This window comes from Nematolebias whitei, chromosome 17, assembly GCF_014905685.2.
Source record: "Nematolebias whitei isolate Nwh7 chromosome 17, NemWhi1, whole genome shotgun sequence".
NCBI lineage: Eukaryota > Metazoa > Chordata > Actinopteri > Cyprinodontiformes > Rivulidae > Nematolebias > Nematolebias whitei.
In genome coordinates this window covers 22,829,192-22,901,280 of record NC_056514.1, presented here as the reverse complement: position 1 = coordinate 22,901,280, position 72,089 = coordinate 22,829,192, and the positions used below count along the sequence as shown (strand labels likewise).

At 40.7% G+C, this 72,089-nt stretch overlaps 2 protein-coding genes across 5 annotated transcripts in view; both read right to left on the bottom strand.

Annotated features, from left to right (window-relative positions):
• LOC119423414 (protein kinase C and casein kinase substrate in neurons protein 2) overlaps nt 1-8,105 on the bottom strand; it is a 13,118-nt gene extending 5,013 nt beyond the window's left edge. The window contains exons 1-6 of one of the 4 annotated variants that reach the window (XM_037690801.1): nt 7,913-8,105; nt 6,505-6,579; nt 6,275-6,431; nt 5,899-6,134; nt 2,303-2,458; nt 130-305 (exon numbers count right to left, since the gene is read on the bottom strand). In XM_037690801.1, coding sequence (XP_037546729.1) covers nt 130-305; nt 2,303-2,458; nt 5,899-6,134; nt 6,275-6,431; nt 6,505-6,561 — 782 coding nt within the window. In that variant the 5' untranslated portion in view covers nt 6,562-6,579; nt 7,913-8,105. Of the gene's footprint in view, nt 1-129; nt 306-2,302; nt 2,459-5,898; nt 6,135-6,274; nt 6,432-6,504; nt 6,580-7,619; nt 7,713-7,912 lie in introns of those variants that run through there. The other 3 variants (XM_037690799.1, XM_037690802.1, XM_037690800.1) reach the window with 3 other exon arrangements.
• A 7,381-nt stretch (nt 8,106-15,486) lies between these two features.
• LOC119423941 (SH3 and multiple ankyrin repeat domains protein 1) lies at nt 15,487-49,947 on the bottom strand. The gene is made up of 25 exons (XM_037691371.1): nt 49,458-49,947; nt 42,803-43,006; nt 41,213-41,284; nt 40,992-41,100; nt 40,736-40,887; nt 39,908-40,075; nt 39,097-39,213; nt 38,912-38,989; nt 38,773-38,839; nt 38,415-38,587; nt 38,204-38,334; nt 36,280-36,419; nt 33,293-33,400; nt 32,660-32,738; nt 24,593-24,675; nt 24,304-24,428; nt 22,803-22,938; nt 22,555-22,635; nt 21,438-21,446; nt 21,222-21,251; nt 21,089-21,145; nt 20,825-20,946; nt 20,192-20,318; nt 16,900-20,098; nt 15,487-16,520 (listed from the first exon to the last, which is right to left on the bottom strand). The coding sequence occupies exons 1-25, from the start codon at nt 49,911-49,913 to the stop codon at nt 15,620-15,622; spliced, it is 6,924 nt and encodes a 2,307-aa protein (XP_037547299.1). The 5' UTR covers nt 49,914-49,947; the 3' UTR covers nt 15,487-15,619.
• Between the last annotated feature and the right edge of the window lie 22,142 nt (nt 49,948-72,089).

Sequence of the window (72,089 nt, the reverse complement as noted above, 5' to 3'; positions counted from 1 at the left end):
CTCGCTGGACGGATTTGAATAAAACTCAGAAAGCAATTACTGGATGTAAATGAACTTTTTGGAGTCAACCCAATCCATTCCTTCAATCATCCTGGCATTATGGAAGTGAACCACACTTGGATAACTCGCCTCTCGTTGTTCGTGATGTCCAGATGTCTGTGGATGGAGAGAAACGCTTGCTTCAGAAAGCTGATCCTCTTCCTCTCTTCTTCCTGTGACTGCTCAAAAATGGCCTCCATTTCCTCCATGTAGCGAGGTGTGAACGACGACACATCCTCCAGCAACTTTTCGTATCGATCCTTAGCCTGCAAGCAGTCCAGAAAAAATCTTTTTTTGATGAAGAGTTGAAAATGCTCCCCAGAATGAGCCTTTGTATTTCTTTCGTGGAGGATATAAAGTGTGTAAATCATCCCATGCTGGTCTCTATAAACACTAAGCGCAGTAACATTAACACATCCCCATACAAGGGAAATGCCTGGAGCAGAAAGTTATGGTCGGGTCACATGCTTTGAGTTTCCCAAGAGATGAAATATTACCACATGCAGTGGGTCGACAAAATTCCTTTGAAACTCAGATCTATATTGTCTTAGGAATATGATAAAAATAAACTTAATGCGTTTTTAAAAAAAAAAATCAAAATAGTGCTCAAAGTGTGGTGGGTGGGGGAGGTTTGGTACTCTTATCAACACCCAACCCATCTGTGATATCACATCATTGGGTGCCATCACTTTTCTAATCTGACAACTTTTGTCATTTGTTCTGAAAGTTTATTGTTATATAACACTGGAGTCATTACTGGGCAATGACATTAAATCATTATTTGTTCTATGGGCCAAAATACAGAGACAGTTAAAGACTTAGTCTGATTTGAAGCAGTTTTCTTCATAAACACATCAGGAGTTTCACTCACTGACAGTCAAAGTGGAAGGGTTGCTTCCCATAAAATAAGGCACCTGATACAGAGGCTACCAGATGTGTTGCTCCTCCTCTCTCATGTTAGTAATCGACTTCTTGTATGGCCAAGACTTCAATATTGTCCAAACAGATTTTCTGTTTTTTACAGTAATGCTCTCCCTTTCTGTGCTGCTGTTTCATCAACACAAAATATTTTTTACGTACAATTGCTGCATCGATTCAACAATTCAAACGACCAGCTGTGCCTTCTGGGGCTCCTTGCTAAAGTTTTAACAAATCTTTGGTCCTCATGAGTCAGACGTCACTCGATCCTCTAACCAAACCCAGTCAGAAGCAGTGGGTCATGACTCCTGGTTTTCATTGTCCTTTGGGTTTCGGAAATTACATGGATCAACCTTAGCTTATTTGGTTGGAGTGGTTTAAAACTGTGTTTTTCAAAGTGCGGGCTGTGGCCCCCTGGGGGGGCCGCCAGAGTGTGCTAGGAGGGCCTCAGAAAGCTGGAGAGAAGAAGGTGAAAAAATAAAAAATAAAAATAGTAATAATAATAATAATAAAAATTGCACACTAGGGCAATCTGTATCTGTCATTTCCAGTTAAGCACAACTGAGAGAGAAGTTAGATTTCTTTTGTTCTTCTGGTCAACAGTTTGTTTGTTTGTTTTTCATTAGGAATATAATAGTGTTTAAAACATGTTAGTTAATAACATTTTTATGCTAAGCAGCTGGAATAATTAATTGAATATAGTGAATAAAAGTCAAAACATTCTAAAAGTTGATGTTTGTTTACATATTTTGTAGCATTCCAACAATTTTCAGTCAGGTCATCTGGACAGTTACTTTTTTTTCCTGAAATTTTCACCTTCCATCCAGAAGGCTTCATTGGTCAAAGAAACACACAACACAAAATCGATTCTTTCCCCAAACAGCTTACTCCAAAGTGGAACAAACCAGTTATGTTGGTGCTAAGATGGTGTCTTTGGCACACCCCCTTCTCTGGAGCCGGCCCTCTTCCTCGTCAACAGTCATGTCAAACTGGTTCAAAACCAAAAAAGTCAATAATCCAGGTATACAATCCAACAATTTTCAGTCAGGTCATTTGGACATTTTGTAGCATTGTTTGTGGGTTTGCGAGGGGGGCCTCGGCCAGAAGCTAATGCTGTTTGGGGGCCATGGCATGGACATGTTTGAGAACCCCTGGTTTAAAAGACTGAACTGTACAACAGTTTGTGATTCTCATCCACTGACGCTGAGTATCTGTGAGTTTATGAGAAGTGGCGGTATGCTAAGGATGAAAATTTAGAAGTGCTAGTACTGTGAGTACCAGCTCACTTTGAGCACTGATTCAAAAATAAACTGAAGTTCTGCAGTAGGTTAAAGTCTCTCCTCACCTTGTCTTTCTCCTCTGCAGCTTTCTCTTTGGCCTCCCTGATCTTCTGCTTTTTCGCTTCACTCATCTCAGAGTTTTCATTCGCTTGCTTCTCTTTGTCGAGAGCTGCTTGCTCCGTCTGACAGGACTTGTGGTATGCGACCCGGACCTTCTCCAACTGTTAAAGATACATTCACATGTGTAGTATTAATATTATTCAAACCAGTCTCCATGTCAGAACAGTTCAATATTAGTTTTATGCTAAAAGCAGCAGAACTGAGGGATGTATTCTTGGGCCAGGACTTGGTGTCCTGACAGCCAAGAACAATGAGAAACAAAGGCTTCCAACATGTGGATGTCATGACAGCAGCTTGGTAACTGCTAGCTTAAAACTGTAAATGTGAGCAACAGATAATATTTTTAAAACTTAAAATAAAATTCTTCAGTGAGGATCGGTGTGTGTTGCTTGTCACCCCTGTGTTGATCTGGCTCCTACAAACCTGTCCCCTACTCTAATCACCTCAGGTGTCCTTCATTGTCAATCAAAGGTGTTCCTATATATTCTGTCTTGTCCCCTTCTCACTGTCCGTGGATTGTTCTCCTTCCTTTCATGTTCTGTTCCTGCTCCTCCCGTGATCACCTCCCCACATGTAAGTTTTGCTGCCACGTCAGCCCTTTTTGTTGTGAATAATAAATATCCTTTTCTAATCCACGAGTTCTGTCTGCACCCTGGATTCAACCTCACGCTCAGATAGTGACACGATGTTGAAAAAATCATTAGCATTTTTAAAATAAGGTCTTTGCATGTTAGCAAAATATCCCTTGAACCACTTGACAGACTTAAGTGAATCTCTCAGAAACAAACACAAACGTGCCTATCAGAGCTGGATTTGAAGATATGGAGCTAAAGATGACTGAGGTTGTGGTTTAGAGTCATTCACAACACATACTCTGAGCTCCAACAGGTTGTGTAAGATCTTTAATATTGCACGAGATCGTGAATAAAATTATTTTTTTCTGTTTGACTAAAACAGCTGCAAGTCTGTCACTTCGCAGCATAAGACGTTATGTTGAATTCTGGCAGAAAAGAGGGCAGACAATATGTATTCTTTCAAGAAATGCCAGGCTTTCATTATTATATGAATGTATGAAACTTTTGTACTCGGGTCCTAGTTGTCTGAACAAAAGCAAACTTTTTCTTCAGGCAGTTATGCTGCTACAGTGAACTTTTGTTCCACCTTTCAACACAAAGTTGAAATATCTGCCAAGGCTGCATTAGACTGCAAGTAAAATGTTCAACCACAACATTAAAACTGCTGACAAATTAAACTAATGACAGCGTGTTCGGCTGGGATGTTAATTGAATTTTTGCCGCCTGCTTAAACCTTACTCAAGCCTCCCTCTCACCTAAATAACTAAACTCCCTAGGTGTGGGCCTTTCCTTGCAGCTTCCCCCCCCCCCCCCCCCCAACACACACACACACACACAGCAGCCCAAAGACCCTGAAGTCATATCCCAGTTTAGTTAGAGCATACAAAAAAAAATGCCAAAGCCAGATTCACAAAGACCCAGAAGATCCACAGATTCCACAAGTTATTCCAGTTCTGACTTAATATAATTTAAGGTTGTGGTGGAACAGCTCACATGACTTCTATTAGTCTTTTAAGAATTAGTATTTCAAAATCTTTTTTTTAATTTTTATTTTTTATTTAGTCTTCCTCCAGGCTAGGCTATTGGTTAGCCAAACAAGAGCCCATTTTTATTTTTCAGCCTTATGAAACAACTCTTTCTTTAAAATATCATACTGCTGTTATGTATTAGCTAACTCAGCATTATTTAACATTCTTTAGCTCAAAAAAGCTTTTGATTCACCTGACAGGAAAATAATGATCAAAATTATACGAGCCTATGGTATTCCAGGGGAAAAAAAATAGACCAGGCCATAAACATCATGTTTAACAAATGGTAAATGGACTGTACGTATATAGCACCTTTTTATCTTGTGAAGATACTCAAAATGCTTTACATTACAATCTGTGCCTCATTTACCCATTCATACATCACTCTACTAGATCTATACAAAGACTAATCAGTGCTTCATCACATTCATACACCGATGGGACACACTTCGGAGGCAATGAGGGGTTCGTTGTCTTGCTCAGGGACAATTCAGCATGTGACTGCTGGTGGAATCGAACCCCCAACTCGAACCCCCAATCGCCCTCCAACCTCCCATTGGAGGGCGACGGCTCTAACCACTCAACCACAGCTGCCCTAACAACACATTTGTTGTCTGATGACAGTGAAACAAACTCTTTTGAAGTCCTAGCAGGGGTGCTACAAGGAGAGACCTTGCTCCATACCATTTTATTATCGTGGTGGACTTTGTAATAAGGCGTACCTTACAAGACCATGAACATCTTGTCTTTACGCTCAATAAAACTACTGCCAGGAATCAAAACCATCCAGAAAACGTAATCACTGACAATTTGCAGATGACCTTTGTCTGCTGTCAAACTGTGTCTGAGATGTAAATCTCTTTAACTCGCCTTGAAGCTGCAGCTCAAGAAGTTGGACTACAAATGAATGCCAACAAGACAGAAGTAATGATGTACAATGCTTCTGGGAAACTGAGTGCACTCACAGAAGACCTGAGCAAACAGATGAAGGATTACAGATATCTTGGAGCACGGCTCTCCTCCAGTGAGAAGGAACTAAGTGTCAAAAAAGCTCAGGCTTGGTCAGCAATCGTCAAACTCAATAAAATCTGGCATTCGTCACTCTCAAGGAAACTAAAGATAATGTTCTTTAAGGTAGCAGTTCAAAGAGTTCTTCTATATGGGCCAGAAACATGGTCACATCAAAACACAACAAAAGAGATTAAATGTGTGTTTTACTTGTCTGCTTATACCAGTGGTTCCCAACCCTGGTCCTTGAGGAACACCATCCTGTTTATCCATGTTTTAGTTGTTTCCCTGCTCCAACACATCTGATTCAGTGATTTAATTACTTCCTCGTGTTCTGCAGAAGCCTATTAATTACCCATTAATTAAAATCAGGTGTGTCAGAGCAGAGAAACAACTACAACGTAGCATGGTGTTCCTCAAGGATCACAGTTGGGAATCACTGGGACATGCACTCAGTGTCAAATGGCAATATAAGGTGACAAACAAGGGCCTTTACAAAGACCTCCCAGTATCAGAAGTGATTCAAATTAGATGACTTCATTTTGCTGGTCATTGTTCCAGAGCCAAGAAAGAATGTCTTAGATGGATTTTATTCTGGGAACCAGCACATGGTCCCAGAGGAAGAGGACCAGCAACCTCCTGCATCAACAGGCTGAAGGCTACAGGAATCTCTGTCCCTGACATGGATCGGAGCACATGTCGAGACATATATCAAAGAAATTCAACTACCTAACTAACTTAGCTGTTAGCCTAGCCTGGACAATGGCGTCCATATTTTTTCCCACACTCTGTACAGTATAGGTATTTTTAATTATTTGACAGAACATCTTTAAACATGACCAGCTAATCCTTTAAATGCATATTTATACATGTTCACATTTACGTCTTTGCACAAACAAGCAAGTTACAAATGACAAATCTGTGCTGGACCTTCTGCAGCTTTTTGGACCAGGGTTTCTGCGCTCGTGAAAAACTTGTGCTGTTGTTGTAGCTCTCCTTGAACCCACAGAAGATTTTCTTGGGAAACGTCTCCTTCTGCCAGGTCTTCACCCGCTCGCCTTCTTCTTCGGTGAGCGACTGAGCAATGGAGGAGTGGAGGGCAGACAGACGCTCGGTGGAGGTGAAAAAACACTGCCATGCCCTCATTAGGGAGCCGTAAAGAGGCCCTGGAGGAGCAAAAAATAGAGAAGCACAGCATGTGGAGGTGAGACTACCTACAGGTGATTTTAACCTGATGAGATAAAATGGTCACAATAGTTGAGTAGCTGCGTTTTTAGGTCAGCTGCTTTCTGTTGCTCATACTTACGAGACTCCACAATGGACTTCCACTTGTTGCTCCACTGGCTGAGCTGCTGAGCGTACTGTTTTTCCACCTTTGCTCTCTCCACGAAGCAAGCCATGATGTCATTGCAGGCCTGGAAGGACTGCTCAGTTCGGTGCACAGTACGCACATAGTTTCCCGGCTGCGAGGAAGAATGCAGAACAGATCAAGAACAACGCAGCAGCTGCTGTTTTGTTTAAAATAATAATCTTTACCATCCAGAAGCTCTGTTTCCTGGGATCCTCGGTGGGTTCTTTGCTGCGGCTCGCCATTGTTGGAGATTTTTCTGTCTCAAAAAGCAAATCTGTGTGCGTTATTACAGGTAGTTGTTAAACTGGTTCAGAGACACAACAAGCAATGTCTTTGATTGGCAGATGAGTCGTAATTTGCAACAGGTTTGACATCTATTTGGTGTCATGTGCAGAAACTTCCACCTAATCCCACTCAGTCTTGTCAGAGACCAAAGACATATCAGTCAGAACTGATCCAAGTGTCCCAGGCAGCTTTTTGCATAACACCCTCCGTCCAACGGACATATTATTTACACTGCACAAAGCTCGTACGCCCTCCAAACCTCTCTGCATGAGTGCGGGAACAGTCGTTCCAGTGGCGGACTGGAATTCACAGGGGTGGGACCTGCCAGCAGGAATAGAACAGCTGCTCCAGCATTCTTCCTGTTGCTTTCCCAAAATAAACAGCAGAGAAAAGGTCATCTTTCCCTTTGCTCTGACTAATACAAGACCTATTAGAAACACTGTCTCCAGCTCTGACTCCTCCTGCTGCTCATTTCACTGATCAGGACCAGAAGATTTTCTTCTTTATCTGGCTACAAGTGTGAGATATAAAGGATAACATTAGACATTTTCCCACATCAAGAGCGGCTCACTTCACGAGTGTAAATGAGAAGCAAAAGCCAAGAGATACGTGGACAAACGTGCAAAGGACATTCAGATTCAGGCCTATTTCTGTCTTTGTGTTGACACATCTCTGGATCGCTTCAAGGAAAGTGACTAAACACACCACAAGACTCCGCACTCATCACAAGGCTGAACTTGAGGAGAAGTTTCGGCTTGTATAAGAACTTTTTTTTTCATGCTTACATTAGCCTGTTTTTCCATAAAAAAAGTCCCCTTCTTGTGTGAGCTCCTGCAAGCTGAAACCAAATGAAAGTGCCTGTGGGTTCACACAAAAGTCACTTTTGACTTTATCCTGGTGCGAGAGCACATTTAAAACAGCAGTTTTATTCGCTCACACAAACTTAAATCCTAAAAACTCACAAGCTATGAAGAAATAAACAAATCAGTCATGCCTCGAAGCAACCATCACTTACATTTCTCTCTGAATCACCGATGATTACTCAAGTGATCACTTGTTACTGTAGTTCAAGGGCTGCTGAGGATCCTCTCCATGTCTGCCCCCCACCCCCTCCAACACATGTCCCCCCCCACCTCTTTACTCTCTTGCTGACCCAGTTTTCTCTTGGCGTTTAAAGTTACACACGCATGTTGTTGATCTCGAAGTGGGCGTGGGACAATTCAAGCCACGATCAAACAAATCAAAGCATTTGCACGGCAGTCGCTCTGATTGGCTTCAGGGCAAACGAAGGAAGAGGAAGAAACTCACCTCTGCTGCTCTCCTCCCACATGAGCTGTAATTCTAGTTTTCAGTCATACCCGGATCAACTTCTTGTTCTTTTTTCACTTTAACCTCATAATTTGCCTCTCTAAACTACTTGCTGAGTGCCTTCAGTGTCAGGTTGTTTAGCTTTTCTTGCTCTCTGTGACTATCAGCTCCACTCTGCTCTGTTATTAGAAAAACAGCTGGAGGAATCCCCCCCCACCCCCTTCTTCCCCTCTTCCTGCCCACCCCTCCCTCCGACTCTCTCAATATGGTGCTAATGAGATGCTGAACCATTCATTTTGTCTACTCACATGGCCACAGATTCATGTCAGGGTGGCACGCAGTCATGTGAGCCTGTTAGTGAGTGCATGACAGCAGCAGAGGAGGTACCATCTCTGTGACCCGCCAGTCTCTTTGTTGAAGCCTAGAAAGCACCAAACATTTTTATTTTAGAGCTTGACACACGAGGAGTTTAAGGGTGTCATCCAGAGTTTAGGTCTAATAGCTGCAGCCACTTTCTGGTCTGATATGAGCTGGCAGAGATGGACCACGATGACATGTCACCTTTAAACTTACATGGCAAAAACTTTTGAGGATCCGTTCCTCCAAATCCGAGGCCATGGTCTTGAGCTGGAAAAGGGTAGAGTGCCTCCTCTGGGTCGGGGAGGAGGTCCTGCCCCAAGTGGAGGAGTTTAAGCATCTTGGGGTCTTGTTCACGAATGAGGGAAAAATGGAGCGGGAGATTGATAGTTAGATAGGTGCGGCATCTACAGTGAAGCGGGTGCTGTACCGGTCTGTCGTGGTGAAGAGAGAGCTGAGTCAAAAGGCGAAGCTCTCAATTTACTGGTCGATGTTCCTACCCTTATCTATGGTTAGGATGCCTCCTGGACTCCTCCCTGGTGAGGTGTTCCGGACACGTCCCACCAGGAGGCGACCCAGAGGAAGACCCAGGACACGCTGGAGGGACTATGTTTCTCCGCTAGCCTGGTAACGCCTCGGGATCTCCTAGAGGAGCTGGTCCAAGTGGCTGGGGAGAGGGAAGTCTGGGCCTCCCTACTTATCTGCTACCCCCGCGACCCGACCCGGGGTAAATGGAAGAAAATGGATGGATGGATGGATAGAGTAAAAACCTTTAACCCCATCCATCCAGCACTGGTGTTCTCCAGATGGAGTCTTGCTTTTATTAGCACAGTAAATACATACCAGTATACGAGCAATGCTCTTATTCAACACTTTTTTTGGTCATAATAATCTCTTGGCTAATCATCAAAGTTCCTGCTCAGTAACCCAGGTAGAAAAATCTTTGTTAATACTGATTATTATTACATGCTGTTATTTGATAGAAATATATTTCTGTCAAATAACTTTGATATCTTGAACCACTTTGGCCATGGCTGCCTTAAAAGTGTCAGCGGGGGAGAGGGCGGACTCCAGAAACCATCTTAGCACCATCAAACTGGTTGACCCAAAATGTGAAGATGCTATTTATAAGACTGAGTTTGTTGTGGCTCCTCGGACTGATGAAGTCTTTTGATTGAAAGACGAAACATTTCAACATAAAGAAACCGTCCAGAGGACAAGACTTAACTTTGTTCTTGGCTAATTAGTTATTTTTGTTATTTTCATCAAGTAATTCTCCACTTTGGATCAGTGTTTAGTGTTTCAGTATCAGTAGTTTGGTTTTTTGTATTTTGCTCAATGAAGCATGTGAAAATTTCTTGCTAGCAGCCCTCATACTGCTCAGCACTGTAAAAAGTGTTCACAAACGCAATCATTTGAAGGACCATAATGTTTTTCCCATGTCTAAATGCGCTTGTTTGTTTGTCTCTTGTGTTGGCAACATTTTTTATAAACCCCAGGATATGATTTATTGTTCTGATTTGAATCAATGGGTGATTGACGGGCTTCTGCAGAACATGAAAAGGTGATTCAACCATCCAGTCCGGTGTGGAGCAGGGAAACAAGTAAAACAAGTAGGGTAGTGGTCCTCGAGGACCAGGTTTGGACACCCCTGCAGCAAGTGTTTGAAGGGATTCTCAGCAGACGTGTCTCCCTGTTAACACCGAAAAACAAGCTTTTAAACATGTAATTAAAATGGTAAAACATTTATTTTAACACATATCTTAAGATTTTCCTGAGCAGTTCTTGTACTAAAGTATTCCTCTGAAATCTGTCAGGAGGGGAGTTGTGGAAATATGACAGCAGGAGGAGGAGGAGGAGGAGGAGGAGGGGGGTGATGAGGCCAGTTTGTCCCAGACAGGTCATTTTCACTGTTATACAGGAAGTGCTGCTGTCACCTGTTTTCATTGTCTCAGGCGAATAGGTAGTAAAAATAAATGGTTTACTTTAAATAAAAGGTTAAACAGAAAATGAAAAATGGCAAAGAAAATAAATCACAAGTGCTGCAATTTCTTTGTCTTTAACAAATGTATGCCACCTCTCCCACCGCTTTCAGGGAAGAGAGTTTATCATTTATGCTGTCAGATGCAGTTTCTTCTTACATCAATCTCATCCCGTCAGTCGCACAAACAAAATGCATGAGGTTTGGTTACTTGATTTTTCTGTGGGTCTCATAGAGCTGGTGCCTATCTCCAGTTACCATTGGGCACAAGGTGGGGGACACCCTGGACAGTTTTACGGTCCAATCCACAAAATACAAACAAGACAATCAATAACACTTTAGTCGCACCTAGTAACAAGTTATAGCTGTTAATTAACCTAAAATGCATGTTTTTGGTTAGTGAGAAGAAACCTGAGCACCTGGGGAAACATGCAACTCCAAATAGATTGACCAAACTGGGTTTTGAACTAGCAACCTTCTCACTGTAAAGACAACAGCTCTCACCACTGTTTTGCTATGCAACGTATCAGACATCTGGTTAAACAAAGTCTATTTAAATCAGAATTTACTTGTTTCATGGATTGTTTTGCATGTCACTTTAGTTCAAAGTAGTATCCACAAAATTTACAAATTCATTATTTATAGACAAAGTTTCCTGTTTTAAATTAGTGTACTTGTTTTACCTACATGAACCAAATATGTGAGGTAAAACAGCCTTCCTAAGAGATACAGGTATGTGGTTCATGATTAAATATCTCTTCTGAAACCATCTTGAAGCTCTTGCAGTCAGTCAATGTTACATTAATCTCTATGAACTTATTTCTATGTACCATATTTTTTGCTGTATAAGTCACAGTCTTTTTCCATGAATTAACATGCGTGCGACTTATACAGTGAAGTTACATATTTATGTTTTTCCCCCATATTTTTAACCCAATTTTTGTCTGAGATCTGATGATTTCATTCATTCTGACATGAAAAATATTGAACACTACCATTTACCGATTGATATGGCAAGCCAAACTTCTCATTAATGGGTAAAAGTGGCTATTAATGAGACACATGGCTTGCCATATAAAGCACCTTTATCTCACTTCGGAACTCCTGGAGCAAACGTCAAATCAGCTGCATTTCACCGCCCAGGCGAAATGCAGCTGATTTGACCATTAAAGTTAATTTCTTAATGAAAAGTTCAAGCGAGATAGACCTTTGCTATAATTTAAGCAAATAATTGTTTTTAGTTGGTTATCTTGTTAAATTTCAAAGAAATGCACAGTGAGTCATCGCTCTGCGGCCTCCTGCTTCTGCCTATCGGCTTTTGAAACGCAGCTGATTTGACCATCAAAGTGCATTTATGAAGGAAACGTTCAACTGAGACACACCTCATATAATTTTGGGCAAACAAATAATTGTTTTCAAGTGTGAATCTAGTTAAAGTCTTGTTAAAGTCCTCCCGTGCACGCTCCCGCGGACGTCATTTGGCAGCCAATCGATTTTTTCCAGGTTGTCAGCGGTGACACATAATAGATGCGACTTATACGGCAACGTATCACAAATTTATGTTTTTTTTCAACTTTATTAGACATATTTGAACTGATGCGGCTTATATGGCGGTGCGACGTTTATGGCGGCAAGTATGGTACAAAAAGTGGTCAAGAAAGAAAATTTTATAACAACAGTGTATTTAACATAATTTGTTATTGCTGCTTTTGCAAAAACATTATTGTCCAGTATTGTCCGTACCATGCAGGATCCTACATGGTACAATGTACATGGTATCCTACAAAATATTTTTCATTATTTGCTGTCACCATGACTGTTTTCTGTCATGGTGACAGCAAATAATGAAAAACATTTTGACAAAATTGTAATTGTAAATCATTAGCTTATAGAAAGTCTGTTCTTTATTGTCCGATTTCTTTAACATCGACTATAAATGCCCTGCATTAATGAACTTTGTTCTTAAAGATGTACTCAACACACATCATTCGGATGATTTCAAGTCATGTGACAAAATGTGAAAGTTCTTAAACTTGTAGTAATTCTGAGAAACACTAAAATCATAATATTGATGGCAACGCCAGGACTTGAGCCTTTGTGATAGAGGACCGAAGCTGCGGCGACAGCACATGATGTGGTTTAAAATCAACTTAAAGATGTCAGATCACATAAAATACTAGCAACAAAGCATCTTTTTAAAATTGTGTTTAACCAGGTCCTGAGATCACAGATCTCTTTTGCAAGGGAGGCCTGGGCCTGAAGGGTCCGTGTAGCAGTTTGTTTTTTCGTTTGAAACAAAAAATTAAAAAAACAAAACTGTTTTTTGTTTATTAAACAAAAATGACAAATCGGATAATGAAGCGTCATCCGATCCAAACTCCACACAGAAAGACCCAAGGTCCAAAGCAAGGGTTTGAACCCATATCCTTCTTGCTGTGAGGCAACAATGCTAACCACTAATCCATCGTGCTGCCTTTAAAGAACCCTGTGCAAGCGGTATATATTGCAACACATGTAAGGGATTCTTTGTGGAAGTGTTTCTTCTCTTTGAAAAAACAAAAATTATCACGTGGCTTCATCATTTCAAGGAAAAATAGTCTGTCAGTTTGCTAAACAAAACACAAAACCTGGACAACTGGCATCCCAAACATGAAAGCAAAAGACTATTTACAATTCACTAAACTGACCACCATGATAGCAACCCATGTTGAACTAATTCACATCTATGATGTTTCTGATTGTTTCTCATGCCTTGCAGTTGTGTTCGAGTTTCCTGCAGCAGTGCATCGATGGGCTGCTTCAAGTTAATCCATCTCATCCTCTTCCTGCGTGTGAGCTCCAAACGTTTGCACAATTAACTCGCCAAAAACTGTCCTGTCCTCCTGCAAACAATGCTGTATACAACCACCGCAAGGCTGAGGCAAGCTGCTGCCAAATAACTCGATTCAAACGCAGCTCTTCAGACTGAATCGTGTGAAAGTGTCGGTGGAAGAAATCCAAGGAGAAATGAGAACGGTAGCAGAGCCGTAGTTTATTTGAGCATTAATTTCAACACCTTAGTTGTAGCTCTATCATATTTATCAGTATATACTGTATTTTATTCAAAACAAAAATTATATATGTATAAATTTATATGTTCATATATATATATACATATATATATACTTTTAATCTCTGCAAACTTATGCTATGTAGTTATATTCAATATGTATTTTACTAGACCTAAAATACTCTTAACTCATAGTTTGTAATGCTTTCTACACTACTGCTCCATCTTTATTCACCTCTGAGAAAAGCATGAGACTACAGAGTCATAGTTTGAGGTCAGCACGGAGAAAATCTGCATTAAGTCATAAAATAACGGGTCGGTTTCACTCATGTCAACACAAGGCAAGCAGTATAGAAAGCATTTACAAAAAAGGAAACAAAAGTTAAACAAAACCTCAATTTGTCCACACAATTTGGAAGACAGAGATTCCTAAAAAATTTAAATACTTAATATAATCATCTTTATTGTACTATATTTTGCTATCGTCGCTGTCATTGTCTTCTTTACATACAGAGCTTTGAATTATGCTTTTTTGTTTTGCGTCAGAGTTGAATCCATGGCTGTACTGGCGTGAAAAAATAAAAACCCAACACGTTTGATTATATGCAACACATACAGCAGTTTTAGACTGATCACAACGAGATGTTGTTGAGTGGATAAGAGCATTTCATTGAATGGAATAAAACGTAGAACAGTGAAACGTGATTGTCAACTGGTGAAAAATCAGAACAAACATAAAAAAAAAAAAACGATAGAAGATTATGGATATGTTCAGGGAAAAGGCATTAGAGAGAGAAAGTTTAGGTAAATAGAAGCATTTGACTAAAAAAATACTTAATTGGATGCGTTGACTCCCAGAGGCAGAAAGAAGTCAGGCAAAAACAAAATCTGTAAAAAGCCCTTTTTGATCACTGCATCTATGTGAACGGTCAACATTATGGCATTAAAGAGAAAAAAATCAGTCCCTCGCCCTGTACTTTTGCCAAAAACAAGCTATAAACCCTTAGAAAATATGCTAACGACTTTGTGAACCAGCCCACTTTGAAATGTCCTCTGGCTTCTTGGGAGAGTTCTGAAGTTCATAAAAAAAAAAAAAGATTTTCTAAATATTTTTATGTCTTTTTATCCACAATGTAAATTCTGTATATAAATACCCTGACCAGTTTTATCTGAATGATTGCTATCAGCACTTAGTACAAAACAAATGGTTTTACTAATAGTGAATCTCGTTTAACATGTAATATATATTTAGCGCTCGCAAGTACAAACATACAAAGCTTATTGGGGCATCCTTTGGGGAAATATGGCAGATACATATACTTATATGTATACAAACAATACTATTCATGTCTAGTGATTTTTTTCTATCATAATTTATAAACAAAACCATTTTCTTCACAGTTTCAATCAGATTTTGGCTCCAATAGTAATACTCTGATCTGCTTTAAGCTACAAAACAGATGTTAAATTGTGCCTTTCGTGTCTCTATTTTCAGTAGTCTCTGGTTCAGCAACAATATATAAATCTTTAATTGGGCTAAAGCCCAATTAAAGATTAGCCTTTAGGCAGCAATTTGTCTGTTAGTCTTTAAACTCAGACTTAAGTTTTCTTGTTGCTGCTCAACGGCAGATGGTGTGAGAATCCATCTGTCACGTTGCGTGAAACTATGAGTGCAAGCAAGGACGTGTGTTTATTCTTTTACAGCACAAAACAGTGTTAATAAAATTTCTGCCTGTCAAAAGTTTCAAGTATATTTTTACTTGATAAGCATCAATCTTAAGACATTTTTACTTTCTTCATACTCATTCCACAAGTTTCACAACATTAATTTCTATTTTTATAGCAAACCTCCTGCACACGCCTTAGACTTATTTAAACACAATCTGCTGATGTCCACTGTTCATCTCTTGCAATTCTTCAGTTATAGTTCATCTTTGTCAATTTGTTTATATCCATTTTTTTGTCATCTTTGAATCAGTCCTTCACTCTCTCAGTCTGTGTCTCGAGGAGAAGTTGTGACATGCAAAGGAGAGGAGAGACGCCTGGGGAGAAAAGGAGGCCAAATCAAAAATAAGTATGGGTGTGTTTGAAAATATGATTGTGTTGAAAAAATGCAGGTTAATAAGGAGAAGGAAAAACTGATGGAGCATTATTAGGAGAACTTGTCATATTATGTGTATCTAATGAAAGATGAGTACGGTCGAGCTAACTTGAATGAAAGTAATGAGACACTTTGACTTTCCTTCACCATCCAGTGCTTCCTTTTGGACCATTTGACCCAGTTGCCACAACATCCTCCAGAGCCTGTTTTTGTCCTCCCTCACCTGTCAGTGAGTTTCTTAAGGGCCCTCTCGATGTTCATTCGATGTCCTACACGTGTAACTCCCAGATCCAAGAAGTCATCTTTTGTAAGTGAAGGCAGATGAGATCCATCTATCTCATTGTCTATAAAATGCTCTGTGTGTTCACCCAGATTTAGATAAGCCAACCAGTCGGCCACATCGTACTTGGTCCAGTAGGGTAGAGGTTTGATGGCAAATGGTTTGGCTGGTGGAGCAGGGCTGAGCTGTGGATAGTTCAGACATGAAGGGCTGGGAGGTAGATGCATAGGGGTGGAGGCTCCAGAGAGAAAATGAGTGGGGGAGAGAGAGTGTGAGAAAAGTATGGGGTTTGGACTTTGCACAGCATTTGGAGAGTACAGTGGAGGAGTTGAAGCATAGTAAGGATCTCCAAGAGGAAGGCCAGAGGATGGAGGAGTGAGGGGTCCAGGAAAGTCAAAGGGGTTGTTGTAGGCAGGTGTAGAGGGAAGGATAGGGAGAGATGAGGGTCTGGGAGGAGTGGGATTTGGCTGTTCAGTGTTATAGATGAGAGGGCTGGGAGCCCGACGTCTGGCAACTGAAGATCGCATCTCCTTAGTGGGACTGCATTGAAAATCAAAAGTCTGCCTGCGCATCTTAGACCTGTGCTTAGGTGATGTTGGGTATGGGCAGTAGGTTGGAGAATGGGGAGGATGTGACTGTACCGGGGAGGTAGGCATCTGTGGAGAAGGAGATCTGGTCCAATTGCGCTGAACTGGAACTTGAGGAGAAGGTGAGACAGAAGGGGTAGCAGAAAGGTTGGGTGTCTGAATTTGACGATGCTGTGGAGATGAGGTGGGTAGTGGCGAAGTGGAGCGGCCAGTTGGTGGGCTGTGAAAGGCGTCAGTATAATCTGCTGAATATCTGAAAGATACAAAATGGACCTTAAATTGACATTACCCCATTACTAACAAGCATTCAGAGTTCACGTTTAAAAATACAAATCCCAGTGCATAAAACGTTGTCACATTTGATGGCACTATTTGCATATTGTAACTAAATGAATAGTTCATACCTACCCTCAAGCTACCCTGATAGTAAAAACATTTGCAATTGATAATACAAAACACATCTAACAATGTAGAAACTAAGTAGAAAGAAGAGGTTCTTGCAAATGCTATCTTTAGAACTAAATTGCCAAATTAAAAAAAGACAATTCTATTTTACACAACAGTACCACACTGTAAGCATTTATTTTCTGAATCTTAAAATGCATTTGTTCCAACATAGCATTTGTACTAACCTGTGCAAGGTAGGTGACTTTGGTGAGTGACTCCAATCATCCATGCTCCTCATGCTACCCATCTGTTGCAACTTTGAACTTAGCTCATTGATTATGCTGGCTTTTACACCAGAGAAAGGGGAGGGAATTCTGCGGCCTTCCAAAACCATACTTCCACTTTGAACTTCACCTTGCTCGTGTTCACCAATGTCACTCCAGACTAATGAACGAGACTCAATGGGCCTCTCTAGGCAAGCAGCTAGGGTGGAGCTAAAGCCGTCATCCATTTTGGATCGACTCTGCTTGTGCTTCTTTTCATCCATGTGAGCTCTACCTAAACTAGCATCTTCTGGGTTGCTTTGTTTCTGCAACTGCAAAGGTGCAGGGTTGGTGCTGCATTGCCGACGTAGTGCTATAGTTGGGCCCCTCCCTTCCACCTCCTTATAATGCGTCATCTTTGGAAACACAGGGTTTACCAGTTTGGTGCAGTGCACCTCAAATGCTTGCCCTCTTGAGTAGGTTGTGCAAGGATCCTGATGTTGACCCCCTTTTCCTCTATCTCCCCCAACCCCTCCTTTGTCTCTTCTCAACCCACTCAATCCCAGCATTTCTAAATGGTGATCACTACTGCTATGACTGTCCAGCTCCTCAATTCCAGAATCTACCACACCATCTTGCCAGTCTCCAGTCTTGGATGCAACTATGGTGTGATGAGAGATGTCAGCAACTTTACCCCCTGTACTGAGGCCACCCTTGTGTCCTGTTACAGTCATACTGTAATCAGATGATGCTAGAGAGGTTGTAGTAGTTGTAGCAGCTGCGGTTGCAGTCATAGTAGTTGTAGCATAGGTCATGGTAGTTGTAAGAGTGGCTGTGCCTCTATCCTGGGTTGGAGCTTGAGCACTTACTAAGGGATCACTAGAGCTGCTGTAATAAGGGTGGGAAAGGGACATGGGCTGGGGTCTGTGTACAGATGTGCTGGGCAGGGAAACAACTGAGCTAGTAGTGTCCATGGTGGAAGATGGGATAAATATTTGTGATGATGGATAAGATGGTGAGAAAGCTGATTGTGTAAGGTTGGCCACTTCGCTGTCATAGGATGTAAGGCTAGAGGCAGCAGAGTCACCACCTTGCGAAGTAGGTTGGGTAGCATTTGAGGGCTTGGGAGGTGAAACAGAAGGTGGGGGTGGTGAAGCAGCAGAAGCAGAGTGATGACTATGAAGCTGATAATGATGAGGAAAATCCTGCATTCTTTCATTCTTACCATTAGCAAACTGTAGAGGAGGGGGCAAGGGATCTGCAAAAACAAACTCTTCATCTGCATCTATTGAAGGAGTTGGTGGAGGTAAAACCATTAGTCCTAGACCACCTGCCCCAGCTCTTGGCTGTCCCATACCATCATTTATCTGTGATGGTGCTGTGGGTACAGTGTACTGAGGAATATAGCTGGTGTTGGGAGTGTTTTCCATCTGCAAATAGGAAGGCCTGCGAGGAGCAGGTTGAGCTGGGGGAGGAGGAGGCTGAATAGGTGGTGCAGGTTTGATGTCATACATCTCCCTTTCTCTTTCTCTGGTGTTTTGTGGGTAATACTGAGTTGAGAACTGGCTGTTTCTGTCCTCCGAAAAACGAACTCTAAGACCCTCTCGAGGTCCTCCTTCCTTTTCTCTCTCTATTCTTTCGCCACCTCCTCCTCCCAAACGTAAAATTCTTGGTGACTGTGGTCGACTTAAAGATGCAGGTGAGGTGGTTGTAGACGGGGAATTAAGGTGAAGAGAAACTGGAGAATTGTATGCTGATTGCGTTGGGGTTGCAAAAAGCGAAGGAGCTGGGGTTTGAACAGGTGTGGGAAAGGATCCAACTGTAGACAACTGCCGACCAAACTGTCTGTCCTCTCTGCGTGTTCTGCGGTCATCTTTTAAGGCTCGTTCTCTCGCAGCTAGGGCCAGGCCAAGTGGGGATGAGGGGTCCAGAACTTTCCCTGTAAGTGGGTGAATGAAAGTAGTGGCAGGCTGGGCACCGTACACTGAAGGAGCTGACTTGGGCTGTCCATCCTGACTGAGTATAGGAGAAGAGTACTCTGGAAGTCCAAACGCTGGGGGCATGCTGCTGGAATAGTTCATGTGGTAATCTCCAGAAAACATGCCCTCATCTATGGACTTGGAAGGGCGAAGTCGAGGGGTAGGTACTTCCATTTGTGAACCTTGTAAAGGCTGAATTTGTGCCCCTAAAACTCCTCCCCCATCTCCGGTTCCACCTCCTGCTTCCCCTTGGATGTCCTCCTCAGATGATAAGAAGAAAGAGGCACTTTTTCTTCTTATATCTTTTAAACGTTCTCTTTCCTTGCGTGGCCCTCCTCCAAATGCTGTACCAAATGTTGGTGTATATTCCAACTTATCCATGTTTTGCTGTGAAGAAACAGAAGGGGCAACAGTTGATGAAGGCAAGGACGTAGATGTGGATGGCTGAGGTGGTGAGGAGGTGAGTGGTGAAGGCAAACTTGCACTGGAGTTGTCAGAGGCTGCTTCTCTAGAGGTTTGGTCCTCTGCATCCTGAGATGGCTCAGCTTCCATACTACTCCCTTGGCTGCTTCGACCACTGCTGCTAGTGGAGGGTGCTTTGACAATGATGGTGGGAATGGGTATGGAGCTCTTCTCTTTAGTTGCACTTCCTTTTCCTCGATGTTGCCTTAGCCCATCTTCCACTTTAGACTGCTTAATCAAAGCTCCACGACCACCCCGCCTTCCCATTCCTCTTCCAGCCCCTCCACCCTGTTCCCGGTTGGGCAAATGTGGAGGATGTTGTTGTGCCTGTTGAGGCTTAGGTTTTGCACTTGTTGGTGGTGTAGCGCTGCTGTAGCCTCGCCTCAGCCCTCCCATCTTGCCACCACCTCTCCTAGGTGCTTCAGGCTCTCTAATGCAAAGTCCATCTGATTGCCTGCGGAGCGTGGGGACCATGGTCTGCTGGTTTATCCCACTAGGTCCTCCCCTTTCCCAAGGAACTTGAGTAGGATGCCCTGGTTGTGAGTGGAACTGGTAGTGCGCTTGAGATGTGGGGGGGATTTGCATTGCAGGGCCTCGGCCAGAATAAGGCCCTGCAGATAAAGGTGGCTCTGGGGCAGATGTGTTAGGGGGTGGGGGGATATCTTCTGGTCCTGGCACAGAAAGGCTGCGGGCCAGCTTCATAGGTGGGTGAAGGTACTGCCGCTCCTCCTCTGTTACACCTGAGCACAAATTTACAAGCATCATCAAACAAACAAGTAAATAAAATATGTATATTTAGGCTGGACAAAGTTCTTAATGCTAGCTGCAGTTACCGATAGATTTTTGTCGCATCATGACTGCATGCTGAGGACCATGGCCTGGTTGAAAATGAGCTTGATTGTAGCCAAAACTGGATCCAGTTTGGACAATGCTCGCTGATGACTGCTGCTCGTAGGGTTGCTTCAAGTGTTTAAACACAATTTACAAAGAATCAGCAAAGCATTTGTATAAATATAAATAAATGTCACTTGAGATTAAGTCGATTTTGCATATTATAATGCAAAAGGACCAGTCAGTCTTTGTGCTGGTGTAACAGGCCTAGCATAAATGAATGGAGCCAACCTGACTCACACCTAAACACATGTTTTCACGTGGGTGGTTCATTGCCAATCATTTTCTCTAAAGTGCAGTGAGGGCAGGAGAACATGCAGAGCTTTAAAAAAAAAATGACCTAAACTCTAAGTTGTCTTGTAGAAAGGCATGGCTTTAGCCAGCATTAGTCACTTCCATGACTAAATATGAACTATGTCTTGATGTAGCGGATATAGAAGAGGGGGTTGTTTTTTAGCACTGCAGGAACATTGATGCATGGCTATTAAACATTGCTAATGTTTTGTGCCTAACTATCCATTTGAATACTTATTTATAACAATGACTATATAGGTAGGACTATTTCTCAACAATACCTCATTGGAGCTGTTGGGAACAGTACTCTTGCTTCGATCTCTCTTGCCTCCATGACCTCTCTGGCCCTGGTTGTCTGATATAATAGTGTGTTGAGCAGCAGCCAAAATTTCATCCAGTTTGTCTAGTGCACAGAAAGAGCATGAAGATCAAACAGGAAATGTGGGAAAATGAAAATAGAAATGCATAAACTAAATTGATAAATTTCCCTTTCATTTTAATCACCCCCCTCTCATATAACAAAAACTGTGGGAAAAGATTCTTACTTAACGCCATCTGATAAACTGTCCTCTTCTTATCAGGACCCTGAGAGGACTCGTAATCTGGAAAAAAAGCACCAAACAACTTGCAATTAAAGCTCAGGGGCTGATGTGAGCAATGATAAAGTCTGATATTCACCTGCTTTCTTTTTCCACGGTGAGGCAGCTGCTGCATACATGATTCAGGAAACATGGATTAGGTGTGACTAGAACAGTTACAAAGTCCCGTGTATAAAGCAGATGAAAGGGTGAAATACATACGTAGACACATGTAATGGTGTGAATGTTGATGTGATGACAGGGATGGTGATGGGGACAGAAATGATCATGAGAGTACAAAAATCCATTCTCCCACCTTTGTCCACTGTATGCAGCAGATTTGGTCCAACAAAAGAGGGACATGAGAGAGAACTCTTTGTGATTAACAGAATTGGACAAGTATCAGAAGACAACATGATACCGCTTTTATACCTTTTAACCTCACTGTTTAATTATCGCCTTTTTCCCCCACAGATAACATCAATGTGCAAATGAGTCAAAGACTGTCACTAGCCAGCTAAGAAGAATTCAAATCACACTTTACTGAAGCTTTTTTTAATTTTTAATTTACATAAACTGGTGATTTTTATCACCAGCTGCAGAAGGTGAAGGTGGAGCGATTATGTTTTTGCCTGTGAATGTGTGTGTCTATACCCTTATCAAGATAGCTCATGAACAAGAAGATGATTTTAAATGCAAGTTTTAGAAAGGAACCAATAGACGAACATCTACAACTGATTAACATTTAGAATCAGTCCCATTCAAGATGGCGGCCACAGCTAGGCAATCTTAGTAATCACAAAAATGGCTACGACTCAGAATTTAACAGTAACAGAGCTCAGTGGATGTAGTTGATGTCCATCATCGCCAATACAAAATTTGAGAAATACCTTAGTTGTATTAAACACAGAGTGTTATCATTTTACCTAAAACTTTGGCAATAATTGTTGGCAACTCTGTCTGTTAGCAAAATATCTCATGAACTAGTAAACCAATCTTAATGAAACTGTCAGAAAGTAAAGTACCAGTCATTGTGTGTACATATGTAACTGATTAACTTTTGCAGTCACTCTAATTAAAGATGGCTGCTATAGCTAATGAACCTTATCCAACACAACAATGGCTATACCTCAGTTAATTTTACAAATACTGAGCTAAGGCTTGATGTGGTAGTAGCTGCGAATCACAACTCCAAGCACTAATTCATTCCACATGAATTTGTATTATTGCATGATATTACACATAACATTATTTTCAAGATTTGACCAAATGGGTATAACTCCAGTCTTTCTCAAAATAAGATGATCTTAGACCAACTCTCTGGTGAGAAAGGCAGAGATATGCGTTGGGAATGCTACACCTTTTTTATTATGGCTGTGTTTCTCAGAGTTATTGCCATCGTTCCAATCTTCACCCTCTTTCTGTCGTCTTACCCATGTCTTCCAGCTCTGATGTCATTGACTTGGAGCGCAGGGTGATGGCAGGAGGAGTCAGTCTTTTAGTCTGCTGCGGAGCTGCCAAGGGAAGCCAGCCAAATGTTGATTTCATGTTTAGGGTTCTTGTATACACACGCAGTCACCATTGACAACCACATTTCAACAGACATTTAGATTAAAGTAAACGTGCAGTCAGCAGCGTCGCCATATCAGAAACACACTCACAGGGAAAATGCAACTCTTACCTCTCTTCCGAGCAGTGTCCTCAAGTTCAGGGTTACGGGCAACCATCACAACTTTCACCATGAGACTGTTGCCACCCTGCCGAATCATGTTGACCACCTGCCGATGACCAACCTTTACAACATTCTGTCCGTTCACCTGACAGGCACAACAAACACCAAATGAGCTCATGTCTTTCAATGGGGGATGAAACATTTCTCACTTAAAGAAACTGGTCCAGATGACACGATTTAACCGTTTTTGTTGTTATCTACCTGGATGATTGAGCTTACAACCCTTTTTCCCATTCATAGGAAAGAAGTAGGAACTTCATTTTATTTGGAAGAGGATTTTTTTTTTTTCATTTTAAGAACATGATCTTTGCACATTGTTGAGCAGGTGCACATGTGGTTTAGATGACGACTAAAGTAAATCACTTATACAAAAGCTCAGGCACCTACATAAGTGACTCATATTAGGCTGAATACCAATTAGACGTATGTGTCAGTTTAAATAGAGGCTTGACTATCACCCCTTTTCAGAAAGGACTTTTCAAGACAGCGTGAAGGAACTTTTAGGTACAAAATTACCATAGAGTTACTTTTGCCTGCTAGAAACAAAGTGCAATGAAAGTATTTCCTTAAAGATACAGTAACGGTCAACATATAATTGTATGTACAGTACACGTATTTTAACAGCACCACATTTTTTCATCCTGTTCGGTCTTTTTTTTTGTCTAAGTTTTAGTATTTGCTTTTACAGTCTCATAGGACATGAGAAGACGGGTGGCAATGAGTGTGTGGGCAGCAGAGAAAGCATTACCTAATTTGTAAAACAGATAGGGCCTATTTTAGTGCAGGAGTGTGGATGTAAATTTACTGAATAAACGTCTGGATAGATGGAACAATTAACACAAATTGGTAGATATGTACTTGTGTGTCATTTGAATGTAAGGTTTGTCTAAATTTGGTCGTCATCCCTGCTGACATGCAGCAGGCAGAAAATATTGTTTTTACCTGTGTGTGTGTTTGTCTGTTAGCAAAATATCTCATAAACCACTGAATATATTTTGATCAGACTCTCAGAAAGTAATAATCGGATGCTCATCTACAATTGATTAGCCCTTTGAAATGAAACCAAATTAAAATGGCTGCTACAGACAACTGAATTTCAAAACGCAAAATTGACTACAAGTGATTTTTACAGTTATTAAGTTGGCATTAAGTACAGTTATTATACAGTTATTAAGCTAAAAATGAATGTGGTAGTAGGTGGGAATCATTCACAACATGTGCTTTGAGTGCTAACACATCTCACAATATTACATGATATTGTGCATAATGTTATATTCAGGATTTTATGCATGCAGATTTAACTCTGTCATTTCTCAACATAGGATAATCCTTGTTTAAACTCTGGCAAAAGGCAAAGAGTAATATGCATTTCTTCAAGGGATTAAAGATTTTTAATTATTGAACATATTTTTGAGATATTAGTCATTAGCCGGTGTGAAACCCAATTTACCTCAATGAGGAAATCCCCCATCCTAAGGCCTGCTCTCCATGCCACGCCCCCTTCATCCACAGACTCCAGGTACTGCAGCGCAGGGAAGGCCGGCGTCGGAGTGAACTCCTCTATGGGAGTTTGAGCTGTAGGGTTATGTTCACGGGGTCATACATCCAGTTATTAACTAGAGCATTGATTTGGCTTAGGATACGGTGAGTACTCGAAAAACAAACTCAAGGAACGAAATAAGAAAAATAAATGAATATATCCTGCACCGTATATGGTAACATTTAGTGGAAATGCTTACCTTTGGCTCCTCTGAGAACAAAGCCAAAGCCTTCATTGTCTTTCTTCTGTAGGAGCACTGTCTTCTCCTTAATGATGTAGTCACTGTAAGGAGGAAGGAACGTTTAGAGGAAAAACTCGGGATGAAGATAAAAAAAGACAGAGAGAAAAAAGACAGGGAGAGGAAGAGAACTACATGAATTTTTATACTAATTTAAATACTAAGAAACATCGTATTGACATGCAAATAACAGTCTCTCTCTGTGACAAACAGCTATACTGCATCACCTTATGATATCACACTGCAGCAAAAGATAGGTTGGCTTCAGATTACCATAGGAAAGACGTTGGTGCACAAAGGGGTTGATGGCAGGGGCACAGTCAGAGCCATAATGGGAGGATTTGTATGTGAGATGACTTTCCAAACTAAAGACTGATCCAGCGAGAAAAATGTGTGCATGCACTGATACTGGAAACTTCCAAATGCACCTAAATCGCTGCATTAGCTTTCACTGCCTCTGGCAGCTTTTGCAAGGATACTGCTTCACCGACACCTAAGCACCACTACTGGTCATACATGACACTTCAAATTATGTAGAAGATGAAGTCAGACATGCTTCTGATCCCACCTCCACACAAACGCATCCTTATACTCGAAGCCTGCAGCCTGAGAGGACAGAAGCAGTGGTCACAGATAATGGTGTTGCAATCTTAATAATTACAAGAAGTTTGGATTAGTGGCAGGGGAAGCTCCTGCGTTATTTTATTACCATGTCTGAAATCTTTTTAGCCAGGCTCCTTTCCTCTAATGTAGCACCAGCTAAATTGACGCCACACGGTCACACAAAGCCTCATCTCATAACTCACTCCTGGATTTGACTTTCCAACAATGTCAATTCATTGACTCTTTCAAAAAGCCCAAGGCTCGAGAAGAACTTTGCTTTCCAAGAATTCCCGATATGTATTTTACAGACAGCTCATGTCTGAGTTAGATGGTGCTCATTGATTTAACTGAGATGAAAATTCAAGCTAATATTTAGTCAAAATATTTGATTTCACACAAAAAGCTGGAATAAAAGCAAAAACAATAAATGGACTTCACATAAACAATAGAGTCTCGGCATATATTCAAGGACATCCTTTCTATACCTCTACAATATAAAGTTGGGTGTGGATTCAAACTAAATTAATGAGGAGCCTGCAGGGGTGTTTCTAAGGGGTGGCACAAAGTGGCAACTGCTATTGGAATAACATACCTTGCCACCCTATTAATAAATCTTTTATATTTTGCAAGATATCGAAAGTCAAAAACTTCTCCACCGAAATTTAAGCTCTTTTCTATCTCACTGATTTAAAATTTGCACACACCCATCTCTAATTTCAAAAAGGTTTCACCCTCCAACAGACTAGTAAATTTTACCAGCAGAGTTTAAGATCAAAGTGTTTGAACAATGGTTTAACAAAAACAACTGATAGTGAGTTATTAAATCTGAAAAAAAACATGAAGTTGCTGACTGATAAGTGTTGACTTGTGTCATTTGTAGTCATAGATAAATAACCTAAATGCATTAATTTAGGTAATTAATGTTGCACTTTCAACAACATAGGGTCAAATAGTGGCACTGTAGGTGGTAAACGTTGTAGACTATCTGTCTTCTCTTGTTGGGAGTTGAAGCCAGCAGGATCTTGCTTACAGGAGCTGTCAAGTTGTAGTCCCTAACCCTAACCTGAGGTGTTTTTATGCATTTTATGTTTTACCAAAAACAAATTTCTGTCTGCTTATATAGAAAGTGCGAGGCTTCAAAGCTGCACTGGGACCAGTCTGTGGGAAAGGTTGGTCCCGTTCTGGCTTCAGCTTCCAGGTTCCAGTTGGAAATCTACATACATGTTGTTTGAATGGCACTGAGTATACTGTAGCGTAAAGTTAAACACATTTTTTGACAGTCCTTGAAGTACGTTCTGCAGCAATAGTATGTAATTACATGTAAACAATGAAATACCAGCATTTCATTCAGTTTTAAGACATGCCTGTAAGGGTTATATTACTCCAACTCCATACTGCATTCAACTCTGAAACGCCTACTGGTATATAAAAAACCTCAAATAGAATATTACTATGATCCACACACTCCTACAGAACAAATTCTGGCCATGCAGACTGAAACATTTTGGCAGTTGAATTTCAGAGGTACAGCAGAGTCATGAGAGCGTCGGCCTGCAAAGCCTGAAGACCCAGACTTCATCGTCGAGCCGTAACTTTAGCACTGAACAGACGATCTCTGGTTTCCCTCACTGAGGTCCATTTCTCGTGTGTTCTCCATCAACGTTACTGTTTCGCCAACGCTCAGCCGCCTTCCAGCCATCTGCTCCTCACACCTCGGTCCTTTTTCTCTCACCCTGTCCTCCATCATGCTTTCCCTCTCTGAGGATCAAAGTAACATAGAGTGGGTGGACAGATCCACCGGGCTTTTTATCTGTCCATTTGTTGGTTCCTGGGGGGGGGGTCTTAGCAGCATGTCATGTTCAAAGTAAAACATCTGACTTCCTTAAAACTTGTGCGTCCCCACAGTGAAGCTCAAGGCCAAATAGAAACACAAAAAGCCCAAATGTCTGGTTAATCTCTGTTGCCTACTGGGTTGTGTTCTCTGGGAACTGGCCGCAGTGAAGCTGGCGACTGGAGTTATCGTGTACCCTCCTGAGTCATCCTTTCTTCTATTCACAATCACTGAGAGGAAAAAAAGGCGGCTTTTTAACCATTCACCTGCCGAATGCACAATCAGACGGATCGGCTGTGCGGGGGCATTACGGACACACAATAAGTGAAGCAGCTGACAGATGTTACAGACTCACACTGTGAACCGAGCACAGGAGAGACACTCCCACAACAAGCACTACATGACCTAAAAGCACACATTTTATTCAGTGTATAAAGTTAAATGAACATTTATAAAAAAGGATAACATGCATACAGATTCAGACATGTACAGTATTTCAAATTACTGCTCAAAGGAACGGATAAATTGCACTCCATTTTCCTCCGTCTCCACAGTCAAACCACACATTTTTAGTGACGGGTGAAGCAAGCACCGGACATGAATGTTGTGTTTTCAGCAGAACAGGTATATAAACGAGAACATAGCTGCAAGAATGGAAATATGACTCAAAGAGAATGAAATACACCCACACTGTCTGACTGAGATGCATCAATATGTGTTTTCTTTCATGCACTAACACACAGCAGCGAGAAAACAGCATGAGGACAGAGAAATAATAAAACATGCTGCAGAGAAAGACTCCATTCACTTGACGTTCTATCCTACGGAGATGCACATGCATATGAAAAAACGCAGATTTTAAGACCCACGCACGTATTCACACACTCAGGGACACACACACATATATAGCTTGTTAGTCTGGCTTTGAAAAGGCACGGCCTCTCAATAGCATCATCTACCTCTCCCCTCTCTCCATTGTCCTCTCCTCACATCCATAGCCAGCCAATGAATGAGGAAACAGCCGCTACCTGTAAATGAACCACACGCTCCTGTTTCTGGGGCCCAGTGATGGCCACGAAGAAGAGAGGGAGAGAGAGAAATCTCTCTCTCCGCATCCCCCCATTGCCATGTCCCCCCCTCCTCTCTCTCGCACGCACTATCCACCACCTCCTCCTCCTCCCTCCTCCTCTTCCTCCCCGTCTTCCAGCGAAAGCACGAGCACGCGCGCGAGTGTGTGACAGTCTGCAACCGGCGTACTTCAGACAAGAGGAAGATAATGTGAGAGAAGGATGGAGAGAAGGGAAGTTTATTGCAAACAAGAGACAGTATGTGGTGTGTGCAAGGGTTTGGTTGCAACAATGGAGATGGAGAACTGACTTTGAGGGGTGGGGGATGCTGGGGGATGGGTATACATGTAAGTGAGCACTCGCAATTTGAACATCCACAAACTGGTGTGTCATGTTATGTCACAGCTGATTCTCACCCTGAATTTTCTCACGCACACGCACATTTGCCAACTTCTCTCTCCCTCCGTCATCTTCCTTCAAACAGAGCTGCCAACGCCACACTCTTGTCTAGCAATCACTCACTCCTCTCTCTTTACTGCATCTCTCTGTGAAATAGTCACTGACTTTCTCCAGAACGCCAGAGGAACGTGCTCAAGATCACCGTGTTCCCAACTGAGCACCATTTTGCCGTTAAAGCAGCCTACCAGTCCTTGAAGGGATGCATATTGCCCGCCACCTTTCACGCCAGAATTTTAGACTAAGAACTTTTTTTTTTTAAGAGATGACAAAGTTTTTGGTGCTTTGGTTAAACCTAGAAAATAACATTATGAATATTCTCATGCAATAATGTGAGCTCTTGCATGATATGGCAACGCCAATGCTTATATGTGTTGTGAATGAGTCTTAGCTACTACCACACAAAGCTTTAGCTCAATGTCTTGAGAACTGTGTAAATTAAAGCCTTTTTGTGTGTTTTCTTAAGGTTGATTTGCTGTGGTGGCCATCTTGAATCATGCTGACTCCAAAAGTAAATCATAGGCAGACGTTTATCCAAAGATTATTTTCTGAGCGTTGCATTAAAATCTATCCAGTGGTTCATGTAATATTTTGCTAACAGACAAACAGGATTGACTCCAACAGTTACTGGCAAGGTTTTATCAAAAGACATTGCACAATGCATTCTGCTCAAAGTATGTGTTAGGGAGGATGTTCAGCTATCACAACTAATTTTAGCTCAGTAAATGTAATTGAGTTGTAGTGATGTTAGTGTTTCCCAAGGTCAGTTGGCTGTGCAGCCATCTTGTATTGGGCTTGCTACAAAAGTTAATCACTAGATGTTAATCCAGTCATTACTTTCTGAACATTTGATTAAAACCCATCAAATGGTTGAGATATTTCGCTAATGCTACAGACACAAGCAAAAAAGGTAATCCCTGCTTTGCCTTCGGCTCAGTTTAGCCAACTTCAACACAGGTGCTGCATCCTGTGGTTGGTACGTTACCTTGGAGGTGTAGGAGTTTCAGCTTATCTCCTGCAGCTTCAAGACACTAGATGGTGCCAACAAGCACACACCTGTGGACCATTCACCTAATGAGCTGCAGGAATATAAAAGGCAGCTGATGACTTCACTCCAATGCTGGTGCATTATCTGCCAATCCATAGTTGTGTTCCTAGCCACTTTACCGCTTTTGTGATTTGTAAAGACTAAACTCTGCTCTCACGTGTTTCAGCACTGACTCCTGAACCTTGGACCTCCCTGGTTTAACCCTAAACCTCCTTGTGACTTCTCCAGCCATTCCTCGCCTTCCACCACTTGCCCACCAATTATTAAACCTTGTTGGAACTACTGGAGTCTTGTTCCTACGATGACCATTTCCTCCAACAGTATAGGCTTCAGTATACTGCCGCGTACGTCCGTTCACGTGTATGTATGCATGTACTGTACGCAGAGGGTTCAGACTTCATACTCCAGCGTACACCCCGAGCAGCTGCAGAGCAGCTTCACAGACAAGGGGCGTTTACCTTCGGGACAAATTGAGGTCGCCGATTGGTCATTTGCTGACACGCCTACTGGATTGATTGACAGGTCGGAAAAAAGAAAAAATCGAGCGCTGGCAGCCTCAGCCTCAGCCACAGCAGTGTTCTGTGTTTATATGTTGTTAATAAAAAGATCTAAAAACAAAAAACAAAAAAACAGAGAGCGCTGGCTCTACAGTCCACACATCAGACCAGCCCACCAAGAAATCTCCAGACCCTCCCGCAGCCACGCTGGATCTGAGTTTAATTCGCTCGTGACAAATTCCTTCATTTCTCACCATTTCAGTCATGCAGTCAACGGAGGAGGAAGAGATCATTGCCTCTTGGCAAAAAAACAAACAAAAGAAAAGGCCAGACCAGAGATGAAGAAGGGGAATTTAATACATTGGTGTCGCATACAAAACAGTCCGTCGCTGGGCAGTTTATTGTGCGACACCGCATACGCGTATGCAGTCGTAAAAACTTGAGCTTTGCACGGAGGGTACGCTGGGGGGGTACGCACGTACCTCTGCGTACGTACATGCGTACCTCTGTGTATGGATGTACGCGGCAGTATACCGGGGGCTTTAGATATTAAATTACAGTAGTCCCTCGTTTATCGCGGGGGATCTGTACCTTGAAGGCCCGCGATAAGTGAAAAACTGTGAAATAGGAATAGTAGTACAAGTACTAATTTTATTTTAGTGTATATATATATATATATATATATATATATATATACTCTTGCAATATTCAAAACAATGCTTCTAAGCTCTAAACGCTCTAACAGAGCACAGAATGTCATAATTCCAGCTCCCTGCCTCCTCTGCTCTTTGCCACCTGCAAGTGCTCTTGGCCACGCCCACTTCTCCGCTCTGCACAGAGCTCAGCTGATCAGCTGCAGGAGGAAGCTTCTCCTGCGGTGTGGGCTGCACACATGTGCAGCAGGTGCTAAATAATTTAAAATAATTGAATTTAAATAAAAATTCCATGCTGATCTTGTGGCTCATCCATCAATCAGCCAGTTGTGTGTCATGTCCAGTCTTATTTTGAAAAACCGCCATCGAGCGAGTTCATGATAAACGAACCGTGAAGTAGCGAGGGACTACTGTATATCTTGAAACATCCTCAAGGACCTGAGCCTCAAAGTAATCTTTGCCCTTGCTCTCCAGTCCCTTCCAGCCGTGTTGCAGCCTATTGTTAAATTTCGCCTATTGTAAATATTGTTCTTGGTCTTGAAGTTGCTCTTTTCAGCCACAACCATCTGGGTACTTAGTAAACCCTTACAGGAGGACAAACACAACTGCAATAAAGTGACTGAAATCAATGCAGCACAATGTTAGCTGTGAAACCAAAGCAACTGCTGAGTCCTTCTCACTGGCCCTAAGGATCCAACCAGTGTGTCATTCTCCTCATGACTCATCAAGAGGATGCATATGTACACATGCACATGCACATTTCAAACTAGATGCATAGCTTCCTAAACTAGCTCAAAGCTTCCACATATGAGAGACAAAACTCCTCCCTGTAGCTTTTTTGAGAACATTAATGTGTCCTGTTAATATGAGCAACAATAGAGGAACCAGTGGCACACAGATGAAAGCATCACAGAGACAAGTGTGTTTGTGTGACAGAGTCAAAAGGGACAGGGCTGAAAACGACATGGCTGCTCTCTGTTCTTTCAGACGCTGATGTGTTCGCAACAACAGAGAACAATTGCTGCTCAGGATCAGCTGAAAACAAATCATGCATCACGCAGGAAGACGTGACAGCACGACGGATGGTTAAAGGCAGCAGGCACACACACCAGAGCCTAAAACAAAGGTGGGTTGAATATGTTCACCACCCTGTCTGGCTTCTTGGCTTAACCAAAACAAACAAAACAATCCTGTCCAAACCATCATGGCAATTTTATTCTCTAAATCTGTCATACATGACAACCAACTGTTCACTTTGATTTTTACCTTTTTATCACCTGCTGCCAAAAGGTGAAGCGATAATGTTTTTAGTCATGTGTGCGTATCTTTAATTTGTCTGCAGTGTACAAAAAATTTCTCGTTCATCGCTGAATGAAACTTTCACAAAGTCATTTTTAGATGAACATTTACATCTTATGAACACCATTTCAAAATGGCCGCCACAGTAAAGCAGTCTTAGCAAACAGAAAATAACAATAACAGTCAATTTTACAGAGATTGAGCTTAAATTTGGGGTGGTAGTAGCTGATAGTCATTCACAACATTTCCTCCGAGGACTAAGGTGTCACTATATTACGACGTGGATAACATTAGTTTCAAGGTTCGATCAAACTCAACATAAGCTAATCTTGTGTCCTTCATTGGTATGAGTTCCTTCAAGGAACGCTGTAGTAATTTTATCTTCTTGTTTGATTCATCAGTTTTTGACAAATTATAATTTTTCTAGTTGATGTAAAGAGAAATCTCAAATATTTTAAGTATTGCACCTGAACACCATGATGTTTTTAGAGCACTGAAGAGAACAGATATACTAAACTTCCTAATGGCTGCTCTGACTGTAACAGGGGTCAGAGTTCACTGCAGATTTTCTTACCTGGGGCCGTCGGTGCCGTCGTAAGCTCCGACGGTGACATTACGGAACAGCTTCCTTTTGGCTTTCTCACTTCGCGTCTCTGAAACGCACAATCATTTAAGACACACGTCCAATTAAAACTTTCATCTCGCATCATAACACCCTGATACATTGATGTTTACACCTTAGTCTTATGTTTGTGTCCTGGCATGTGGCTTATTTAGTGTGTGATATGAGAATGACTGCTGGTCGGCCTGCTGAAGAACAGCCTGGAGGAGAATTCATGTTTGCAATGTATTGAGGGGATTTTGAAATTATAAATATAATGTGCAACGTGTAGGGTGATAGATGTGGAATATATTACTCACTTATTTCATAAGTTTGAAAAAGGGGTAATATAAAAACAACCTTGACTGCCCTAATAAATTACCATATTTTTCGGACTATAAGGAAAAATCGACAGTAAGCCTTATGTATTAATTCTGATTCTGCTTACTGACCTCGAACTGATTTTATGTGATTCTTGTGAATGAGTTGAATAAAGTTTGACATATCTGACTGTTTTGTTTCGCTTAATGTGCCTTATAGTCTGAAAAATACGGTACTATTAAAATGGGCTTAAAACAGTAGTCTTAAAGCAATGTTTTATTTTGCCTTTTTCCTTGCTGGGCGCTGGCACCTCTTGCACACAGTCTGAAGGGAACCATCCGGTGCGTCCTTTCACAGTTCCCTCCCAGTATCCCCCCTCTCCGATGCTTAACACTGAAAGGCAAAGATCCAGGATGAACTTTGATAGATGGACACAAGTTGATAAAGTTTTGCTTGGATAGACAGAAAATTAAAAAAAAAACTAAGGCAAATGGTCAAGTGACATGAAACAAATATATTTAACTATGTTTATTTACTTAGTATTGTTCGTTTTATGTAAATCAAAAACTTAACTAAAACTTGTTTAATGAAAAATAGAGCATTATCAAAATTTTCCACTGAATTATATTTTCCACGTTGTATCTAAATAACATGCATATTAGATCAAAATGAATTTTTAGGGTTGATTCAACTCCTTTACTGTGGTTTTAGATGAAATGTGTGAGTTGAACTCATGCTTAGTTATTGACTGAAACAGAATGATTTATTTTCTGCCATTTTTTATTTATTTAAGTCTTGTTAGATAGACCTTGAATAAAAACTGGAGCGCAACAAGTAACAAAAAGTATATTTATTAAAAAAAAAAAGTTTAACTGAGACTGTCCAGCTCATATAATGTGAATTTAAACAAATATGGCAAAACATAATTTAAAAAAATATATAAAAAAAGACTAGTTTGATCCATACAAATGAAATAACTCAGAAGCTTCAGTAAAATTTTAGGTTTACCCATTATGATGTTAGAGCTTTTGTATTTGGAGTTTGCATGTTTTTTTTTTAGCTTCATAACCTTCAGAGTTCATTATTCTCCTCATTTTTCCTGGAGTTCAGTTCCTCTCATCTGTATCTCAATTATAATTTGTCCATCTGTTTCCACTTAACAATCACCTGTTCCAGCACTTGTTCTCCTGGTTTTTCTCCTTTCATTCTCAGATACTTTACTTAACCTGCCTCTGTTTTGTTCAGGACTTCTCTATTAGGGTATTAAAGCTCCTGACTGTCATCTCTCTCAGGCTAATGATGGGAATTATGGCTCTTGTCTGAGATCTGGATCATTTGGCTCAGCTCACTAAAAAGAACCGGCTGTTTTGGCTCTGAGCACTGCTTGTGAAAAGCTGTTTGGAACCTGAAAGAGTCAACTTTAAACCCAAATGGCTCTTAAAGAGTTGAGGAGCAGTAATACTCATCACTCCAGCTTCATGTCTGCATATGCTTCTGGGTCCAGCAACAGGAAATCACTAACTCATGACCATGTCCAGAAGACTGCTTCATCTTGAAAGAAAACCATTACAATTCTTGGATCCACCCACATACATATCTTTTAATAAGCACGTTAATCCATTCTCACATAACGTTGACCAGATTCCAACCAAATAATTCTGGGCTGAGAAAAATATTTGAGTGAGTCAATATGAAATGTTTTATGGATTTGTATGTTTCATTACAAAGTAGACAAAGTCTAGAAGGATGTAACAAAAATATTTAATATGAATTAATTAACTCTAATCAAGGGCTTGATTGAATTCTTTGAATGACTTTGTTTGAGTGAGCTTAATGCAATGATGCACTGCAGAGTGTAATAAATACTTGTTTTTGCTGCGTCACATTATCTGTCTTGAAGTACTTTTATGGTAAGGATCCTTAAGCAATACATTTTATTACAGGAGCAGTAAAACAATAAGTTGCATGTAGAATGTCAAGTTAATCTTTTTAACTTGACATACTGACATTGACAGAAGGAAAAAAAATGTCCTTCCTGCTCTTGGCGAAGGCGGACACATTTCCCTCCTGCTCCGTCCCTGCTCTGCTCTTTGTCCTGTGAACCTTTTTTTAGAGCCTCTTTTTGTATTTCTTCTGAATTGATCAAATCATGAATCTGGTCAACTGGTCTCTCAATACAATTGATCAAATTTTCTCGATGAGAAGACAGGGCGAAGGAGAGCCCTCCTGCCCCAACGGGACACTGGCAGCCGATACACAACAGATTCCTGGGGGAAGTGGAAGGTCATGTGTCTGTCCATCTTGTCAGTCGAAGACGCTGAAGATGTGTACATAACTGGATTTACGATAATAGGATTTCTGCTTTTTGGAGTTGGTGGTTACCTGGCATATTGACAATTCAGAAAACGTCGGCAGCTGTACTGGCCATTGTAAAACTGCCCAGCATGTGTGAAGGAATGTGCACACACAGACTCAAATGCTGGATGCAATTCTTGCTGAGAAACGCAGGCTTGCGGCTCCTGAATCTTGCTAGTGGGAAGGAATAGATCTTGGAGAAGTCATAAGCGCGACTCGGCGTATGTGATCACAATTTGGCTGTTTGGTGTCACCATTGAGACTTACTAGCGAGACTATAACAGGCTGATGGAAATTAAAAGAGCTCAGCCTGACCCAAAACAAATGTTGCTATCTGAATCTGGCTCCCCTGGCGTCGGCCTTGGAAGGTCGATTATCTCAGATTCTCCTGGATGTTATGTAAACAAGACGTTATGCTCCCACCTCCCCTACCCACTCCCACATTCCTCATTTGCCCCCCCCCCCCGGTGCAGCAACCTAGGTAGATGCGAAAGCACCAGTGGCTGCTTCGCTCACTTGGGTGGCCTGTGCTGGGACCCCCACCCTCACCCACTCCACATGCATTTGTCTTTATGTCACCAGTATGTTGCTTTTTTGTATGCTGGAATTCTTTGCAGCCTCCTGTTAGGGACACAGTCTGAGATATGATTTTTTTTAACCTCCTCTTCCTTCGTGTTCCCCTTTTTCTAATCTAACGAAAAAGGAAGCGCCTCTCAGTGAGGCTGCAGCCTCAAACACCCGTCTACCCTGTCTGTTGTTTGTTTGTTTGTGTTTCTTTGGATGGGCTGTACTGAAATGTAATTTCATTGTGCTTCTATACAATGACAATAAAGCTGATTCTGATCTGAAGCAATGCACACTAATGATCTGTTTCATATTCTTGCATCGGACCATGCGGAAATGAGTCCGTCGCTCACCTTTAACTTTGTCTCCCTTGTTAAGTGAGAGCTCCTTGTCTCCACTGGCAGAATGGGCCCGAGTGGCCATATACACCCGCCCCGGCACCGCGCTGTACATCCGCTTCATCTGGCCCCCACTGCTGCCTGCTGAGGTTGTGCTTCAAAGGGAGAAAAAGTATTTTCTGAAAGCCTGACATTAGCTGTGCGCTGCAACAAACAAAACTGGTGACATCCAGCTCATCAGGCTACACCACTGACATTTAGTGGCTGAATCATCCTTATCAGTCATGCTGCAATCTGCCATTAAAGTGTCTAGCATTCAGTATTTATAACATTTCTCGTTTTTAACAGAATTGTGACTAGTAAGTGTGTAATTCTGTTTCATGATGTCTGTTGTTCCCCAACAAACTGCTAGTTACTGACAGTTCAAATGTCATCGTGACAAATCCAAACTGTTTTGCATCAGGAAAGAAAGCTCTACATTTAAAAATTCTTCAAGATAAGAGAAAGAGGATAAGAAAGCTACAGGAAGCACAAAAAAGATGCTTCGAATTTAATGCTTTTTGCTCCGGTTTGCTGTGAAGCACAAAAATCAGAGCCTGACTGTGTAAATGTGTTGGTAATATAGTCTGCTACAGACATTAAACTATGGAGCTGCTGCAGCATTTTGTTTTCTGTTAGCAGCATTAAGTTGCATCATCAAAATTCTCTGTTAAGATCCCAAAACTTACATTATTTGAACAGAAGGTAAATCATATGTTCAACTGGATTTGTGCATTTGTTGGTTTTTACTGCAGGGTAAAATGCACAAAAGTGCATTTTTGCGTTTGCATGTAACTACTGGTAGTCAAGTTACATTTTATGTTTAAGAGATCAGCTGGAAAGTAGCTAAAAAGAGCAAAAAAATTTTACATGCACAAAAAGAAAAAGCTGAAATTAGCAGAAAGAGGCCAAAAAAAAAAAAAAAAAAAAAACCATAGAAGCTGAAATTATCACAATTTTTTTTAAAAGGGCAAAAAATAGCTACAAAAAGACGCCCCCCCCCTCGAAATTAGCACACACACACAAAAAAAGCTGAACGAGAACAAAAGCTGAAATGAGCAGTAGAAGTTTTTAAACAGTACAAAGAGTTTAAAGGATGTCAAGAGAGCTCCATTAATTTTCAATGACAAAAAACATGGCTGAAAAAGCAACAAATTCCAAAACGTTAAAATTGCACAAACACCAAAAGTCAGATCAGGAATGTCCTGAATGAGCTGAACGTTTTGATAAAGGAATAGTGGAAATAGAACAAAAAGTGAAGAATAAGTTAAATGCTGTAAAGCGTACGGGAGAAAATGGATGTCAATAGTCTGAATGCTTTATAAGCATTCAGTTATGAATTATTATTATTTATCACACGTCACACAATGACATTTAATATATAATATCAGTAACATGTTTGAGCATAATAAAACTCTAAGGCAAAATGCTCATTATTACAGCCTATTTGAAAACTATTTGCTCATTCGTTGTCAGCATTAGATAAGAAGAACAAGTGGAGATTTTTAATTTGTAACCAGTCTGATAAAGAACCATATTTCTGCTGAATCCTCTCGAACTCTCAGTTATGATGACTCCATAATGACTTTTTAGTTTCCAACCCACCAAATGTTCTTGACAAAATTTCGAGACTAATGACGACCCAAATATTTTTTTTATCTCTTTGTTGTAATTGTGGTTAAAATATGCCAAAGACAAACACAAGTTAATATATGGAGATTACCTAAAGACCCACATTTGGGGTTCATGATCAATGGCGTCCAGCCCCAATTTAGGAAACGATTGATTTAAACCAATCACATTCAACTTGTTGGTTAGATTTTACTACAAGCTAAAATTCTGCTTTTACTCCATTGATGTTCATCATTTATAAATATATAAATGTTCACAGAAACATTACCCCTGTCTGCCTCTTGGCTGCCGTTGTCTCTCCTCTGTATCACTTTGGCCCCCCCTCCCTCTGGAAGGGGAACGTGTGCGAGTTCTGGGACTGCTGGAGCTGCGGACGCCTATGGAGGCCCGGCGTTGACCCTGCAGAAACAAGAACAAAATCATTCAGCATCAAAGGAACATTGCTTACATCACAAAGATGTGCATCTTTTCACCGGTACCTGTCCAGGGTTGGGGTTGGTGGCAGATTTGTTGGGGAGGGCTATCGGGTCAGACTGGGTCATGGTGTTATCACTGTTAGCACGCAGCAGAGGGTGGGACTGAAGCAGGGCAAGAGGCAGAGTGTGGCTCTCCCTTCGCCTGGGAACGAGCTTTGGCGATTCCAAGAAGGGAACTGGTGCGATGCATGATGGGAAGATTTAAATCCAAGAACAAGAGGTCAGGTGTAACAAAAATTAGGGGGAGGGGTTAGTTTAGAAAGGAATGGCGATTATTCACACAGAAGAAATGTGAGAAAATACAGAACAAGTAGATGTTTGGAAGTGATTATTAGAGCAGGCACTCTGACAGAAGGCTTACCTACGTCCAAATCTTTGTGGTTTTTGATGATCTCCCCAAGTTCAAAGTGACCAGACATTACAGCTACCTGCAAAGAAGCAATAACACTTCTTCTGGTGTTCGATCATTCAAATACATCGTCAAAATGGGTTTCGTTTACCTGAAAAGGTGTCTGACCATGTTTATTCTTTGCCTCCTTATTTGCTCCCCTGTACAGAAGAACACGAACGCAGCTTTCCTGAACAGTTAGGAAACAGACACTTGCGGGTCAGCACCGTTCATTGGAAGCAAACTGCAGTTCATTAGTATTAACATGGGAACGTTGGGCGTCTTCTCCAGACTCGCCTTGTTGTACAGGGCCGAGATGTGAAGCGCCGTGTTCCCCGAGGCATTCTGAGAAGCCGTGTCCGCTCCATAAAACAGCAGGTGCTCCAAGTGTTGTGCAAGGCCGTTCTGACAAGCCTTTTAATGTCGGGAAAAATGCACAGACGGTCAGCTTCGGGGGTGCAAGTCGACTTACGTACTATCTGATACTGACGAAAAGAACGACAAATAAATCTTCTGCGGCTCGTGAGGTTTGCTCATATTTTCTGCGGCGACTAAAATATCACACAAAGTAAAGAAAGAAGGCATCGCGCAGCAAGACCAAAATAAAATGTCATGACAACTGGCTCGCAGCACAGATTTACCAGAACGTCACAGTGAACGTATAAGCACCCTCAGACTCAGTGGAGGGAAACATTTATCCCATGATCCATCTGAACTGGACTCATGTTCTTAGAAAACAATGTGGTCTCCTCATTCCTGTCGCCTTTATCGCACTATAGTAAGGTCAGTAAGGACGGTGAGGCGGTGGGATGAAAGTACCTTGTGTATTTCTTCCATTCCAAACTCCTCTTCATCCCTGGGCTTTGGACAGAGAGAGGGAGGGGAGGAAGGAGAGAGAAAAGTGAGGACGAAAGGGAGAATGTGTGAGAAAACGCTGAGGGAGTCTGAGGGTGATGGTGCTCGACAAATACCACATAGATGTGACAGAAATGATGGTGCATTGTTGCAACGTGGAGGCCTGAACATGTCTGATGTAAAACATGAGAGGAAACCATGAATCAACGTCTACGGACTGATGGGTACGTGGAGTTGTCCTCCGTGAGTCTACCTGGTGACTCTCGTCCCAGCCATTCTCATCCCTCGTCCCCAGCTTTGCCCTATAGTACAGCAAAGTCTCACAGCAGGAAGTGTCGCCCCCTGTCAGCACAGTGTGGTACAGCGGGGTCAGGCCACAGCGGTCCTTGTAGTCTGGAGACGCTCCGAGAGATAAAAGAGTCTGACAGGACACAGACAGCAAAGAAAAACATATATATATATATTTTAATGTGAGTGTTTGTGTAATAATATGTCAATATGCAGATGATTAAAATCACCAGATATTACACATGTACTTGAGCACGTCGCTCGCGCCAAACTGAGGCCATTTTGTGTTGAGAAATGACAAAAGTTGTTTGGTCAAACCTTGAACGTAACGTTATCCACAGTCTCATGCTCGAAGTATGTGTTGTAAATGACTGTCAGCTACTACCACGCCCAGTCTGACCTCAGCAGCAGTAACAGTGACTCACTTACAGCCATTCGGTGTTGGCTAACATTGGTTAGCTGCTGCGGCCTTTTTGAAGTTCACTCTAAAAGCCATTCGGTTGAAGGTGGATATTAATTTGGAGATGGTCTCAGTAAAAATCTAATCATTGGTTCATGAGATATTTTGCTAACAGACAGTTGCTTCTTTTGTTAATGTTAAAATTTTAAGCACAAAATGTGCAACGTGTGGATCAGAGTGTTGGGGATGCTACTTAGCTACTATCACCAAATCTTATCAGTATCTATAAAACGGACTCAGTCGGAGCCATTTTTGTGTTTTTAAAGGTCACGTGGAAATCACTTCATGTTCAGCCTTTCGTGCACGTGTGTTGGTTTGGTTTGAAGCTCTCACCAGCAGCCCGGTGTGATTGTGAGCTCTGACAGCTTTGTGCAGCGCCGTCATGCCGTCTCTGCTCCTGAAGTCCAAGTGAGTGCCACCCAGAACCAGCAGCCTGATGCCCTCTACCGACAGGCCGGACTGCGTGGCCACAGAGAGCGGGCTCTCTGGGCCACATGGGGGGGCAGACAGGATGACCAGTTAACAATTGCTTCTTTTCTTTGTTTTAAATAAATAAATTATCTGCAAGAGGTTGGGGTGAGCAATTTACCTCCACTGTCTGGGTCTTGAAAATTTGGATCCAGACCTTTTTCGAGGACTTTGGCCATTTTCTCCATCGCTCCGGTCTGAACGTATTCCAGAAACTTCTTCTGACTGGCCTGGGAGAGGAAAAGATGGGAGAACACAGTGAAGACTGGACCTCAAAGCTGTACAGCTTTTAATGATCTTGTTAAAGTAAAATTAAAAATAATAAAGAAAATTATACTGTACCTTCGTGCAGAGTTTAGCCAGAGCTTTTTCATCCAGATTGGTTTGTTTATAAACTCTGGTTTTATACCTAAACTAAGGACAAAAAGAAAAATCTGTGCTAAAAGTGCAAATAACATCAGAATATTCAGTCTATGACAATACAACAAGAGACATTTGTGTAGTAAATTCACATTTAGTGGTCAATCTCTCCCACTCAGACTGGCTGGAATAACTCCATCATCCATTTTAGAATATTAGGCCAGATTAGTACATGGAAGAAGCTGCGAACATTTAAATTTGTTGAAACTTCTGAAATCTAAATACAAAGTATATAGAACCAGTTCAATACTCATTTAACAGCTACTTATTATGAAAACATTCCTTTAATTAGTGCATTACATTTCACCTTGCTTGTTTTAAATGATCTCACCTGATTTATTAGCGTTCAGAGTAATTGTAGTGAATGACTCTCAGCTACTACCAAATCAAGTTTTAGCTCAATATCTGTAAAATTGGCTGCGTTTAGCCATTTTGTCTTCATCATGAACTGGGTTGACTCTAAAAATGATCAGATGTTCAATGGGAGCTTCCTGGAATTCATCCATAAAATCTAACCTTGTGCTTCATGAGATATTTCATGAAGAACCAAACAGGATTACATTCATCAGCATAATTAAAAACCTCCCAAAAAAGCCAGAGCTGGTGTGATTTTATCGCTGACAACTGCTCACAACAAATTTTTCATATTTCTGATACAGCGTTGAAAGTCTGTCGTCACCTCCCTTGTGGCGTGACTTTACTTTTGCACATTGGATTTTTCAGAGGATCTATATTCAGTAACAAGGCTCTTTCACTAACATGTCCAAATCTGAATCCCTGATAAGAATGAAGACACCTGATCCCATTAGAAACCAGTCTGAGTGCAGGATCTACTCTTACAGGCCCCAAGGACGTAGTAGCAGTAACAGCAGCTACACCACTAGAGGGCGCTGTTTCATCATATTACAGAAAAAAACATGAAACTGATACTTTCCCACAACCCATTTACCCAAAATTAGAGTAATAAAACACAGAGACATTTGTAGATTATAAAATTTACAGAATGTAATAAAGTCTCTGTGTTTGTGAGGAGTTCATTAACTTGCTTCATTTCCTCCGCCGTGGAGGAGAAATCTGATCAGAGGAAGTAATTTCTAATAGTTAAAGACCATTTTATTTTTACAGTTTATTTATGAACACAAACATTTTCAGGGTTGTTCCGTTAGCTGCTGCTCAAATTCTTGAAAAAAACAAACAAACAAACAAACAGATTTTTATGGAGCATGCACAATATTTCTGTTACTACAGTGACCTTTGAGTTCAAACAGGTTGTCAGCTTTTAGCAAAAAAATATTGAAGTTAAAGCTTTCATAATCTTTCTAGAAATACCCAGACTACACATTTAACTCAACTAATTAAATATGTGTGTCGCTCAAGTGTATAAAACAGTACTGGGTTTTCATTTTGAGAATAAAAAAGTTAAAATACATATAGTTTAAGTGCCTCAGATTTCAGATTCTTCATCTTTGTGTGCAAAAGATAGAAGTCTTGTGTTTGCCTGTGCCGTCATACCTCAAGGTAGGGCACGCCCTTCTCAAAGGTCTGTGCGTAGTCCCGCAGGGGCCTCTCCTCCTCCAGGAACTTGGCGTCTCGTCCTTCTCCAGCAGGCTGGAAGAGGCCGTAGTTGTGAACGTCCCACAAAGACTCACCGAGCGAGAAGATGACCTGCTGCTTCGCACTCCACACCGTGCAGTCCTGGTCGAACTGGAGACACCTCTGAAGGACGAACAGAGAGAAGGTCAGAGGTCAAACTGCAGGTTCGCCTCTCATCAACATATTAATTATTGCCCACAACAAAAAGGCAAAGGCAGACAATCGAGTTCTTGTCTGTGCCTGCATATGTTCGTGTGTGTTAGCATAATATCTCATGAACAACTAGAATGATTTTAAAGAAAGCTTCAGATTAGAAATGCATCTGCACCGGATTGATTTTTATATGAATTTAATTCAAGATTGGCACCACAGCTAATCAACACAAAATCAATTTTACAGACATGGGGGTAAAAACTGATGTGGTAGTAGCTGAGAGTCATTCACAGCATGTAGAGTGTGACTTCATGCGTGATTTATTTTCAACGTTTCACCAAAACGGCTACAACTCCATTACTTAACGTAAGTGGATCTAGTCTTTAATTCTGGCATGAAAGGCAGCGGGTGACATGCATTCCTTCAAGGAATGGCAAATCTTTAATTACCCCCCATCACAAAGCAAAGAGGGGAGATACCCTCCGTCCATCTGTGCATGTGAGCATGATCATCTGGAAAAAATAAGGAGGCACCAACAAAACTACAAACATTCACTGTTCAGATCTCTGAGCAACAGAGGGCATCGACATTCATCTTGTTTTTATCATGTTGGGGGATTTTAGAAGAAAATGATGAGTTTTAAACTCTGCATTGCTACGGTACTGTATATTTTTGGACTATAAGGTGCATTAAGCAAATCAAAACGGTCAGATAAGTCAAACTTTATTCAACTCATTCACAAGAACCACATAAAATCTGTTTGAGGTCAGTAAGCACAACCAGAGTTAATGCATACTGATTATAAGGCTCACTGTCGATTTTTGAGAAGGTTATAGGATTTTAAGTGTGCCTTATAGTCTGAAAAATACGGTAACCACAACTTAAAAAGCTTCACGTCTGTTGAAAAATAAAAAAATATCCAGCCTGGCTGAACAGGAATCCATCTGTGGCATCAGGGAGGAAAATGTGAATTGACAGAACCACCTGTTTGTTCAGTCCATTCCAGCTGGTGTTGTACTTTGGACTGAAGCAAGTTCTGATCCTGACCCATTCCCTCACAGGTTAGTAAACCCAGGCAGGATTGTTGTTCCTACCCCGGTGCCTCCATCTGGACTCATCGGACCATGCAAACATGTTTCCATCACTTCAGGTCCTTCCAGTTTGAACAACATGCAGTCAACAGTATTATCCTAATTGTTTCATTTGTTTAATGCAAATTAACCATTTGACCCTTCTTCAATAAAAGAACATGTTTTTCCCTGAACCATAGAATATTCACCTTTGTTAAAGGGTGTACTTAGTGCATTAAGTAGGACTAAATGACTTTTTGTCATCTGCAGGAATAACCTCACTATTTGAACGATTTTATATGTTTATTTACTCTTAACAATCATTTCCCAGGATGTGTTTAAATCCTGGTAAAGTGTTATAATAAGAGTCATTCAATAGAATAAAATCAGTTACACCAAAGCTTATCTTTATGAGTACAGTATATAATAACCCTTTAAATATGAAATCAAACAATTATTTTAAGTTTACTACTTTAAATTGTGCTTTTTATTTTAGTGAACCAACCATTTTGTTGATAAATGACAGAGCTGTAGCTGTTTTGGTCAAACCTAAATGCTTAATCTTAATTTAACATTGTTATATGTCACCATCAGAGCATGACAACTACCACATGACAACCATCTTACCATACCATAGCACTTTATTTATTTATTTCATTTACCCTTTATTTATACAGGTAGTCTCATTGAGTCATGAGAACTCATTTTCAAGAGAGACCTGTTTAGGGAGCAGATGGTGGTTAAGGGCCTTGCTCAGGGGCCCAGAGTGGGGCGAATGAGGGTGGAGGCAGGTGTGGATGTTTCACCTTTTCCACCCACATTTTTTGATGTTGACGGTACTGGGAGTTGAACCGTCAACATCAAAAAAATTAATATTAAAAATGATAAAGTACTCAAGGCCAAAAAGTTATGTACAGCAAAAATAAACAAGCAAAGAACACAGCGTAAAGACATAGATCCACAGAGGAACTAAATGACATTATAGAACACAACAAGTTAAAATCAACTCACACAGTGTCAAAAGCCTGGGAATAAAAGTGTTTTCAAACAAGATTTAAAAACAGTGAGAGAAGGGGCCCGCCTGACATGCAGTGGTAACTCATTCCACAGTTTTGGACCTGCAACAGAGAAGGTCCTGTCACCCCTGAGCTTAAAACAAGTGCCTGGAACCAATAAAAGCATCTGATCTGCTGACCTCAGAGATCGCTGTGGGACATATGGCTGCAGCAGATCAGTGACATAAGAGGGGGCAGAGCTGTTCAGAGATTTAAAAACATACAGAAGGATTTTAAAACGAATTTGAAAATGAACTGGGAGCCAGTGAAGGGAGGCCAGAACTGGTGTAATGTGCTCTTTTTTGCCTGTACCAGTTAAAAATTGGGCTGCAGCATTTTGAACCAGTTGTAATCGTGCGATGGAGCTCTGGCTTCTTCCAAAAAGAAATGCATTGCAGTAATGGAGCCTGGAAGTTATGTTCACATGTATAATTGTCTCAAGGTTAGTTTGAGACAGTATGAGCTTCAGTTTAGACAGTCGCTTAAACTGAAAAAAACAAAACAGGATTTAATCATGATGTTTACATGACTGTTTAGTTTCACTCCCAGATTAGTGACGCTTTGTTTCTCTAACGGGGCTAGAGAGGAGAGGTTGATGCAGTGGTTCTCGATCATTAGGAGGAAACAGCATGACTTGTCTTCTTCTCATTAAAGTTTAAGAAATTTAAAGCCATCCAGTTCCTGATGTCAACCAGTCAGTTTTGTATTAGATCATCTTGAAAGGTTAATAAATCGTAGATGTGTATTAAACGATAATATCCTGAAAGATTCTTTGAAACCTGTTCATCGGATCATGACACATTTATCTAACCAAAAAAAATGACTTTAATAGTTAATGACAAAATTTTCACAAACATCTTGCATGATCTGTTATTCAGAATATGGTTTAGAGATACGTCCAAGCTTCCACCTCAACAAGATTTAGCTGAATATCTATGAAACTGACTGTGTTATCGTCATTTCTGTGATCTGTATTTTAGGTCTGTTGGTTGTGGGCGCCATCTTGAATTGCGATGTAGATGCTGTTACTTTATGTAAGTTTTATGAAAGTTGCCATTGGAAACTTCAAATGTTAACAGACAAACGAACGATATCATCTGCCTCCGCTTTTTGGTTGTGGGCGATAAAAACCTTAAAACAACCCACAGACTTTCAGTTTAGCTTTTGTTCATTACTCTCACGCCTCTGTTTGTTTTGAAAGGTCTCACAGACGCAGCGATCCGAGAGATTTGACCACAAAAGCAGCACCTAGCTGAACAAACCACGACTTCCATCCAAACTGTCTGACAGGCTGAACGTCTGTGAGTGAAGGATGAAGACGAGCGACTGACGTGTGCAGAATGTGAACACGTTCCTTTTAAAGTTTTCATCACCTGCAACGTTCATGGACATGAGATCAGGCTTGCTGTTGTTTATCTTCACACCATGTTTACTTGTGATACAGAAGAACAAGTAATAGATAAATGTCTGCTGTTTGTGCTGTATTGGATGTGTTAAATTATCACCACCTACAGTAGAAAGAACAAACCTCTTTGTAAAGAAAATCTCCTCTCATTGTGTGTCTTTGTGTTGTACACCCGAGGCCCCAGATTGAAACAAAATGTACTCTGGCTGTGACTTTCCTAACTCAATCTTTGCTCGTCTCCTCATATTTCTCCATTTTCCTCCCCAGGTCTTTTTGCTCTTATTAAAATCTAAAGCCGGAGGAGAGGTTTGACAGAAAACACGACTTCCAACAAGAAATGGGATCATCATGTGAACGAGTCGCACACATCAGTGTTGCATTTCTGAGAACTGTATAAAAAAACTGCACAGCTCAGCACCCCCTTCTCCTCCCTCCCTCTCCCCTTTGAGCCCCGACTCGGTTGCGCTGCTTGATGGTGTAGTCAACTCGATTGGCATGGCAACCAGTTCATTAGAGGGAGGCAGGCACCCGTTGCCGTAGCAATGTCTTAGTGGTCCCCAGGAGGTAAACCACATGATGTACAGGAGCGTGTGTGTGTTTACGCATACACACATAAAGCTGCGATGCACTTCTTCAGTGCATTCTTGGAGAAAGTGTGTTTGTGTGTGTGTGTGTGCTTTGCTGAGTGTGTGAAAGAACGAGTGCAAGGCTAATCCCTGGGAGAGGAAAGACTGGCGTAATATATACAATACGTTATAGAGACACTTTGTTCTGTATGTCTGTTTTATTCGGAACAATCGGCTTTATTTGCTTCTCCCTGGCTCTGTGGAAAGTACTGAAAACACACTTTTGCTTCTACAATCATCTGCTCTTCCCCCACTTCCTTTCTCTTTAACAGCGTTCAGGTTTGGAGGTGCAGAGCGTTTCGTTAGTTTTGCGCGGAGCCTGTGGCCACGCAGAAAACCATCCACATCCAGAGCCACTCACTCCTCAGCTCTCCCCAAACTCATTAAAAACCTATTAGATAATTAGCAATTACCGTTATATTGAGGGCATATTAGCTGACATGTAGAACACTTGGCATGTTCAGGGAGTTGAAAATGAAGAAAGGTTGATGGGGGGAGCGGGGGTGGGGGGGATTCTTACCTTGGATGTTGTGCATGTGTGAGTTTGTCAATTCTCACCTGCTGCCACCACAAAGCTGACAGCTGCTGTGCGTGTGAAATGATGCTCACGTCAGTTTTGGAGCCCATTTATGACCCAAAGCAGATGCGGACATGATGCGGTTTTAATATTTTGTCATCCCTTTGTGGCTCCAGCACAGTGGTCTGGATGAATTCCTTCTTTGGTTTGGGACATTTAATCTGGACCAGAGGAGTAATTCTATAAATGCTTTCATGCAGCTGTGTACATATAAAAAAAAAAAAAAAAAAAAACAACTTAAAATTGAGCAGCTTTGGGTTCTTCAAAGCAACCAATTTCACACGGATGTTGGAATCTACTCTGGAGCAGAATTACGTTAAACGTTTTTAATTTAGGAATGCAAGTTTGTTGGGTTTCACTGGGAAAATCAAGTAAAAGCTGTGAAGCTCAATACACTTTCTAGTTGTTTTGACTGAGAAACAGAATAGAAGTCCAGTTGTTTTTGTTTGTTTGTTTGTCTTTTTAAATGCCTTAGAGAGAGAAAAAAAAGTATATCAAGAAGAGTCGATAGACCCAAAATAACTGTTGTTATCTGAATCTGGCTCCCCCGCTTGACCTTGAATTGGCCAACTATCTCAAACTCTCCTGGATGTTATGTGAACAAGACGCTCTGCTCCCCCATCTCCTACTCGCTCCCTTCCTGAGGACATCTGTGGACCTGTATCAGAGCTGAGCCGGCTGATAGACACTGCACCATCACTTATCAGGACTATGGAACTATCTGGCAGTGTCCACAGATAAACTCACTGCCTTCGTCTGCCTCCTCCTGCATTAAAATATTACGATGTCATCAGTATGTTGTTGTTTCTGTGCTGAGGTCTTTTCTTTTCAACTTTCACACTGTGTCCCATCTAGGACGCTGTGCGAGATATGATTTTTTTATACCTCCTCTCTCCTCATGTTTCTGTTTTTTTTTATCTAAACAAAAAGGACAGCGTCTTCTGAGGCTGCGGCCTCAGACACCTCTGTCTCCTCATGTCTGTTGTTTATGTTTCTTGGATGTAATTTCGTTGCGCTTCGGTGCAATGACAATAAAGCTGATTCTGATTCCTGGTTCCTGGGAGAAAAACAACTCAGACATGTTCTTGTTTTTAGTTTTCTACACTGCCTTACAAGCTAGCTGTTTTTTTGTTACGTTCTTTTAATACCATTTTATTTTCACTTGTTATTTTCAATTTGTATGCATCCTTTTATGATTATCTATTGTTGTCTTTGCTGTCCACTGTTGTCATCACTCTTTGTTAAAACCTGGTCCGTCTTGTAAATGAGTCCCCGAAGCTCAATGGGATTAACCTGTCTAAATAAAGGTTGAATGAATGAATTCTGATTCTGATATGCAGGTTTAGTTGTGTCTGTAGAAGGGATCAGTCCAGGTCATTTAAGTCAAATGTAAATCTGCCTTGATGTAAACTGAGACATTAATGAAAAGTTCTTAAATTCTTCGTGTCAAATTAAAGCTACATCTCTCTCTCTGAGGCTGTAATACCAGAGAGACCTGGCTTGAACTACTTCCTCATTTTGAAAGACCTCCTGTCAGTGCCCTGTTTGAAAGACAAACTTTTTCTAGCAGATTTGCTCAACTCTTTAATTTCATCTCTTGGTTTAAATGTTGGGTCAGACAAACTATTAAGGAGTTGTATGGCTTGATTTGAAGGTGTTAGTGTGGGCGGTGTTCTGGGTGCACCTACGGTCTGTTTGATGTCGGGGATTCCGATGCGGAACACCATCATGGTCAGGAAAGTGTCCTCGAGTGGAGCCATGGCCGTCATGCTGCGCTCCATGAGAGCTCGTCTCTTTGCTGCTATCAGATGCTGCTGCTTGTTGGCAGCGTGGCGATGTTGTGGGGCCTGACTGGACATGTGAGGGGCGCCCCGGTTCTCCAGGTTCCCCGGTCTCAGGGGCCTCTCTGCTCTCTGTCTGCCAAACGCAAAGACTGCGGGTTTCACCACCTCGCCACCTTTAACCTCCCAGGATTGTCGTACTGAGGTCATTTCCTCCTCTCCCAAATCCTCCACTCCTCCGTTCTCCCTGTCACGTTGACCGTCGTCTAGTCGCCTTTCTCTTCTTTGCTCTTCTTCCTCCTCCTCATCCTCCTCATCTTTGTCATCCTGGTCAGGATAAAAATGTTCATTATTTCCCAGCATCCTTTTCTGTGCAGGGGGTCACTGCAGAGGGCTGAGTGATCAAGCTGTCATGGAGACAAAGCATGGCTATCCCATGAGACTGGCTCCATCCTTGGAAACATGCTGTGGAAAACGGACAGAGAACAACGTAAACTTGGGTCATTTGGTTCTTATTTCATTAAGAGTGAAATTCAACACAGTTAGAATGTGTGCAACAATAGCAGATCTACCCACTGGCAATGTTAATAAGTCCACATGTGTGAATTAGCACAGAGCTGGTCCACATTTCCCATTTAGCCACTGGGAATGCACCAGGGAACAGCAGGCTGATGGAAGACAGGCTAAATATAAACTCAGTGAATTTGCATCACAGGTTCTTTGTGGAAGGGTGCGAGGTGGATGCAATTTACCATCACACGAGGTCAAGATCATTTCTGCTCCGTGGTAATGGAGTAGCCAACTGTGTGGCTCACAGCTGAAGGTTAACAGCTAGATTTGACATTGGTAAAGAAAAACTCCACCTTTAATAACTATAAAATATAAACATGTTCTGTGACAATATTTCAAAATTAACCTTTTGATTGATCTTATTATATAGTCTTATACATATATATATATATATATATACTGTACTTTCCGCCGCACACGCCGCACCGCCTTATAAGTCACATCAGTCCAAAAATGCCTAATAAAGTGGAAAAATACATAAATATATCACTTCGCCTTATGAGTCGCATCTATTATGCGTCACCGCTGGACTGAACCCGGAAATGTGGGCCGGTGTTGTGCCAAAAATCGATTGGCTGCCAAATGGTGGCTGCGGGAGCGTACACGGAAGGACTTTAACAAGAATTTATCAAGATTAACACTTTAAAACAATTATTTGTTTGCTCGAAATTATAGCAAAGGTATGTTTCAGTTTAACTTTTCCTTAATAAATGCACTTTAATGGTCAAATCAGCTGCATTTCACCTGGGCGGTAAAATGCAGCTGATTTGACGTTTGCTCCATGAGTTCCAGAGCGAGCCGAAGGTGGCTTGGTATGGCAAGCCAAATGTCTCATTAATAGCCACTTTTACCTATTAATGAGACACATTTTTTTCATTCAACCTTTATTTATACAGGTTGAATTTTGGCTTGCCATATTCATGAATTTGAACTTGGCCTGCCATATTAGTCGAGGGCCCTCTAGTGGCTGAATATGGTAGTGTTTAATGTTTTCCATGTCAGAATGAATGAAATCGTCAGATCTGCACCAAAAATTGGGTTAAAAATATAGGGAAAAAACATAAACGAGTCACTTCACCATATAAGTCGCAGTGCATGAAAGTTTATGCAAAAAGGTGTGACTTATATGGCGAAAAGTATGGTATATGTACAGTACTGCAGGTGGATGAGTGGTTAGAGCAGTCGTCCTTCAATGCAATAATTTGGGGTTTGATTCCACTAGCAGTCAAATCCTAAAGTGTCCCTGGGCAAGACACTGAACCCCTCATTGCCTCCGATGTGTGTCCCATAAATGTATGAACTGATTATTCTTTGTAGAGATCTACTAGAGTGCTGTATGAATGGGTAAAAGAGGACATAGATTATAGTGTAAAGTGCTTTGAGTATCTTGATCGGATAGAAAGGCACTATATAAGTACAGTCCATACATATACATATATATATATATATATATATATATATATATATATATATATATATATTCAAAGTAATTAAGTTCTGGATCTGCTTCTAAAGTATTTAAGTTAATAAAAGACACACTCAAACTCTTTTATTATAATACCTGATTGAACACTTCGTAAGTGAGGAGAGTTACCTCAAGGAGTAATTTCCTCTGCTGCCATATTGATTTCTTCCTTTATGATTCAAAGCTCAGTGTCTATAAAGAGGACCCATATGTTTTTATATTGTTGCTTTATTAATGGCAATTAATTGCTATGATCAGAGAGCCCCTGACAATGGATGACATCCTGCAAGCGATCCATCTGGAGGCAAGTCTGTAAAAGCTTCAAGACTGTTCTGAAACACCTTCCAGTTCTTCTAGAAATGCTTCCCGAGTTTTAAAATTAGATGATTTTACGTTATGGCTAGTTTGATAAAATTTTGAAAGATTATGTGTTAATTATTACACAATATTGTTAAAGCTTACACAATCTGTTTACACTCAGAGAATATGTTGTAAATGACTCTCATCTACTACCATACCAAACTTTGACTCAAATTATCTCTGATGTAGCATTTTTTATAATTACTAATAATGTTTATCTGTGGTGACCATCTTGTGCTGACTTCAAAAGTTAAATAGCCGGATAGGTACAAACAATAATTACAAGCAGAGAAATATTTCACCTACCCTACAGTCAACCTCACACACAGACAGGAAAAATAAAATACAACAATGATTTAATTTCGCCTTTTAGCAGCAATTAATAAAAAGACTATGGCTCCATTAATGCTGGGAATGATGTAGGTGTTGGCTGTAAACCGTCAGTGCTGAGTTTAATTTCTCTCTGAAAATCAAATGTTCCTGTTCCTGCTCATATTAAACATCTTCTGAGGACGTTCTTCATATTAACTCAACTGACATAAACTATCAAATGTATTTAGGTTCATATAATGGTAGATCTTTGGTACAAGTGAGGTTACATCATGTGTTAGCGTTTGCACCAGAATATGTTTTGTCCTTATTTGTTTTCAACCTGACTGCAGATCTGGACCATCACCCACGGCTGCCTTGATTATAATGAGTGACGCAGGGGATCTCCCAGTATCTCACTGGCATATGATCTGAACATCGCACGAACTGGGAGTCTGAAATACACGAACATCAGAGTACAGTACACAGATGGACGGCTGGACCCCACTGAGACACAACTTGATTTAGGACACATATCTAAACTCATTCTGTCACAGATCGCCATCAGTTGGTTATTAACAGAGAAGACAAGGTGCAGATGAAAGATGGTGTCCTCGTATTGGACTAACAGCATCAACAGTAGTCTGGCACAACTTAACGATGAAGCGGTATTTACAGATAAACTATAGCAGGAAGGTTGCTCTTCAACTTCTTGTTGAGCAAAACATTTTTTCACCAACGCGTCCCCACATTTGATTGTTCTACATCTGCAAATGTGTGACACAGCAATAAAGGCATTTAGATGTCACATCAAAAACATTGTTCTCTTTAAAGTCTACTTTTATATACTGACTATATTTTGGCTACTTTTAGGTGTTAGCTAACATTTAGCTACTTTTAGCTAGTGTTTTGCTATTTTCAAGCAGCATTTTTGCTACATTTAGCAGTTTTGTTTGCCACGTTTAGCTAGCATTATGTTAAACTTGGCTTTCGGCTCCATTTCAGCTTCTTTAGCAGAATTCACTTTTCATGTCTGTAGAAAATTCAGTTTTTCTTGTTTATTCATTTTTTTATTATTTTTTTACCAACCAGGATCTTTCCTGTGTTTGCATCCTTGATATTCCCATAATATAAACTTTAGATCATCATGAGGAAGTATTACGTTTTGTGGTTAAATTTAAATATATTTGTAATAAAGTCACAAATGAATGATCTAAGCCTAAGTGCTCATGTTCTAATGGTCGGAGTCTTCTGCTTGAGCATTTAAAGATGGAGAGGAGAGCTCAGTTCTCCAAGACTCTGCAGGCTGAAAACCAATAAAACGTGAGGGATGATTAAAAACTGCTTGTAGCAACAGATTTTTGAACAAATTGATTTAATTAATAAGAATTAAATGCAACAACCAGAAGGTGTGCTACCTCTAACCTATATAAGATTTTATTGAACTTTTCTACCTCCAGCAATAAAGTCAGGAGTCTCAGCTGAGAGAAAGAGCTGTTCTGTTGTCCATTTATCAATGGTCTGAAATCCATTTTCAGCAGTAAAGGCACGGCAGCATCGGGACTCACCTTTGTTGAATTTGCAAGTATGATTTCCACTCTTGAAAGTGATCACATTTTAGGCCGAAAGCTTTTCTAATTAAAAGCTGACAAAGAGCTGCTTGTTAACACTCGCAAGGTTTTCACTGTTATCATTCAGGAACACCAAGAGGGACTGAAGCCGGCTGATTTATGAAGAAAGACTCATTAAATATTGAACAACGTTGTAGTCACCAGAAAAGGAACTGCAGGGACAGACTGAGGGGAGAGAGGAGCCAAGTAATTGGGATGTAAAGCAATAGTGGTAAAACACAGGAGAGAAAAGGATTTGGAGTTTGCATAAAGGGAAGCCATGAAAGAAAAGGAGGATGCTGAGGCTGAAGCAACGCTGAGAGCTAAAGACAAATAAAGCAGCAATGAAACAACAGAAAAATATGAACTAAAGCAATTATGTGTCCCAAAACTATGAGAACTATTGGAATTAAAACCAATTAGACCTCCAGAAACATACAGCTCAGCACTTTAGTGTTGCAGAAAGTATTTTCTCCTTTACTCAGCTGTTCTCTTTTATTTAATTATTTATTTATTTATATGGGCACCAGTGACCCCCGCAACCTGAAAAGGAAGAAGCCGGTAAAAGAAAATGGATGGATGGATGGATTTATTTATTTATTTTCTTGGTACTGACATTCATTGTCTAAAAGTCTTGACTTTATTTTGTCTTGGAAAAACCTGCAACGCAATAATTAATAATGCTCTTCAATATGGCACCCCACGAAGCATTTAATCAATTGTAAATTAATACAATCGTCAATTGTTTGCTTAAAAACAATTCACAGTGATTTTACTATTTACTTGAGACTCCAGTTCATTATTATAAACTTGAGATGTTTGTTTTCGCAGCCTTCTTGTGGTTACATTTATTTCTCTGTCTCGGGCCTGCGTCACATTTTCTCCTCAGAAGTTGGACTTGTAGGACGCTGCAGGCGAGTTTGTGTTCACTTATATTTGTTGCAGCGTGATAGATGGAATAAACTGCAGTTAGACAAGAATCAACTGAGGCAAGGAAACAACAAGGCTCTTAAACTATACAACACAGTAGGATGTGGAAATGAACCAGGAGTGGTACACGTGAAGGGTGACTAATGCCAACAGCTGAGCTGACGACAGAGGAGGACAGGTGTGAGATCCAAACTGAAAAGTACCGTATAAACCCTTGAACCAGACCAACCCATGACAAACTTGTCTTTTTGCTATAACTTGTTTCTTTCTTCTTCTTTTTTTTTTTTGACTGTTCAGGTTTTCCATTGTTGCATTTTGAGCTCAGCACTTTAAAATACCTTTGTTTCCGTGTTGATAAATGAAGGATACACTCAGTAAAGGGTTTATCTCGAAGTCAGCATTACCGTATTTTCCGGACTATAAGGCGCACCGGATTATAAAGCGCATTAAGCGAAACACGCTTATTTTGACAGATTTTTGAGCACCATGTAACACATAAAATCAGTTCGAGGTCAGTGAGCACAACCAGAATTCATACATAAGGCGCACCGGATTATAAGACTCACTGTCAATTTTTGAGAAAATTAAAGGATTTTAAATGCGCCTTATAGTACGCAAAATACGGTACTTTAAAATCTCTAAATTATCATGGCTGTGGTACAGCTATATTTTATTTAAAACATTTTTTTTTACTTGTGATAACAATTTAGTTTAATTTATTTATTTACTTTGGTTCAGTTTTTGCCTAAAACAGATCGATGTTAAGGTTTTTCCATGTTTCACACTGTTCTGCTGTGTGGTCCCACATAAATCAAAGTCACTCTTTCAAAGAGAGAAAATTACTCTTCATAACTTCATTTGTGCGGAGTACTTACGAGTATTTTATGTTGCTGTTGACTAGTCAAAGTGCTCTTAGTGAGTCAGGGAAAACTTTTCATGTTGGCGTTAAGCTGTTCAGAGGTTTTACACCTCGTTACTTTAGCAAATTTCAATTTGAACAATTAAAAAATCATGTTTTGTTATGCTAAGAGCATGAATTGGTGCTGCTTCCTCTGTATAATCTGCATCTTTCAGATATCCGTTCATCTGAACTTGATAATAGTCATTGTAAAAGGTAACTATGCAAATTAATTTCAATATTTCACTGAGGAAAAACTTTTAGACTGTTTTAAAATCACTTATCACAATAAAAAGTGGGCGAACACATAATTGCATTTGTCTGTGAACCTGTGTCAACCCAAATCAAGATGACAGCCACAGCAAATCAACTTTAACTAACACATAAATGCCCATAATTTGATCAAAATAAAAGATATTGAAATAAAATTCAGTGTAGTAGTAGCTGAGAGTCATCCACCAAACATACTCAGAGTGCTAACTGATTGCCCGAAATCTATGCAAGGCAGCACATAACATACATTTCTTCAAGGAAGTATTTGCTTTTGGTATCCAACTGAAAACACTTTCACCCTCTTTGTGCCTCAGTAAGTTAGCCTTCCTAGAGAATATCTTTGTGATAATTTACATTTTAAAACACGTAATCCCAGTTTAGAAATAAGGTCATTTTTACATTTATACCCATTTAAATTTTGTTGCAGACCTGAAGTACAGTAACTTATGCATTTTAACAAATGAAACAAACATGTTGAGACAAAAACGTAATATACACTGTTGAGTTTATGCTGTTAAGAATGAAATAAAAAAACAAAATGTTAGAATCTCTACATAAAAAAAAACAACTTTCTACTGCTTGGTGTCAGGTATTAATGAGCTCCTACAGTGAGTTAACCAGTAGAGAAGAGGAACATCAGAAGTTGGAGAGCTGCTCTGACTGAAGAATGTTGCATTTAACTTAATCAGAAGTCAAATGGTGTTACATTTATTCAGCCGTGGGTCTTCAGACAGCAAGAAAATGAAACAAAGCCTATTGACAAGTCAGAAGCGATAACGCTGACAGAGATGAATATTTTCCTTGAGCAGCCGAACATCAAAACTGGATGAATGGTGAGCACTGTCAAGGTCGCTGATACCTCGGCTTTCTATCGTCTTTGTCTCTCCTGTGAAGCTTTTGCATGTCTTTGTTTTTTATTGTGCTCATAAAGAACATGAGAGGTCAACCTCTGGTTTTTTTTTTGCATTATAAAGTACAATGATGAAGGCCGCCCAAAAAAGTTTTACGGCTGCTTTATTTTTATTAAATTACACCATGTTCACTCTTCAGATTTTATGCGCTAACGTGCTATCACCTCGTCTTAGGGCGCAAATACATATTTAAACACAAATATATGAGCACTGTAAGACCTTATGTCAGTTTAACACGTGCTCCTTTTCTTTCTTTTTTTTTTGGTGTCAGTTTCTCTGTCGCTCTCACACACAGTTACTTTCCCATTATGTAGGACAGAGCTTGTGTATAGATATATTTTCAGTGTATCGGTCCCCGGAAAGTAGAATTGGAGATCATCCAAGGAACAGATTGTCCCACTTTTATATCCTGCAAAAGTAGAGCGGCCAAGATCTGTTCTCTGTATCCCTCTCTTTGACTGGGTCTCCACCCGCCAGCCTCTTTCAGAGCTTTGGTAACGGGGAACAAGAACACTTGAGCCACACTCCAACGTGGGATGGATGGAATGAGTCACTAACATGTGGAATAAGGGTACTTAGTTTTTGTATGAATGGTGCTACATTGCAGTCATCAGGTCTGGGGGAGGTGCTGTGATGTATGACTTTACGAGGGAAGGGGTATACTTGAGTATGAGAAGTGGGGCTGTACTGTATGGAGTATAGGTACTTTAAGTCACTGGTCTTTGACTAAAATTCCCCAGAATATGCATTTATACTTTGCTCAAAACATTAAAGGAACACTTTGAAATCACATAAGATCTCAAATGAAAAAGAAAATCATGCTGGATATCCAAACTGAAGTGAAATGTGTTAGGAACAAAAGGATGCCACATTATTTGATAAAAAAGTTAATTATCAAGCGACAGAGGGCTTCATTTGAAGTCACAGAGAAATCTAAACTGAAACACTGATGCAGCATGCTAGTCCAATAGGATGAAATATTACAGCAACTCAAAATGGTGCTCAATATGCCCCCTGCCTGCTTATATGCATGTCTGACATCAGTGGGGGCATGCTCCTCATGAGATGTGGTGTCCTGGGGTGTCTCCTCCCAGATTGTGGCTAGGGCATCACTGAGATCCTGGACAGTCTGAGGTACAACCTGACGGTGTAGGATGGACCTAAACATGATGTGTCAGAGATGTTCTATAGGATTTAAGTCAGGTGAGCATGAAGGCCAGTCAATGGTAGCAATTTTTTCATCCTCCAGAAATTGCCTGCATACTCTTGTCATACCAGCCGGGCATTATCATGAACCAGGAAAAACCCAGGACCCACTGCACCAGCCAAGGGTCTAACAATGGATCTGATGATTTCAACCCTATATGGCAGATAGGGTGTCGTCATTTATCCTGTAAAGGTCTGTGCTCCATGTGTATGCCTCCCCACACTGACCCACCACTAAATCAATCGTGCTGAACAATGCTACAGACAGGATAAAGCCCACCGCCACTTCTCCAGACCCCTTATTGTCTGTCACACTAGCTCAGAGAACCTGCTCTCATCTGTGAAAAGAACCAGGCTCCAGACAGTGCCAGACCTGCCAATTCTGGTGTTTTCTGGCAAATGTCAGTCGAGCTCCACTGTAAGTACATGTCCTATTAGAGTAGGCTGGGCCGTCAAGCTACCCTCATGAAGACTGCTTCTAATAGTTCTGGCAGTGCTCATCCTATTCCTCCTTGCACTAAGGAGCAGATACCATTTCTGATTGGTTAAGGACCTCCAACAGTCCTGTCTAGCTTTCCTAAAATTACTGCCTGCCTCCTGGAATCTCCTCCACGCTCTTGATACTGTGCTGGGAGACACAGCAAACCTTCTGGCAATGGCAGGAATTGATGTGCTGTCCTGGTAAAGTCGCACAACCTCGGCAACCTCTGTAGGGTCCAGTTATCGCCTCATCCTACCAGTAGTGACACTGATGCTAGTCAAAGGCAAAACTACTAAAAAGTAGTCAAAAAAGACAAGGAGGGAAAAAAACATATGTGGTTTCCATCTGCAAAACCATTCCTGTTTTGGGATCATCACATTGTTTCCTCTTTAGTGCACCTGTTGTAAATTTTGTTAACATCAAAACAGCTGAAACTGATCATCAACCCCTTCTGCTACTTAAGTGATCGATGTCCCAGATGTTTAACTGACTTGGTATTGAGTGATGAATAATATTATACTGTGAATAAAAAGTGTTCCTTTAATTTTTTGAGCAGTGTAAATTTTCTCTGTTTGTGTGTGTGACAGCCATGTTATTTTTTTTCTCTCACAATGTTGTCTTTTTAGGTCTGTACCTCCCTGTGGGCTGGCAGCTTCTCTTTGCAGTGGGACTTGGAAATTACCTTAAATAATAGAAAGCTGTGCAGCCTAAAATAAATGACTGTAAACTATCGGTCAGCTGTGCCACGTAAAATTATAGCAAATGTGCAAAAAACTATTCTTCCTTAAATGAATTACTGTAAATGCTGGAAAATATGCAATATATATTAAGAAAGAAAAACATCCTGCTCGCTTCCACTTCACTTCAAACTCGGGTCCTCTACAGAGGACTGGGAGCTTGAGGGTTCTGTTCAGTAGTTTAGCTATTCCTGGACTGAGCTTTTCTGGACAGAATGACCACTTGCACCACTAAGGCTCGCTTCGCTCTATCTATCTATCTATCTATCTATCTATCTATCTATCTATCTATCTATCTATCTATCTATCTATCTATCTATCTATCTATCTATCTATCTATCTATCTATCTATCTATCTATCTATCTATCTATCTATCTATCTATCTATCTATCTATCTATCTATCTATCTATCTATCTATCTATCTATCTATCTATCTATCTGTCTATCTGTCTGTCTGTCTGTCTGTCTCTACAGCGGTAGCAACTACTTGTAACATTTTGGGCAGAAATTTCATAATACTGTTTCCAAAATAATCATGCAATGTAAAATTACATTGGTCTAAATTTTATATACTAGCATTTGCATAAACCATTCTGAAATTTTGAACAGTGGAGTTGTTTTAAGGTCTTCTTCATCTTCTTCTTTCAGCTTTTCTCTCTTCAGGTGTCTCCACAGCGAGTCATCCTCCTCCATCTCTCTCTGTCCTCTGCATCCTCTGTCCTCACTCCAACTACCTCCATGTCCTCTCTAACTGCATCCATATATCTCCTCTTTGTCTTTTTCCTGGCAACTGCATTTCTAACATCCTTCTACCAATATACCCACTGTTTCTCCTCTGGACATGTCCAAACCATCTCAGTCTGGCTTCTCTAACTCCCAGTTGTTCAACCTGTGCTTTACCTTTGATAATCTCATTCCTAACCTAATCCATCCTTGGCACTCCTAAGGAGAACCTCAACATCTTCATTTCTGCCACTTCCAGTTCTTTCTCCTGTCTTTTTGTCGTTGCCACTGTCTCCAGACCATACAACATAGATGGTCTCACCACTGTCTTGTAAACTTTTCTGTTGATCTTTGTTGACACCCTTTGGTGCAAATCACTCCTGAAATTTTTCTCCATCCACTCCATCCTGCCTGGACTCTCTTTTTCACCTCTTTTTCACATTACCTGTTTTCCTGTACGGTGCACCCCAAGTACTTGAAGTCCTGCACCTTTGTGGCATCTGCTCCTTGTAGCCTCACTGTTCCACCGGCCTCCCTCTCATTCACACACACGTACTCTGTCTGACTACAGCTGACTTTCATTTCTCTTCTTTCAAGCGCATACCTCCACCTCTCCAAGTTCTCTTTCACCTGTTCCTTGTTCTCACCACAGATCACAATGTCGTCTGTAAACATCATATTCCATGGGGATTCCTGCCTGACCTCATCTGTTAGTCGGTCCATCACCAGAGCAAACAAGAAGGGTCTCAGAGCTGATCCTTGATGCACTCCCACCTGCACTTTGCTATCTGTCATTCCTACAGCACATCTCACCACTGTCCTGTACCAGTCTTAACATATTTCTCTGCCACTCCAGATTTCCTCATGCAGTACCAAACCACCTCCCTCGGCATCCTGTCATGCTTTTTCTAAATCCACAAAGACAGAATGGAGTTTTTTCTGACCCTCTCTGTACTTCTCCATCAGTATTTTCAAAGAAAAGACGGCATCTGTGGTGCTCTTCCTTGGCATGAAGTCATACCGCTGCTCACAGTCACCTCTTGTCTAAGTCTAGCTTTCACATTTCTTTCCCAGATCTTCATCGTGTGGCTCATTAACTTAATTCCCTTATAGTTGCTACAACTCTACATCACCATTGTTCTTAAAAATGGGCACCAGAACATCTCGTCATTCCTCAGGCATTGTCTCACCCTCAAATATGCCATTGAATATTTGAGTCAAAAACCTCACTGCCATCTCTCCAAGACATTTCCAAACCTCCACTGGTCTGTCATCAAGTCCTACTGCCTTCCCCTTCTTCATTCTTTTCAGAGTTTTCTGGACTTCACCCTCACTAGTCTTTCTCACTTCTTGGTCCACTGTTTCTATGACCTCTACTCTTCTTTCTCTTTCATTATCTTCGTTCATTAACTCCTCAAAGTACTCCTTCCATCTTTCCATCACACTCTCCTCATTTGTTAGAACATTACCATTACCATATTTAACAAGCCTAACCTGCTGCACATCCTTTCCAGCCTGATCCCTTGATCTTGCCAATCAGTACAAGTCCTTCTCACCTTCTTTAGTGTCCCGTCTCCCATACAACTCATCGTACACCTTCTGCTGTGCCTTTGTCACCTTCCTCTTTATTCTACATTGCATCTCCTTATATTCCTGTCTCCTCTCTTCAGTCCTCTCACTGTCACATTTCTTCTTGGCTAACCTCTTTCTTTGAATAGCATCCTGCACTTCAATATTCTCCCACCATGTTTCCTTATCATCCATTCTCTGTCCAGATGACACACCAAGTACCTTCCTCCCTGTCTCTCTAATTACTGTCACTGTAGTAGCCCAGTCATTTGGAAGCTCTTTCTTACCACCCAGAGCATTTAACTCTCTGAATTTCTCACATTTTTCCTTCTTTAACTTTCACCAAGTGGTATTATTCTCTGATTTTACTCTTGTTCTCTTCTTCACAACAACAGCCATTCTAGCATTCACGGATTTTTTTATTGTCATACCAGCTCACATTTGCATGTGTATTGTTCGAAATTCGGACTCAGGTCCCAGATGAAGAAGCCTGACAATTTAAGCCTGACTACCTTCCTTCTCTGCATCATGTCAGCCAGCTCTCTACCTTTGCCTGTCACTGTCCCCACATTTAGAGTTGCAACCCTCAGTTGTATATACTTGACTTTCCTCTTCTTCCTCTGTCTCCTGACACATTTCTCTCCTTGTGGTCTTCAACTAACAGTAGCACAATTTCCGCTGGAACCCTGTTTGTCAACAGCAACTGTGCCAGTCTTTGTTAACCCGGGCCTTGACAGATCCAGTATGGTTTCACTTTGATGAACTCACACTATAGCATTGGAGTTGTTTTAAGGAAGCATGTTAAAAGTGGCCTCACTAGGCTAGCTATTAGCTCATCGATAACAGATCAGTCCAGGTTGGAATTAAATTATTTCTCCAAATTGATGCTGTGCAACGAGATATCAACAACAAATAACATTGTTGTTACCTTTCTGCATCACCCTGCTTTAAAAGATCTGAACTATCACTTTAATTTTGCTGACAGGTCACAGCATGTAATTTATCCTGTACTCACTCAAAGAGTCTGGGTTTCCCCAGAGCATGTGGTGATAAATGCTCCTTCTGAACATGAGCAGGAGCTTTTTATTCAACTGCAAGTGAAGCGAATCAAAGACAGACACCATAACTCTTTTAAGCATTCAATAAGGGGCTGATTTAATTAATGCCTCCATGCTCTATTTAAGTTACTATCCTGGTTTGTTTATCTGTGATCCTGCTTGATCCTTCATGGGATCACTTCAACATGGACTTAATTGTTTAGAATAAAAGGATCACAGTTTGTCCCATGAGACTCAGCTTGTGCACAGCTGGTTATACAGATACTGTCTGACTCTAAATGAAGCACTCGATTATATTTATAAAATATAAATATGTCTGTCAGTGGCAGTCTAGTCATCCCGGACTTGGCAGGCAGTCTCCTGTTGATCAAAGTGGGCTATCTTTCTCCTCATTTTGGATTTAAGTGGGTCACTTTCAGCGTGCACTGTGGGCTTTGCTTGGTCTAAACTGGGCTGGGAGACCTCAATGCAACACAGCATCAGGAGTGAAGATCCCCCGTTCTATTTTAAAGTCCTCCACCTTCCTGTAAACACTGAAAAGGTAAACAAAATTTTCTTTATTAATTATAAAAGAGAAATTCCTGAATTACATTTTTTTTCCTCTCCTTTTTGGTTCGTTTTAAAGGTCTTGTTTGAATCAGAATAAAAATCTTTTGATTTTAATCATAATGGAACGGAGTTCAAAATGGGTTACTTCATACAATACTTTGACATTGGCAGAACGTAAAATTAAAATCCATATTTTCTCTTCCTGTGCTAACATTTAGGGACACGACGATGATCTAAATTGTTTTTAATTGAGCGAATGCCAGTGCTTGAATCACCCGTATTATTATTCAGCAGAAAATATTTGTCAGAATTTGTGTTTTTGGAAGATTTTTCTTCACTTATTTTATGTTTGATGGTCAGGTTTGTGCTCGTGGTTTCTACTGTATTCATCACAGTTCTCTGTTCTGTCCAGTTCTGTTCCTGCCACGCCCACTCTCACCTGTTCCCAGTTGTCTTCTTGTCAGGTGTTAGTGTTCATTAGTGCAGTTATATTCTCTGTTCGTCCCTCAGTGGAGCGTTGAGCATTTCTGATGCTGTCCGGTGCTCCCAGTGTTCACATGCTTTTTCTGATCCCTCCAGTATTTTTGTAAGTGAGGTTTGGCTGCCTCAGCGGCGTTTTGGATTAATAAATTGTTCATCTTTGAGATACTCGAGTCCAGTCTGCATTCCAAGTTCTGTTCCTACATAAATTTTAACAATTTATTCTGTTTCTTGGTGCCCAGCTTTGAAATAATACATGCATACACATCCCACAGGACTTTTTCTTATTATCTAATGTATAGTTTTTGCACAGCCGATTGTTTGAGCATTATTTTCAGTCTGTGTTCCTGCCTTCCTCTCCTTAACTTGGTAGTCAGGTAGTGACAGACAGGTGTGTGGTTACCATGGTGACCATAATAAGCCACTGGCAGCGGTGTAAGCACTTTTTTATGGTGGTTCTCTTCAGTAAGTTCATACAGTAGGCATATTCTTTCAGATCATTACGACGCTATGTTAAATATTTGGTCTTCCTTTAACGTTTATAAATAAATGTTTTAATAATCTTCATGTTCTTTTAGAAATTTGAAGCTGTTCCAGTCGTCAGTGAGAATTCCCATATAGTGGGAAACAATGCTGATGCAACTGTGTGTGATTTTACTGAATCACGCCACTTCTCTGCAGATATTTGCTGCAGCACTCTAGTACATCTAGTAGTAGAAAAAAACTAGTCGTTTTTCACCCTGGCCTAATTTGATCAAAAATACGATGCGGCTCAACATGTCTGAATAATCAGACGTGAATCTAATTTCACAGTCGTGGTCCTTGTTCTGTTGTTGACCTCATCACACAAACACTTGAACACATGGCATGACAGGAAGTGCTTTAAAATGTCGTTAACACAGAAAGCACATTAAAATGTCGTTACCGCGGAGAGTTCAAAGGCAGTCATGCAGCAGGTTACCTTCAGTTTTACAACGGACAATAAAAAAACAAAAAGCAGACCCTGGACCAAGACCATTTCTAATAAAACAGGCCTTGAATCAGCTAATCTTCATATTTCACTTTGTAGGCCAAAACACAACAAGAGCAACAAGAAACAAACTAGTCAGGCATAACAGGGGTGAAAACAGGTGTCATGGTGGATTTTAAACAGCCACAAACAAACCGTCTATCAGTGACAGTTCCACTTACCTTCACCGTCCCGTGTCTTAAACGTAACGCTGAGAGACAAAAGTCAACAAGTCTAATAAATCGTGTTAGACGTGGCTGACAAAAGGAAGATCATGTTGCTGCCCATCGTTTGTCCACTGTCCATTTAAGGCGTGTAACTGGCTCAACGAAAGCTTCCATCTTCACTTTTAGTTAAAAACATAATAAAACCTCCACCATGTAATACATCAAATGAAAGGTTTTTGTGATAAACTGCTTCCTGAAATAGTAAGTGGGACAAAAAGAGAAGAGGAGAAACAAGGAGTAACCTTCATATCATGGTTGGATCTCCAATATTTATTGCTGTTCTTTAACAAAGGGTCATTCCAGACGTGGGGTTCTGAGGAAAGTTTTAAATAATTAATAGTTTACCTGTTATAGATGCACGGCCTCAATTTAGAATTTATAAATGTTTGTTCAGACACTGTTCAATAAACCTTTACTTTCACCAGTTTAGCAAAACACAATTATTTATCAAATATTCTGTGGTTATTTGCAAGTACAAGAAGCGTGTACTCCTCGCACCCAGGTCACAACGTGCACTGCCATCAGGCAGGAGGTACAGGAGCATTAAAACAAGGACATACTGACTAAAGCACAGCTTTTATCCCACAGCCGTCAGGGCATTAAATGCCACATAGCACCTGCCTCTATCTATGTGCAATGTATAATCACCATGTGCAGCTGCAGCAATAACCATGTGCAATAACGCCTTACTGCGCAATGTGCTGTACGACTGTTCCTTTCATCTTCTATATATTGTTTTACCCTTTTTAAATCTTCCATCCCTTTTCACATTGTCATATCTTTGACAACGTGAAAGAATACCTAATTTAATTGTACTTCTTACGATGAGAATAAAGAAATTCTGGTTCTGATTCTGCAGCAGCTCGTTGCACTTCCACGACAACCTGCACAACTTTTTTCTGGTGGGAATTTTATAACATTTTTTAACGTATTATTGTAGAAATAAACATGTAATAAAACCCATGAAGCTAGTCAGCTCTTTTGAATGTAAACTCTTTGTCTCCAAACTCAAACCGCTCAAACATCTGTTTTTAAAGGTAAGACATGCACAGTGTGAACGCTGATTCAGCAGTCACACTGTCTGCCCTGTTTTATTTTCTGCACATTATTTGCAATCTAACTACTTCTGCACACTTTCTGCTGTTGAAGCTATTCATATATCAAAACGTTCGGCTCCTTCAAGAGATGGAATCTATGGCTTATAATATTGAACTTTTGTTTTTACTAGATATTACTATTTTCAATTTCTGAAAAGAAATCACTCTTATTGAAATTTGCTTCAGCATATCTGCTCTATTGTTATCTTCTTACACTATTTTATTTTTTAGCTACCAAACTGTTACTTTAAGCTAGCTTTTTAACTATTTTAACTACTATTCAGGTACTTTTGGCTAACCTTCACCTACTTTAAGCTTCTAGCTAGCCTTTTTATACTTGAAACTGGTGTTTTGCTAATTTGACCTTCTATCTAGAATTAGCTTATTTTAGCTATAAGCTGCTGTTTTGCTACCACTAAGTTTCAACTTCTTCAGTAAGATTTAACAAAGTTGTTCAGCTCTTGTGTGGGGGGTTGCTGTAGCTTGTTGGTCAGTGCCGCGACCCTTTAATCCTGAGGTTGAGGGTTCAAGTCCAGGTTGCATCAGGAAGGGCATATGGCGTAAAATAAACTGCCAAATCTTTCATGTGAGTTTGCTAACTAATTTCTGCTAATTTCAAAGTGTTATGCTCCTTTCAGCTTATTTCTGCTAGTTTGAGCTTTTTCTGTTATTTCAGCTACTATTTAGCTGGTTTATGCTAATTTCCACATTTTCAGTTAAATGCACATTTTTGGCACTTATTTCAACTTTTTTCAGCCTAATTCAGCAAAAATGTGCTTTATCCACTTTATTCTGGTATTTTAAACTTTTTCCTGCCTTTTAAGCATTTTTTTTTGCAAAGTTCAGCTTTTTTCGCTAATTTACTCTTTTTTTATTTCTGCTTACTTAAAATCAAATTCAGCAAATATGTGTTCTTTCTGCTTTCTTCTGCTAACTTAGGCTCTTCTTCCATATCAGCTACATTTCAGCATATTTTTTTAGCTAATTTCAGCTGTTTTTCAGCAAGTTCTTCAGCAATATTCACACTGCATTTTCACAGGAAATGCAATTTCTCTATTTAGTTTGTACTTTTCCATCAAACCCACTTCACAGTGGTTGAAATACTTCTTTTGACGTGACATTTTCTTGATCCACAGAATCAATTTTCAATCAAAAACCACATTGATATTGCAAAGATAAAATAAAATCAGACCTAAACAAGGTCTCTTCATTGAATTTGTTTTAAAGCATGTTACCTGTTCAGGTGGCTCAAGACTGAGGAGGTTGCTGAACTGAAACATTTTCACTTAAACTTGTGTGTCAGTGTGCTCCCTAATAAAGTCCTCGTCCAGGTGCATTAAAATGTATAAGTCTGCAGCTATAACTTAAAACAAAGTTTCAGTTATTCATGAAGCCTTGCAGTTTGCTCGCTCCTGTGGCTTACGGCGTTCCCCTCCCCCACCCCCTCCACCTCAGGGAAACTCTTTCCATATGTAATAATGCAAAACCTGCACAGTCAGGGGGAAGCAGCTCTATAAATATAATAATAATAATAATAATAATAATACAAACTATAAACTGTGGGACTCTGTCACTGTCACAAATAATTGAGAAGCGTTTTAGAAACTATATCAGGTAATAACGTTTGTTTAAAGAAGTATTCACCCAGAGGTTATTTCCTTTTTTTATGGAGCACGTGTTATCTCTTTGCACATATTTTCCTGCGTTCTACATAAATTACAACCTCTTGTATACTCGGCTTTTGCTTATAAATCAGTTTTTCACAGCTCCATACAGTCAAATCCCATTTTAAGATTCCCGTGGGACCAATTTATGGAATATTTTTGTGGGTTTTGCATCTTTGCTTTATGACTACAGTAGCTGCTTGCAGCTAATGGAGTCAGGCTGGGTTCTTCTTCAGCAGCGAGCTGTCACTGGAGATATTCCCCTGGCATGTCTGTCTTATGTGTCCCACTCTGTATCTGCACCGAGCCCTGGGGAGCTGGTGAACCATGTAGCGCTGTCACATCTGCAGCTCTGACCGGACTGTTTATTGACTCCTGCCGTGAAGAAGAAGAACAGGACCGGGCAGGAAAGATCAACCCGAGACGCGACAGACTGCAGTGGAAGTGAGATAGACTTACACTGGCACATCAGGAGGCCGTCACAGACCAGTCCAGTGTATTATCACTCCGTTCCTCTCCAGCATGTTTGCGCTGCTTGCTCCATTACGATCAATTGTTCCGAGTTGTGAGGAAGCCATTAATCTTCGCTTCTACTTTGCTCTAAATTGCCCAGTTTGTTTGTTTCCTTCTCCTTTACTACCAAATTAATTCCCCGAGGTCTCCAGTAGAAGCTTTTACAGCTTTCGTCGTTTCAAAATGTGTCAGGCAGAGTCTTAAGAAACTCAATTATGTTTTACAGGATGAAAGAGCACCAAAAGTAGACGCGTTACTGCTGCACAGCACTAACTCTAAGACCCTGTTGGGTTTGGTTGGATTTAATTCAGTCAGGCCTAAACTGGGTTGAGGTGAGTGCGCAAGACTTTTCTCTTGGGGAGCTTCGAGAGGTTTCCACTTTTCTTTCCATCAGCTGGCAACATAAAGCCTCCGATCAGGCAACACGTTTTGGCACGTCACAGCTGAAGAAGTGTGTGAAATGTGGGTGTTGATGAGTTCCCATTTGATTCATCTCACCTTTTCCATTTCGGCACCATTTGAGCTCCTGCACGTCGACTCTGTGACCGTCTGAGTTGTGTTGGAAATCATAGAAATGTGAAGCCGTGTCGCTTCCTCTCAAACCTCCTACTTTACACAAATCATTGCCTTGATTTCATCCTGGCCTGCGTCACTGTCAAACAACGGGTCATAACCTACTTTGGTGCAGGGAGCAGCAGTCGCAGAAAAGAGAACCGTACAGTTATGGTTCATAATGAACATGTAGTAATCTGCATGGAGCAGGGTTCTAACTAGTCTCGGGGGTTTTAATTATGGCTGTAAAATCAAAATTAACTTGAAAAGCTACACCCCCCCCCCCCCCCCCCACACACACACACACACACACACCCATCATCTTCCTCCTGATCTGACTGCTGGTTTGCTTCCAACAGTGAAACTGCTCTGGAGTAAAATACACTATTAATACCGAGTTTTTCTGATCTTTCCTCCTTGTCCCACTTTGTTCTTCCTCCACACCTACATAAAACATGGGACAAGACCTTGGAGGATGTGTCCCACCCCCCACTTCATTTCAGCAGCTTCTTTAAAATAAAATAAAAGAAGCTTTTGATGATCTCTCCTGTCTCTGAACTTCTGTTTTAGGCATCCACAGCTGTTTTTATTGCACTTTAATTGTGAAATGCACACAAAGATTTCTATTAAATCCAACTCAGTTAGGACTGTTAGTGAACAAAAAAGTAAATACCTTTCAGTCTGCAGCTGTGTTGCTTCCTTTCATATCCGCAGTGACCTCCTTGATAAACCAGAGAAAACAGCCAAATAAAAAAAAAAAAGATGTATTTTAAAACTGAGAAGATCCAGCTGATAAATGCAGAATAAGATATTTTAGTTAAGAGTTTTTTCTGGTTTCAGAATCACATTTTTGCTGCCTACAGTGAGGCAGCCTGAGCTACTGGAAGCTACTGAACGTGTTGGTTTCTGTTTTTTTCCTCCAGCTCCTCGATGCCCTGGCGTAGCTGCTCTCTCTCTCTTCCTCTCCATCTCGTCCATCCGGACTCTCTCCCTGCCTCACTTCAGCTGTTGGACTGATCCCCCAGCTTCACTCTCTTTACTCTCTGCGTGCAGACTTTTCATCCTTCATCTGTCACTTTCCCTCCTGTTCTTTTTTTTTCTGCACCCAAGTGCTCTTTGTTTCAATTACCTCCAATTTTCTTCATCACTCGCCATCAGACTCTGCCTCTTCCTCTCCCGCTGCTTCACAACAGTTATAGCTCATTATTTTAGGCTCATCAGTCAAACGCTCTTGTCCTCTGATGAGATTCCCACCTCTACCCCCCCCCCCCCCCAACACACACACACACGATGAGTCTGACTGTTTCATAGTCTCAGTTGTCTCTTTAATGCTTGCAAACTTTTTCTATAAATACCTTTTTGAGTACTAAGTTAAAGACCCATTCCTTGAATGCATTTTGCCCGCTGGCTTTCATACCAAACTTTGAAATAAACTAACATCTTATGTTAAGAACTAACAGATTCTAGATTCTAGAATTACGCCGCTCGGGGTGGCTGCATGTTGGAGCAGCTCTGCTACATTCATTTTGAGATTTTGCTTTTGGAAACTTTAATTCCTCTTTTTCTGGATGTAAATCACCTTTCTTGGATGAGTGTTTCCTCTGGTGTTGAATGTTGTGCAGCTAGAAGGATTTTCACTGAAACTTTTTTACTTTTGGACATTTGTTATGATGCGTAACCATGATAACAAGGTGGTTTTTACAACCGGGAGCAGCTGATTAACATCTCAAAAGTTCAAATAATATCTCAACTACAGCCCCAAATCTCAAATGAGTTGGAAAGGAGGCTTCATGGATGCATTCCTGTCTCCCTGCCAGCTGTGCTCGAATGCCTGACCACTGACGGTGGCCGTGAGGTGTAAATGAACATCTGAAAAAACAGATTTACCGGTACATAAAAAAAAAAAACGCAACAAAAACACAACATTTGAAAAAACGGAATTGTGGCCAAAGCGGAAGTGGCTGGAATCACATTTGAAAAAAACGGAATTACATTAAGCCGTTTTATGTTGTTTATTAAGTAAAAAAAAAATAATAATAATAAAACACCATCACCACTTCCGGTTTTGCTTAATGTAATTCCGTTTTTTTTCAAATGTGATTCCGTTTTTTTCAAATGTGATTCCGACCACTTCTGCTTCAGCCACTTCCGCTTTGGCTTAATGTAATTCTGTTTTTTCAAATGTTGTTCATTTCCACCTCACGGCCACCGTAGATCCTGGAACTAGCAGGAAACACGGCTCGTGACAACAGAAGGACCGGGATCATCCCTTGGCACCTGCAGCCAGCTGTCCGCAGTGACGAGCTCGGAGGGCTGCTGGGAGGAGTGACCATCACTCTGGAAGCAGTTCTGCTCGACATTCGGGTGGTCCTGTCCGGGGGAACTGAGAGGCCAGTCTGGGTGGATGGATTGGACAGCATCTGTGGCCAGTTTCTTCAGATCCGCTATGTGGCGGACCTTAAGAGATCCTACAGCCATCAGTATCTAAAACATCTCTTAATGAATCAAGGATAATGAGTTATAACAACATTTAATTTCCCTTTGAGATTAATAAAGTATTTTTGAATTGAATTGAATTATACCATTTTAACTATCACCCTTAAGATATAAAATAGAAAACTTTGATTTAGAAATGTTCCAATTTATCGTGTTTACTTAAGTTTTTAATTTGTTGAGCTTGTTTTTAAGATGACTACATCCTTCCAAAGCAACCTTTTCTTTATGTGCTGTAGTTTATAAGCTTTTTATACATAAGAACTTACAAGGTTAACTTGGCTGGTATTGACTGCTGTTTAAAAAAAACAACAACTTGTGTTTCAAAAAGCATATATTGCACAAAGTCAAAAATAATTAAACTGCTCTAATTAGATTTTTTTTTTTTTTTTTAAATAAGATTAGCTTAGTAAAAACAGATTTTATTTACAGGAACTTGGTTCAGATAAAACTTTGAAGAGGGAAACAAATGCAAATATGCAGAGTTTGGTCTGATGGGGACATTGTTTAAAGTCTTGGCAGTCAAGTCTTTGTGAATCCTGGTAAATAAAACCTGTTTGTTTGCAGAAAGCTCAAAGTCTGACTGCAGCACCATCTGTGACCCGCTGGATAAAACTGAGTTCTGCAAGTACCAAAACTAGACTAGATCCTAATGTTTCCTCTTTACACCTTACTGCAAACACGTCACTGTGGATTTAAACACACACTGCTGGTATTTTACCATGAACCAAACACTTCATCATGCTCTGTTAGGGAAAGTCTGGCAACCACAGCAGCTGCTAGACTTTTTCACCACAAATGCAGCAATTTCATTTTTTCTTTAACTTTTTTTTTTTTTTTGAGAATCCAGATT

Coding starts and splice junctions, on each gene's coding strand:
- LOC119423941 (XM_037691371.1), bottom strand. CDS start 49,913: ATGCTGGGAAATAATGAACATTTTTATCCTGACCAGGATGACAAAGAT. Junction 39,214..39,907: donor GCTGGGACGAGAGTCACCAG/GTAGACTCACGG, acceptor CGACATTAAAAG/GCTTGTCAGAACGGCCTTGC. Junction 36,420..38,203: donor CAGCCAAGAGGCAGACAGGG/GTAATGTTTCTG, acceptor CTCCCTTTGAAG/CACAACCTCAGCAGGCAGCA.